Genomic DNA, 51,853 nt, shown 5'->3' with positions numbered 1-51,853 from the left:
AAATGAGTAAACAAGTTTTAGCCCATGTACATTTTTTATCACTTTTAATTTCATGTGAGGAAGAACAGAAAATTGCATTGTTGAAGACCATGAACGATAAACAATTTCAACTTTTAGTTGAATGTTTTTTAAATGTGTTATGTGGGGTATTTCCGCTTAGTCAATCAGATAAAAAGAAACTCATGAGATATAAAAACATTATTCGGAAAATAACAGATAGAGAGACAACACGTATTCAAAGAAAAAAATTGTTACTCAAATATCGTAACATTATTTCTATCATTGTAAAACCAATACTTGATACAATTTCAAAATGACGAAAGAAATGATTCTTCTGCCAAAACATAGATATGAAAGTATAATACGAACAGAAAACACTGAAAGCGATAAACAAACTAGTGCTAAGGAAGAAATTTCACCCCAGGAGGATATTAAAACAGAAAAAAAAAAGTTCAGATGATTTGAACACTTTGATCGAGTTAACCATACCAGTGAAATACAGAGAAAAGGCAAAAACACTATTGCAATTTCTTCAGAGTCAGTCTACAATAAGTTGGAACAAACATGGAAAAGTTAAGATCAACAACGAAACTGTACCAAACTCTCATATTGTTGACTTATTGCGGGATGTTGTCATTCCTTATGGATGCAAACAACTACCAAGTGGACATGAAATATTTTATGATTTTCTTAAAAATATTCACATACCTATGGGACTAATTTCAAATAGAATGAGAAAACAACTGGTTCAATCTGATATACAAACAACAGAGGAAAATGAACAATTAGCTGAAAGTGAACCAGAGAAAAATAAGAAGAGGAAGATTAATAAACTTTTTGTTAGGAGGGAACTCTCGAGACTGCTTGAAGAAAAACCTAAACTAAAATGGAAAAGATTCAAACTATAGCATCATTACTAATGAACAATTGATAAAATATGTTATTTTCTATGTCAAAATAAAGATGGATAAAAAAGTGTTTTTTGGGGTTTTTTTTAAATTTTATTTCCATGTTACAATCTAAAAACTAACTTGAGTTGTTCCATATACTTTAATGTAAAAAAAAAATCATTAAAAAAAAACAGCAGAAAAAAACAATAAAAAAAACAACAAAAAAAATACTTTCAATGTACAAAAAAAAAAAAACCATAATATATATATTTTTTTCATTTTCAGGTACAACCCCAATATTATACACTTTGATTTGATAAAAAAAACCCTATAAAAACTATTCTTATGATTACTTTTAATAAGACTCTTGTAGTTGTTAGAAGTAACATCTTATCAAAATAACCTGAGTATGAATGAGGAACTTGATTCTCTCCTGAGTAAATACTATTATGACGTTGGAGGACCAGCTTCATATGCTTCTGCCGAAAAACTATATCACATTGTAAATGCAGAGGGCAAAAAAGTTGGAAGATATAAAATAAGACGGTGGTTAAATTCACAAGATAATTACAGTTTACAAAAAACACCTCGTCGTTCTTTTAAAAGAATAAGAGTTTACACTACGGGGATGAATAATTTGTGGGATGCTGATTTAATGGACCTAAAACAATTTTCAAAAGAAAATGAAAATTTCAAATACGTATTAGTTGTTGTTGATTGTTTTTCACGCTATCTTTGGTTACAACCATTGAAAAATAAAACGGGAGACGAAGTCACCTCTGCATTTAAAAAGATTTTCACTGAGGTAAAACCAGAAAAAATTCGAACAGATAAGGGACAAGAATTTCTAGCAAAAAAGACACAATCGTTATTTAAAAGTAACGGTGTCCGACATTTTTCGGCTCAAAATGAACTTCATGCAAATTATGCTGAAAGGGTCCTACAAACTATAAAGAATAAAATTTTTCGCTTTTTCACAAAGAATAGAACTCACAGATATATTAACAACTTGCAAAATTTTGCAAAAAGCTATAATGGTACTCCACATAGAAGTTTACAAAACATTGCACCTAAAGATGTTAATTCTGTCAACGAAAGTGATATTTGGGGGAAAATGTATTTAAGTAAAACAGAGAAGAAACCAAAAGAAATAAAAGTACAAACAAACAAAAAGAAACGGAGGAAAAAACAATTCAAATACAAAATCGGGTCTTTAGTTCGACTGTCAAATATTGCTCATATTTTTGATCGATCCTATAGCCAAAGATGGACGGAAGAGATATTCAAAGTGGTGCAAAGATTCAGACAACAAAATATTGATCTTTACAGGCTTTCAAATATAAAAGGAGATGAATTTATAAGGGGAACCTTTTATGATAGTGAGCTCCAAAGAGTAGAGAAAGATGAAAATAGTCTTTGGATAATTGAAAAAATTATAAAGAAAAGAAAAAGACGAGGAAAAACTGAGTACTTGGTTCGTTTTCAAGGGTGGCCTCCTTCGTATGACGAATACATACCAGCAGAACAAATTCAATCTTTATCATAATGGAACATATAATTTTCATTCGAAGTGATCAATCAGATGCATATTACCCTAATAATTCACCGTTTAAGTTCAAAGTGTGTTTAAATGAAGTTTTACAATTACAAGGTGAATGGAAACTGGGAATATTAGATTTTTACATTGATCAAAAAGTTACAAAAAAGAACAATCATCAATTATACTTGTTTTGTGATGTATGCAGTGGAGTAAATGTTTTCCATAATATACAATATTCACTTTTGAGAAGAATATTTCCCACGGATATGAGTACATGGAATTATATTTTTTCTTTTCCAATATATTTACCAGTAAAGAAAAACGAAATTCAAGTCTTAGAATTTCTTATAAAAGACGAACACGGAGAAAACGCTTCATTTTTGAAGAATAATTTGTCGTTTACACTACAATTTATACCAAGCTTATTTTAGCGCAGATATGACAAATACTGATAAAATGTACATTCCTAATGTTAACCAATGGACAAGATATTATCAGAATGTAGTTAGTGGTCAATCAAATGCTTACGTAAATCATATGAAATCTGGATATAACAAAGGATCGCAATCGGGATCATTTATGATACCAATTTCGAATAAATCTTATCCAATTCGTGCAGAAAAAGAAAACAATTTTGTTGTGCGTTTAGTGTCACCTAGTGAACAAATTGTAAATCAAGCAAAAGAAGAGATAAAAATTGACGATGAGAGTATAAATAAAACGGACAGAAAGAGAAAATATCATCATTCGCCACAAAGCAGAGGAGGTGAAAAGAAGCCGAAAAAATCGAAAAAAGATAAAACTGTTAAAAAACATAAAAGGGATATTTTTTCATCATAATGTCCTTGTTAACAAAAGATAATTTTATTGAAGCACAACCCTCAGAGTTACAGATTTTTGAGATACCTCCATATCAAGTAGGTGTTGAAAGTATAACATACGAGGAATGTAGACCTGTTAGTCAAATAACCGCTTACAATCCTATAGAATTCGATCTATGTGCAAACAATGGTATGGACTATATTGATCTTAAAAGAACAAAACTATACGTGAAATTAAAAGTGAAAAAAGCAAATGGTGAGGATTTACAAGATGGCGATACGGTAGGACCTGTGAACTTATTTTTACAGTCGCTTTGGTCGCAATTGGATGTTTATATACAGGGACAAATGGTAACGTCTAGTAATACGTATTACCCGTATAAATGTATGATGAAAACGTTACTGCAGTATGGCCAGGACGCAAAGAGTACACAATTATCTTCTAGTCTGTACTTAAAAGATAGATATGGTCACATGGATGAAATATCGACAAACACTGGACTGTATGAACGCAGAAAATTTATTTCTAATTCAAAAACATTAGAAATGGAGGGACCAATTTTTTCCGATATCTTTGAGATGGATAGATACCTGTTAAATATGTTATCCCTTAAACTAAAACTATACCGCAACGATCCAAGTTTTTGTTTGATGTCTGGAGAAATTGATACCAACTACCATATTTCTGTGGAAGATGTCGTGATCAAGCTTTGCAAGATCAGACCTAACCCAGCTATAATTGTCGCTCATTCAGAAGCTTTAAAGACAACAAATGCTAAGTATCCTTTCACAAAAACTATGATGAAAAATTTTACAATCATGCAAGGAAGCACCTCGTTAATCGTAGAAAATGTTTTCCAAGATGTGAAACCGAAAAGTATTGTGCTCGGATTGGTTTCTTCAACTGCTATGTCTGGAGCATATACAAAAAACCCATTCAACTTTATGAATTATGATTTAAAACAGGTGACTTTGTTTTGTGACGGAATACCAGTTGATGGCATACCACTCAAACTTGATTTCAACGAGAATAGTGGTGCAACGAACGTTTCTCCTTATGTAAAAATGTTCGAAACACGAGGAAAGTGGATGTTGGATACGGGGAATGAAATAACACGGGCTGAATTCAACAATGGATATACACTTCTATGCTTCAACTTAGAACCATTCTTTTCGGATACCAAATATCTTTCACTACTGAAGCAGGGAAAAATACGATTAGAATGTCAGTTCGGTACTCCATTACCAGAAACAGCTGCCTTACTGATTTTAGCTGAAAACTATGGATATTTTGAAATAACTGAGAATCGACAAATAAAGATTGAACACTAACATTTCCATGTAAATTGAACTTATCATGACTATAACTGTTTGTTTTTATTGTGTACATCTATCTTTTTTGTAATGTGTGTTTTACTAATAAATATATTCAAATAAACGAAAACAAACAACTGCGTTCATTGATACATTATGTTTTATTTCAATCAGACAGGATGCAAAAAAAAACAGGAATAAAGAAAATATATATGTAAAAATACAATACATGAAAAAAGTAACCCAATTACCCTCAAACATACTAACGAAAACTATATACAATAAGTTTTAATAAAAAATATGATGCATCTACAATCTCCCTCACTATATGTAAAAATCATATTTAAATCCCCACAAATTTTGATATACAAAAAAAAAATCCCCACTTCGTTCTCTTGTTATAAATACAAAAAGAAAAAACAGAACAAAACAAAACAAAACAAACAAAACCCCCAAAAAAAATAATGAATATTTAAATTTATAATTAAATACATATAAACAATAACCCTCAAATGAACAAATAATTACATCCCTATGGTTTTCTTTGGTGTTTTTGTAAATAGGTATTCAGATTGAGCTAGTATTTTATATGTAAGCATGGTTTTTCCTGACTGAGTAGGTCCAACTATTTGTATACAACACGGTGACTGAAATGGTAAAAGCACTTTCTCCTGGTCTTCACACATTTTTTTGTTTGTTTGTTTGTTGTCTACACCTTAATTGTCTTATGTCGTTGTGTTTATTTTTCAAGATATGTGTTTGTTTTATACACTGATGTTTCTAATTATTTTGGTTTATTTTATTTGACAAGTAAATATACCACCAGAGAGTGAAACAAGAATCAAAATACATCACCATCAAGAAAAAAAAGAAACAATATACATAACCAGAAAAAAGAAATTAAGTACACAATAAAATGCAACCAATGAAGTAAAATACGGAAGCAACCCAATGAAAAAGCAGATATCAACGAACGATTCCGGAAATGATCGGAAATTACTTTACATTCGGAAATAAACGAATGTTTCCGACTACTACCGGAAATAATTATACATTCGGAAATAAACGAATGTTTCCGAATACTACCGGAAATATATATACATACGGAAATATACGAATGAATACGAAAACTTATGAAATGATATAACATTTTGTATCTTTACCAGAAAATAAATACACAACGAAAAATTCCACATCAATATAAATTTATTCAATGAAATATACATATATTTACACAAAATACAATATTACTGTGTGAAACGTCCTTCAAGTTTTAATTTCCTTTCCATTAAATTATAAACACTCACTTTCATTTTTTCTGATCGAAGCGTGTCCATGAACAAAACATGAAGAATGAAAAAGTTTAAAACGACACTATTTTCCAAGGTCAATGTTCTCACATTTTCTCTGTATTTTCCTAGTATGTGACTGTATTTAAACTCACAGAACGCCTGATCAAAATGTTTTTCGAGTTTATCTAGTTCACTATCCATCAAACATTCGTGTCTATGTTGTGATCCATGTTCCACTTTTGTTGTTAATCTAAAATCCCCTTCGAGTGCCTTTCACATTCCACGAAGTTGTCAATTTCATTAACACCTGTTAGCATATTTTGATTCATCAAGTTAGCTATATATAGCTAAAAAGGTTATGACCCTTAAAATCATCCAATGATCGTTTGAGATCACCGGCAACCGCACGTTGATTAATTCTTTTGTGCAATTGGTTCGGAAAGGGATAAATTTCCATAGAATTAGAGAAACATGTATCTATAATCTCTTCATTTTTACAATTTCTCGAAGACATTTGTTGACATCGAATTATAACAAAATACCCATATGTATCATATATATCAACATGGCGTAATAATTGCATTTATTTCCCTCGAGAAGCTTTTTATGACAATCTAGATAAAGGACCTATTAAATAAGAATAAAATCCATAGTACTCATTGTTAATTTTATAACAACATTATTCTCAACATATGAATACGATAACACTGAACAAAAGTATTTTAGATTCGTAAAACTTCATACTGCCATTGCAACCGTTTTGTCTATGGAAAATACATTGCTTTTGGCTTGATGATTGTTTGGATTAAATGCCAACAATTAATAAATTTCATTGTATCACCGCCGATGGATTGCTAGGGGGAGCACTATTGATTTAAAAAATATCTGTTTGTAAAAGGAATATTGAAATATGAGTGCATGATTACAAACATTACGCACAAAAATCATGAAAATAGATACCTAATAATATGAACCTCGTTTTTAATTGAAGATATGTGTTCCCTCTTCAGCTTACTTGTATAATGTTTTCTTGAAGCGGCCTTAATGATATGGGTAACATCCTTCAGATTTCATCACAAATATCCCATAAAAAAGAAACACAAACAAAAAGTCTCCCAAAAGTTATAATAATTTATTTACAAAATTAAACTTTTCTCAGCAGCTGACCTGAAATAGAGTTTCACATCATTTTTAAGGGAGAGGGATACATCGCCTGGTCTATCATTTATTTTAACTTCCTTGCGGGTATCTTCTAAAAATAAATCTGTATCTGTGATATTAAGGTGTTACTTTACCTTTATCTAACACATTGTATCATGAAACAACTAAGTCATATCTTGTTGTTTATTGGCCGATATATACGGAGCCCTGTTGGTCTCACACAGATTATAAAGTGTCTTTTGAAGTCCTGCGCTGAAAATGTGTAAAGTCTAGCGCGGGAGATGTAAAGTCTAGCATTAGAGATGTAAAGACTAGCGCTGGAGATGTAAAGTCTAGCGCTGGAGATGTAAAGTCAAGCGCTGAAGATGTAAAGTCTAGCGCTTGCTGAAGGTGTAATGTCTAGCGCTTGGGATGTAAAGTCTAGCGCTGGAGAAGAGTAAAATCTAGCGCTGCAGATATGCAAAGTCTAGCGCTGGAGATGTAAAATCAAGCGCTGGAGATGTTTAGGCAAACTATTTTATTTTTCTGAAACATTTTACTTATTTATACATGAATTAAGAAAGATATTCCTTTTAACAGTGCTTCTTGAAAAACAGCAATAAAATGTTAAGAGTAGGGGATAACAGTTAGAGTAGTTAGGGAAATAGGAAACATTGGTATATTTTGTCTTGCCATGGCCTAAACTGGAATCAATATGTCAAACGATTTCTCTGTAGAAAATGTTTTTGCATGCTTTTACCATAGGGCTATATGTTAAACTATGTTCGGTCATCTTTAATTTCCGATCGGCACCAAAATCATAAAATCAATGAAGGGCCATCATTAAATCATTCATGCATAAATTTGATTCAATATGTCATAAGGTCTCTCTTTACATCTCCAGCGCTTGACTTTACATCTTCAGCGCTTGACTTTACATAACCAGCGCCAGACTTTACATCTCCAGCTCTTGATTTTACATCTCCAGCGCTTGACTTTACATCTCCAGCGCTTGACTTTTCATCTTCAGCGCCAGACTTTACATCTCCAGCGCTTGATTTTACATCTTCAGCGCTAGACTTTACATCTCCAGTGCTTGATTTTACATCTCCAGCGCTTGACTTTACATCTCCAGCGCTAGACTTTGCATATCTCCAGCGCTAGATTTTACTCTTCTCCAGCGCTAGACTTTACATCCCAAGCGCTAGACTTTACATCTTCAGCGCTTGACTTTACATCTACAGCGCTTGACTTTAGATCTCCAGCGCTGGACTTTACATCTCCAGCGCTAGACTTTTATTACATCTTCAGCACTGGACTTTACATCTCCAGCTCTAGACTTTACATCTCTAGCGCTAGACTTTACATCTCCAGCGCTAGACTTTACACATCTTCAGCGCAGGACTTTAAAAGACACTTTATAATCTGTGTGAGACCAACATGGCTCCGTAGATATATTAAGAACTTTACTGTTTTTGATAGACGAATGTTTTGAAATACATTTTGTTACTAGATATTATCATTGAAATCTAATTGTATATTCTCAATGTAATCTATAATAATCAGTTCTTCTTGCACTATATTAGTATATAAAATATCCTTAAATAAAAACACGCTATAATTTATAGCATTTGATAATAATGTCTGAAAGCTTTTGAAATGTTTTCTATCAGATTGTCAGATATGCCGGAACTAATTGAATATCAGTTCATCATGGTGTATTGTCAAGCATAACAGCAATTTGTTCTAGCAATTATTTCCTGTCACATTACTTATAATACCAGTCATAAAGAATGCAATTGAATAAAATGGTTTAAAATTACTGTTCAAATTATATCTTAAAATAAAATTGAACGAATAAAGTACGCAACCCATTACAAATATGATTCAGAAAATCTAAGAAAATAAATACGGAAAATAATAATAAAAAAAAACCAAAACAACATGTAATGAAAAATATCTCTAAAAAAACAACCAAACAACGATGTGTAGAAGGTAGAAAAAAAACTTACGCGACATTTCATGATAAAAAAGGGAAAAATTCAATATGTATGTTTCCCTATAGATGTCTTTTATACATTTTCGTCCTCAGGTCGTTGGGTTGCTCTCTTATTTATGTTAAGGAATTCATCTTTTGTTCATTGTGACGCAATTACACTCAGTGGTACAAGTAGTATTAAAGTAAAAAAGGTCAACTGTTAGCAAACTTACCCCCAAAGGATGTGCAATGTATCCAACAATGTCACAGAATTTTCACTACTCAAAGAAATAATTAATTTATGCCATTATCAAAGTCATATAATATATGAAACTTCAATTTAAAAAAAAAAGAGTTGAATAAATTATGTTTTATATACTTGAATGGCTAAGTTTTACTATAAAGTGTTGGTGCACGTGTTCGTAAAAGAAATGCACTCAAATTAATAGCGATTTCAACATCGATTTTTGGAAATGATACTTTAAATAAAAAGAGTTGCCTTATAAACATAAGATTAAAACTGTAGAAATGGGAAAATCTCATTTTAGATATAAATATTTTTAATCAATTAGTTGAATGACAGCAACAGTTGGCTTTATCATTACTAGAGTCTATTCTACTTACTAATACACTTGGTACAATAAAAAAACCTGATAACAAATTGTTCAAATAAGGCCTTTGAAAATAGTGGAATTAATTACCTTTGGAGTGTCAAAATCTCGTTTGAAGTACTTGATAAATTGCATGCATATATTGGTGATTTTGAATCTGTTCAAAGTTTTGATTTTTCTACCCTATATACCACTTTGCCTCATTTTCTTATTAAGAAAACAAGAATGTGTCCAAAGTACACGGATGCCCCACTCGCACTATCCTTTTCCATGTTCCATGGACCGTGAAATTGGGTAATAATCTAATTTGGTATTAAAATTAGAAAGATTATACTATAGGGAACATATGTACTAAGTTTCAAGTTGATTGGACTTCAATTTTATCAAAAACTACCTTGACCAAAAACTTTAACCTGAAACTTCCACTTTCATTTTCTATGTTTAGTGGACCGTGAAATTGGGGTCAAAATTCTAATTTGGCTTCAAAATTAAAAAAAGATTATATCATAAGCAACAAGTTTACTAGGTTTCAAGTTGATTGGACTTCAGCTTCACCAAAAACTACCTTGACCAAAAACTTTAACCTGAAACTCCCACTTTCATTTTCTATGTTCAGTGGACCGTGCTATTGGGGTCAAAAGTCTAATTTGGCTTTAAAATTAGAAAGATCATATCATAAGCAACAGGTCTACGAAGTTTCAACTTGATTGGACTTCAGCTTCATCAAAAACTACCTTGACCAAAAACTTTAACCTGAACGGACTGACGCACAGACGGACGCACAAACGAACGGAGCCACAGACCAGAAAACATAATGCCCCTCTTCTATCGTAGGTGGGGCATAAAAATCACATCCCTAATTAACTGGGCATTTAAAAAGTCAGAATGCGAGTACATATGTTCAAACTCTCTTACTAGGTAATTTTTTAGTAGCAATAAACAAATTTAAAGAACTATGTCAATTTGACATGCTTTGATACTATATCTGCGCTTGAATTTTTACTTGATAACATTTTTGTTCGCTTTGGAGATTCCGTATATCGCCAGTCAGGTTATTGGAATTCCAATAGGGACTAACTGTGCACCACTTATTGCGGACCTGTTTTTGTATTGTTATGAGTTACAATTTATGACTAAAATTAGCAAAGACCCATCGAAACAATATTTGATACAAAAATTTAACAATGCTTTTAGATATTTGGATGATATTTTGGCTCTCAATAATGACGACATCATTATGTATATATACTAAAGAAATTTATCCTGTTGAACTTACTTTATATAAAGCTAATACTAACAATGACCACTGCCCTGTCACCATCTTATGGTGTTTATATATCTCAACTTGTAAGTTTCGCTCGTGTATGTAACAACGTATTAAATTTTAGCGTGAGAAATTTATGTATTACTGAAAAAATATTACACCAGGGTTTTCGATATCACAAACTAGTCCAAACATTTACTAAATTTTATCATCGGTATAAGTAAATAGTTCGTAAATATAACTCAACATGCAGACATCTTATATGTTCAGGTATTTCACATTCAATCTTGTATGGTAATATTCTTTACAACGCACAAAAATGTCAGTATTCACCTCAAAAACTTAAAAACATTTGAACAGACTTTTCAAGAATTAAGAAGGGATATAGTTACGATACTGTTTTCAGATCATTAAAGATTGCATATTTTGTTTGGCTTTAATATTGATTCCCTTATAGGGTCTTTGCATCGGAACTAAACACATTTATTTAAAAAAAAACAGTTGCTGGCATGACACGGATTATGTTCTTCTCATATATTTTATGATAGTGTGATAATATACCCCTAACGGGAGGGATTGTGCCTGATATTCATATGATGAAAACATAATCTTTCAATCAGTTTTATTGAGGTCTGGAGCTGGCATGCCAGTTACATGTAACTGCTAGTAGTCTGTTGTTATTTATGTATTATTGTCATTTTGTTTATTTTCTTTTTTTACATCTTCTGACACCGGACTCGGACTTCTCTTGAACTGAATTTTAATGTGCGTATTGTTATGCGTTTACTTTTCTACATTGGCTAGAGGTATAGGGAGAAGGTTGAGATCTCATAAACATGTTTAACCCCGCCGCAATTTTGCGCCTGTCCCAAGTCAGGAGCCTCTGGCCTTTGTTAGTCTTGTTTGCATTTTTATTTTAGTTTCTTGTGTATAATTCGGAGTTTAGTATGAAGTCTATTATCACTGAACTAGTATACTATTTTTAAGGGGCCAACTGAAGGACGCCTCCGGGTGCGGGATTTACTCGCTACATTGAAAACCCATTGGTGGCCTTCGGCTGTTGTCTGCTCTATGGTTGGGTTGTTGTCTCTTTGACACATTCCCCATTTCCTTTCTCAATTTTAATTTCGTTACCCAAAGCATCCAATAAAGATTGCAGGGAAATGTGGAATATTCATAAACAAAACATCACAAAAAACAAAATCGTCATGAGATCTCACAAAACATGTTTAACACAGTCTCATTTTAGCGCCTGTTCCAAGTCAGGATCTTATGGCCTGTGTTAGTCTTGTATTTTTAGTTCTGTTTTCCGCTTTTTGGTCGGGTTGTTGTCTCGTCGACACATTCATCGTTTCTGTTCGCAATTCTACTCTTAAGATTATATCAATTTTCTATCAATATCATTTAATATAAGCGCAAAATCACAAATTTCAGGTTTTCTCTGGCTAAACACACAGATAAAAACTCAGGTAAATTCACGCAAAGTTTAAAACAATAACATTTGTTCCCGCGAACCTGTCAAAATTCAAATTCGCGCAAATATTTGGTCGCCTGACTGCCCTTTGCAATTTCCTTAAGCTATGTATTATATGAATATGTCAAATCAATAGTTATCTGCTGTTTTATAATGAATAATACATATTTGAGAAGGAAAATAATTTAAAAACATATAAATCTATTTTACAAGCTGTCCTTTTGCACATATTAATCTATTTTGCAAGCTGTCCTTTTGCACATATTAATCTATTTTGCAAGCTGTCCCTTTGTAAGCAAATGCTTGTTAATTGCAGTAGGTATCAGAGACAAATAATGTACTTTTAATTTATTTATCGATCGGTGTCAGACGACAATAATTAATATATTAAAACGTTACCGACACCGCATATCCGTTTCATCAAGAATTATTGCGACATAATAAGAAATTACTGGCATTAGTGAAATCTTACAATGTAATTCCTGTTGACAGATGAAACAGAACTTCACGACTTCTTTGTCAGAGATGTTGATGGAATTTTAAAAAATCATACAAAGGAGATTTTAATGTTACATTTTTAAATGTTCGTTTCAAAGCGACACATGAGATTGCATAACTTAAAAAAAATAAGGAAATCTGCAAATGTTAATCTATGACACATATACGATATGTCATTTAATGGTAATAGTATATAAAAACTGACTGAAAAGTTCAACGATAAAAGTTTTAAACCATATGATCAGTTAGTATATTTTTCTTAAATATATAAACAAAATAATTATGTAAACTTTTAGATGTTATAGTGTGAAGAATCTGTGAATCCAAAAAATAAGACTCTCTAAAAGTCTAACAAACCTAACGTTACTTGAAAATAGTCTAATCATACCGGTACATCACTTTTGTTTACAAATTGATGCAAGTTTTTTCATTGTCGAGAGGAATACAGCATGCTCCTGGATTTTTATTCCATCGATAATATGGCGTTACAATGTAATTGCATGGAAGGATACAATTTACAAAGAGGAATTTCCCCCTTACCAATATTTATAGAGATAACCGCAATAAGAATAGAAACATTAAAAAAAATATAAACTAACAGCTTTAACAACATAATTGAATTGTATAATGTTAAAAGAGACCAACATTATTTTAGAAATAGAAATACGGCTGAAAAGCGGGGCATACAAAGAAAAAAAATAATATTGTGCGCACAACTTAAATAAATTGTGCGCACAAAATAATATATTGTGCACACAAAATAATATATTGTGCGCACAATTTAAAAAAATTGTGCGAACAACTTAAATATATTGTGCGCACACCTTAAATATATTGTGCGCACAACTTAAATATATTGTGCGCACAACTTAAATGTATTGTGCGCACAAAATAATATAGTGTTCGTTAAATTCTTTGACCTTACACATGGTACGGTTCTTCAGTGTCTCCTTTTTTAAAGTGACAGAATGGAGAAATGCAAAAGGTTTCTTTTGAAATGGGACTAGATTACATGAATATAATCTAGCAAAAAATCATCACTGCATTTTTATCGACTCCTGACACAAAAACTGAAGAAGTTACGTTTATTTCGTCTGAAACTTGGTTTACCAAAAGATGCGTTGGAAGCCTCCACTTTATATCAGCGTTTATTGGAACGGGTTGAAACAGACTTGACAAAAGAGCAATACCTGTAACTTGGCATTGCACAAGGTCATGTTTTTCTCTGGCTGTTTATGACGTCTTTACACTAAATCCATTGGATGTGTACGGATTGATAGTTTAGTCTTAGATGCATGATTTTTTTATTAGTTGTTAGTGGCTTTGAACTAGCTGTCAGATAACTGCGAGTACTCTCAGATCTGTCCATTGCGTCTTTTTGTTTCGGGATGTATAAGTATCTGGCCACGTCTACTTGTATTTTTGTCCATCTGATGAGTTAAGCCTTTTTCAACTGATTTTTATAGTTCGTTCTTATGTTGTACTGTTATACCACTGTCCCAGGTTAGGGGAGGGTTGGGATCCCGCTAACATGTTTAACCCCGCCACATTATTATGTATGTGCCTGTCCCAGGTCAGGAGCCTGTAATTCAGTGGTTGTCGTTTGTTTATGTGTTACATATTTGTTTTTCGTTCATTTTTTTTACATAAATAAGGCCGTTAGTTTTCTCGTTTGAATTGTTCTACATTGTCTTATCGGGGCCTTTTATAGCTGACTATGAGGTATGGGCTTTGCTCATTGTTGAAGGTCGTACAGTGACCTATAGTTGTTAATGCCTGTGTCATTTTGTTTTTTTGCGGATAGTTGTCTCATTGGCAATCATACCACATCTTCTTTTTTATAAGGACACTATCGAACTTATGTAGACTTTGACAATACGGTTTACCTGTTTTCTTGTAACAAATATAAAACTACTATATGCACTAATGCATTATACTTTATGTCTGAAAAACTCAAGATTTTGTTTATGTTGATTGACACAAGACTAACATGTTACTCAATTCACGACTTTGGTTTTGGTATGCTCCGTCGACAATAGAAATGGTCATTTTAATTTATATATAAAAGTCTTTACATCCCTCCATCAGTCCGTCCATTCGTCCGTCCCTGTTTATGGTAAATGTTTTGGTCATAGTTTATGATGAATTTTTAGTGTCATCAACTTAAATGAATTATGTGGTTTCTCTAAAGATATCATTGTAAAAGTGTAGAGTTAGTCAAATCCACTGAAAACTGAATACACGTTCAAGTTTTTTTTTCTATTAAAGATGACTACATGAATGTTTGATCATGATAAAGTACGGTTTTGGCCCAAAATGTACAGTTCGTTATTAAAATGTGACGGTGTGTTCAGTCTGAGAAATTCACCATGAAGTTGTGATCAAATAAAGATAAAACTGAGTACATATTTAAATCAGAAGATGCAATATGAGTGCCAATGAGACAGCTCTCCATCGAAGTCATTATTTATTAGAAGTTAACTATTATTGGTTATAGTACGGTCTTCATCACGGAGCGTTGGCTCACTACAAACAGCAAACTATAAAAGGCCCAAAATGACTATAACAAAACGATTAATAGATATGAACCAAACCAATAAACGACAATCACTGAATAACAAGCTCCCGACATAGAACAGTATGCTTATTATGATTTAAAATGTTTAAGAGTTGTGAACAAACGTTACAGTTCAAGTTATAGTTTCATTCTGATTTATATGAGAGGACAAGAGGTCACTTAATTATAGTATCTATTTTTGATCGATTTCATCATACAATTTTACAGAATATTGTTCGTATACATTATGAAACTGAAATTTAGCAATTTAGGAATAGTCAATGAAAATGTATTCATCAGTGGAATATTTTGAAAACAAACGAAACAATTATGATTCATTTTTTTCCAAATATGGTTCGTTTTGGGGCATCATTAATTCAAAAACTTGTGGCGCGATTGATGGCTATCGATGTAATTGCCAATAAGACAACTATATACATTTACACCATAGCTCATAGAAATACAGGTTCTACTCATATATTTTATGATGGTATGCCACTCAAACCCTAACGGGGGATGGTACTTGATACTCGTATGATTAAGACATAATCTTTCAATCAGTTAATTAATTGAGGTGTGGAGCTGGCATGTCAGTAACTGCTTGTAGTTCTTTGTTAATTAATGTATTATTTTCATTTTGTTAAGATTCATGTGTTACCTATTCTGACATCGGACACGGACTTATTTTCAACTGAGTGTTACGGTCGGTATTGCTCTGTGTTTTTTTTTTAAACTGTGTTGGCTAGAGGTATAAAAGGAGGGTTGAGATATCACCAAACATGTTTCACTCCGCCGCATTTTTGGGCCTGTCCAAGGTCAGGAGACTCTGGCCTTTCTTGGTTTTGTATGATTTTTAATTTTAGTTTCTTGTATATATTTTGGATAGATAAAGGAAGATGTGGTATGAGTACGAATGAGACAACTCTTCATCCAAGTCACAATTTATAAAAGTAAATCTGTATAGGTCAATGTACAGTCTTCAACACGAACCCAAGGCTCACAACGAACAGCAAGTTATAAAGGGCCCCAACACAAATACTAATGTAAAACCATTCAAACGGGAAAACTAACGGTCTTATCTATATAAAAACGAGAAACGAGAAGCACTTATGATTTTTAGTATGACGTCCATTATCACATAACTAGTAAATATTTCTGTTTATAGGCCAGCTGAAGTACGCCTTTGGGTACGCGAATTTCTTGCTGTATTAAAGAACCAAATATATCTGAGAAACAAACCTTATACGATATGCGCGCCTTATAATTATTTTGTATATTAAATACAGTTTAAACTAAACCTTTATTATCGTATCTGAAAAATAGACCAATGCTGATATATTTAACATTGACCAATAAACTATGAAAGTAAGGTCAAGGTCAGATGATACCAACCAGATAAATACTTATACATTACGACCATACCATAAAAAAATAATATAGTTCACTTATTCCTTATAGTATCTGAAAAGCAGACCAAACAAGAATCAAATAACATGGACCAATGTATCATGAATATATAATCAAGGTCAGATTAATATTAATGCAAGATAGACAATTACCACCATACAAACATTCCATACACCAAATATATCTAACCAAGGACGTATATTAGTTATACGTCCTTGATCTAACTAAATGATTATAGTATCCGAGAACTACACCAAAAACACAAAAAAAAATTGCCGGACCACTTAACCCTGAAAATGAGGTCAAGATCAGATGACACCTGTTTAAGATATTAAAATCGTTCCATAAAACCAAATATAGAAGAACTATTGCATTTGGTATCTGAGATTTCGTCTAAACCACGAACAACTTAACCTTGTTCAATGATCCATAAAATGAGGTCATGGTCAAGTGAGAACTGTTTTCCTAATTTTTTGACGCACACCATATTATTTTGGTCCGCACAGTATGTCATATTGTCTGTGCGCACAATATTTTTAAGTTGTGCGCACAACATATTTAAATTGTGCGAACGAAATATTTCAATTGTGCGCACAATAAATTATTTTGTGCGCACAATATATTTAAGTTGTGCGCACAATATATTTTTTTTCTTTGTATGTCCCTATCGGGGCTCCGTATGTAACAGCAACACGCTACTGTAATAATTATTTATACTACACAGCATGCTAAAATATGAAATCACCTACCTAAATAGTTTAGAGATGAATAATTTGTTTTTATGGGAGACCTACATTTGCGCGGATTTTGAAATGACACGGATTATATTTGCGCGATTATACCACATCTTGTTATTTCATATATTGAATGATAAACATGTATAAGACAAGTTTTTATTTGTTTATATAAACATTAAAAAGCACTTAATTTATGTAAACGAAACGTTTTTAATAAAATACGACTGTTAACGAAAGTATAGATCATGGCTAAATGAGTTGAATAAAACTGTTCGTTGTCAAGGCTATTAAAGACTCTGGCTAATCGTTGGTACGTTTGATTACTTCATTGGGCACGTAATTTTCAACTAGGTAGTCGGCAAATTTGTAACAGTTTTCATTTACAGGAGCATTTGACATTATATAGTCTGGAAAACTGTCTTCAACTTCCTCCGTCGGAAGCAATTAAATGGCTATCCGAAAATCTGTGTTCAAATTAATTTCAGTTCATTTTAACAATATTAAGTAAATAAATGATTTTTATTAAAAGTTATGTTTTTTTCAAAAGTTTTTGTATAGATTCGCACAAATGTCGGAACTTTTTAATAGGTAAATTTTGCGAAAACGTAATGCGTTTTTCCGCGCAAACGTGGATTTTTTCGCGCAAATGTAGGATCAATCCGCGCAAAGGTAACGTGCTGTTTCACCACTGTCATAGGTTAAGGGAAAGGTTGAGCGCTCACAAACATGTTCAACACCGCCACATTTTGCATGTGCCTGGCCCAAGACAGGAGCCTATAGATCAGTGGTTGTTGTAAGTTCAAGTCTGTGACAGTCATGTTTGTTTTTTCGTAAATTGTTTTGTTATAAATAAGGCCGTTAGTTTTGGCAAATGGGCTGTTTCATACTTTTTTTTATTTCGGGGCTCTTTATAGCCGACTATTCGATTTGGATATTGTAATTTTAATCGATGAATATTTCATTCTGGTACTGTGGTTTGATATCTGATAATACCGGTAACAGTAACTAGCTGTTAGGTTATAGTATTTTAATGTCGCTATGTAAACTGGTACATTTGTACATGTACGTAACTACATTGACGAAAATGTTGGAATTAAAACCTGTCTTCTGTTCTGTTCACCCTCTGACGACGCTCTCTGTTTTTTTTTAATCCATATTTCTCATTTATTTTTAGTTTTCAGTGTTGTTGGGCAGGTATTTTATGTCCGTCGTTATGTGTCTTACCTGTTCCTGGGTTTGTCGTTAGTGCATTTTCAGTTGAATTGTTTCATATTTTTTATGTCCGGGCATCTTCTAGCCGGCTATGAGCATTTGTCTTTTCCATCGCCAGAATTCGAACTCATGCTATTGCGATATCGGGACAACACCGCCTGCACTGTACAACTCGGCTACTTAGGCTGAACAATTTATTCACCTTTTGGTTGCCTATAGTGTTACCTTTCCTCGCCTTGTAACACAATCTCGAACACAATACGTGATATATTTGGAATCAAGAAGGTATTGATTGCAGATTAAATAAATATGTATCGTAAAGGATCGTAGGATACAGTCGCATAAATAATTATAATGAAATAAACATTTCATGATAGCCTCAAAATAATTTATATTTTATTATTGTTTTGCACAATTTAACATATTCATTATAAATCACTACATCATATAAAAAAGAAGATGTAGTATGCTTGCCAATGAGACAACTGTCCAAAAGAGACCACAAAGACACAGACATTAGTAAATATATGTCACCGTACGGCCTGCAACAATGAACAAAGCCCACACCGCATAGTCAGCTACATGTATAAAAGGCCCCGATAAGACAATGTAAAACAATTCAAACGAGAAAACTAACGGCCTTATTTATGTAAAAAAAAAAATGAACGAAAAACAAATATGTAACACATAAACAAACGACAACCAATGAAATACAGGCTCCTGACTTGGGACAGGCACATACATAAATAATGTGGCGGGGTTAAACATGTTAGCGGGACCCCCCCTAACCTGGGACAGTGGTATAACAGTACAACGAACTATAAAAAATCAGTTGAAAAAGGCTTAACTCATCAGATGGACAAAAATACAAGTGGACGTGGCCGGGTACTTATTCATCCCGACACAAAAAGACACAATGAACAGATCTGAGAGTGCTCGCAGTTATCTGACCGCTAGTTCAAAGCCACTAACAACTAATAAAATAATCATGCATCTAAGACTAAACTATCAATCCGTACACATCCAACATCCAATTGATTTAGTGTTAAGACGTCATAAACAGCCAGAGAAAAAACATAACCTTGTGCAATGTAGTACTGCAGTAGGCACCATGTACATTATGCAGCTCTATTTTTCAGTAAAGCAGGATTATGTTGGATGGTTTTTCAGAAGTGTTGAAAGATACTTTTTGATTCTTTATAGTTGAGATTTTACTTTCTGCTGATGGTACATCGTGGTTGTGTTCATTCAACCTGTTTTTCAATAATGAATCAGCTGTCAAAGTCTATTGTGATTTTTGATTTTCATATTTTTTGTAAATGGTATGAGATGAAAAATAGGTGTGAACCCACTTAATTAACCAGTGGGTACAGTGTACGGTTCTTTTAGGGCAAGATACAGTTTTATTTCTTTGCGCGATTAAAATATTACCTTGCAGTGCGTATGACACATTTTTTTAAGTCAACCAGCGCAATTGCAATGCGTCTGCAGTATTATCTATACAACTATTTTTGAACTTTACGAACAGGTTCAACATTTCCTCGCACGGAAGATAAAAAGCCGTTTTTTTATATTGACAGACAGTTCTATGTCCAATTTGAACAGAAAACATGCTGCGTTGGACTTAGTGCTGAAAATGGTAAAAACTCGATGTCAAGGTAAAAAAACAACATAATCAAATATTGACAAATCACAGACACTATTTGCATTATAATCACAGTTTTATAAGTACTGCAGTAGGCACCATTGTCTCTATCCCGTAAACCCTATTGTCGTGAAATATTCACAAAAAATCTGGCCATTTTACAGACCAAATATGAATTATACAAAAGAACAGTTACAGTTCATAGTACATCATGATCAGCAATAGTATGTTTTTAATAATCCATTTAAAATTGAATTTGCATTTAACCGATTTTGTATTGTACAAATTGCTATAAGAACGCAAGCCCTTTCAATACAGTTCATTGACTGTCAACACAATAATTATTTTAGATCACGATTCTAATTCCAATAGACAATACTGTCCATTTATATCTTCAAATAATATACGATAGATTACAAAAGTGGATTTCCTGTGTTTAAAATGAAATGTTTTAAGGCATATTTATGTACTGGGTTCACCCTAAGTTTGAATTCAGTTCGTGCTGATCAATCTTTTATTTCTTTTTTGTGCAATTTAAAATGTTTTATCGAATATTGGTTTTCTTTTGATTTTTCTTCTCTTTTTACCACGATAGGTTCCTTTCAAATAGGCATAACGTATAAGCGACGAGCAAACGCATAATAAATGGTCTAAATAATGGACGGAATATCAGAGTTGTCAATATAATATTACTGGATCATTTGCAAATAGATGTACAGAAAATTGCATATTCGATTGACAATTAAAGTTGGGATTCTCGCTTGAATTGATAAACATTTTGTCGCGTCGTAGTCTTTTAAAGCTCGCTATGCTGTATGAGTTGAAGGATGTACTGTGCGAACTTATACGTGATTTGGTCTCGTACTGCATCTCCATATCTTATCCACAACCTTTTTGCTTATTCACGAAACCAAGCTACATATTATTGAACTCATGCTAGGAAGTTTATGTTTCCATAATCTAATATCTCGGCTACACTTTAAATAACCTTTTTTTCAAGTCATTATCAGAAGATGTGTTAATAAATGTTTGATGCAGTTCTCTTTTTATGTATCAATGGTAATTCTAACGATCGAGATATACGAGTTAAGGTATAATTGGGTTTTGTATAATAATAATCTAAACCGCCAGAAATGTTACCCGTACCAAGCATAACATGTCATTAGTGGTACATGTTTAGAGATATTTTAGCATTGTTTGTGATGTAAGGATTGCTATGTTTTGTTGCTTATGGCATATTATTGTTAGTCACTATTTTGTTCACAACCTGACTACACTCGCAGTTACAGTTTGTCGTAGACGAAATACACTTTTTGAGAAGATAAAAAACAAATGTTGTTGATCTCTTAATATCTAGAATTAATCTTGCATTATAAAGTGAAGATATTTTCTGATAAATAAAAGCTGACAAATATTTTTATGTATAAGGTTTTATTGAGAATATACATGCTTTTGTAAGCGATAGTAAAAGTTCAAATATTCTGTCAAAATTATTGTTTGACAAATGTGTCGTAAATCGTGACACGCATGTTGTAAATTCTGTGATGGCGTCACAACCTCTATCGCCTTCGTTCATACTCAGATATGTGTCTATAGTACACTTCAGCAGCTCTCCTTGGCAGCATTTATTTTTCCCTGTAAATATATAAACATACATGTGATTCTTCTCGGATAAAGGCATAAAAAAACAATGGATATTTAAAAATCTCATAAGTCGAAGAGGTCAACAAAACAAAAAAAAAACAAAAAAAAACCCAAAAGACTGAACAAACGTGAACCTCATTTAAAACCGTGAGTGATGTAAAGTACTCCGAAATAGTAGACAGTATCTGGTCCACCTTTTCGTGTTGTTTATGTGAGTACGTGTGGTGATACGTCTCAATCGCTCCACCTTGTTGTGTTGTTAATGTGAGTACAAACACCTTGTGTTGTTTATGTGAGTACAAGTGTGGTGATACGTCTCATTCGCTCCACCTTGTTGCGTTGTTAATGTGAGTACAAACACCTTGTGTTGTTTATGAGAGTACAAGTGTGGGGATACGTCTCATTCGGTGATGTCATATTCGATGAAAACGGGACGGTCAACTAAGGAACATACATATTCTATTATAAACCTTCATTGCTTAACCAGATCCTGATGACGTCCAAAAAAATGTTGAATGGATGTATTTAACTTTAACACTTGGAACCCTTGGTTTAATAGCTTTGTCGGAAGCGGCAATCATTATAACTTTTGTGGATTCGAGTGTCACTGATGAGTCTTTTGTAGACAAAACGCGCGTCTGGCGTATATAAAAAATTTAGTCCTGGTATCTATGATGAGTTTATTTATATCATGATAGGAAACACAGGCACTGTATAGTATCAACTTGGAGACATATATTCCATATTTAGATGCTGTTAGAATTTTGCTACATATAACTTGAGAAACACACTTTTACTAAAGGCATGGTTAGAATAAGTTCAAATATAAAGCGTTATAATTATCTTGTTTTATTAACCTATCACTCGCAGAACAATTGGTCACCTCTAAATGTTTTAGGATGTTGTGTCTGGTTCCAGACCGGTTTGATTGGTATGTAGCCTAAATCTCTGTTTTACTCGCATTCATAGATTTAGAGATAATTAATCGTATTTGTTTTGAAGGCATGGTTCATGGAAAACATTACTAAGGACATTCTTCTCTCAAATGTTTAGATATTATAGTGTTGTACTATAATGGCATAAAGTGGCATTCCTTCAATTGAAGACAAATAACGAAGTTTGTTTTCCATTTAAAGCGCATTACCTTATAATGTCGTTTAACAATTATAGTACTTTCTGTAAAAAATGTAGACTCGCAACTGTTTAAGATAAGTTTTTGAAGTATTAAATACACAAATATATCAAAGGTAAAGCCCCGCCTTATATCTTAGTTAACATTTATTGAAGTACATTTCCTGGTTGAGATAGACGAAGCCTACTAAGTAAATCCCTCTTGATGTCTGCCTACACTGCAAAGATCATTTGATCACGATAATGGCATTATGTCAAGAGGACATTTAGAAGTTTTGTCAAATGAGGGCTGACTAAGAAGCCACGGTGAATTGACAAATTCCTGATTGTACAGCGTTTTGAGAAACCATTTTGACTCAATCAAAAGCATCACACAAAGTAGTTGCTCAAGTCCAGACATCCAATTATTATAACTTCTTTTGATGATATTATTGTTTGTTTGAGGTGTAACATTATTTAAATCTATTTGGAAAGTATTTAGAATAGATAAATAAAAACAATGCATGCTATATATTTCTATATAACTCCATTGTTACAATCAGTGAAATACTTTTTGAAATCATTGAAATCGAGTCGTCGAATTTTTTTTTTACATGTATCTCTTCTGAAACTACTTGGCACAATGATCAGACTTTTGTGGATAGTTGTCTCTTTTACAATCATACAACATCTCCTAATTTTTGTATTTACCCAAATTTTCCTGAGATAATCTGCCTTCAAATTTTTATACTTGGATTTTAAAAATAAATATACATGGATGTTGTGCTAAAAGTACATTGTAATTATGAATAGATCTAGTGTAAATCGCAGTTTTTTGTTCATATCTATTAACATCCAAATATGAGATATTAAGAAGAACGTAGACATTAAACAATTCAACAAAGGTACTTATGATAAGGACATGATCTATATAAATACAACAGAGATATATAATTTCTTTTATTGTTATGAATGTGTAGTACATATTCTAAAATTGGAAGACATTAAAATATGACGAGGAGAGAGATGTTAATTATTAGATTACACATTTGTTTGTATAGAAGATTGTTTTATGTTTTCATGAGTTTCCTAAATTTAAGAATAATTACAATTATTATAGATTTTTTCTTAAGTGTTCTTTTCTTTCTGTCGTAAAAAAAAATGCATCTAAGTAAATGGTGGTATTCGTCGCCATCTGCAATATGTTCTTACCTTTTGACGGAATACTTTGAACCACACAACTTTTGTCGTCTGCTATAGACTTAAGTGTGTGACGTATACTGCATTCATGTGCAACACAATAAGGGCACAAACAATTGGAAACACCCTAAAACAAAAATTAAAATCAATTCTTCAGCATGAAACGTGTGGATAATCAACCACAGTAATGAATATTCATAAGTTGGTGTTTAAGGTACTCGAAGTATTATAGATCAGGGAAAACACAGTTAATAAGCACCAAAAAAACTAGTACTTTGCTTTGATTTGGCTAGTTATAATAATAGCGTGTGCATATTTTATACTGTTTGTTTTCTCCAGACAATGCTTACAGCAAATAACAAGAAACAACAGGCTTCCTATACTTCTGTTCTTGCTTCAGAAAATACTTGATAGACTAAGAGTATCTTATTTGTGTATTCCTTTTTCTAATACGGAACACTACATCTTTATAAGCTTTCAAATACCTGATTGGCTTTACGCCATACGACAAGTAATGCTGAAAACGATATTGCGACTTTATTTTTTATATCTTGTCAAGCCGTCGTTTTTATATTCTCTTTATGGAGGAAGAACTAACAATTAAGTCGGTATAGTCACATTTTGTCTATAAGAGTAATTTCACCAATAGCGTAATGTTCATTTAAGACTTTATCTGTCAACAGCTTGCTATTAGTATGACCGAACACGCTTTCAAAGTCTCACTTCTATCTTTGGGATTAGTTATCCGTCAGCAGTGTATCAATCATCAGCACCGTTCCGTATTAAGACTTGATCCATCAGTGGATTGACAGGATGTGATTAGCTATAATGGAACAGTTATCCTTTGGCAAGATGAAGTAAAACATATAGATGAAGAAATAGTTTTATTTCTTTGCGTCTTTATCTACATTTTGCAGAACTGATTTCCCACGGGGTTGTATTAAATCACAATACAAAATAGTCTAAATTTCATTTACGACACCAAGAATGAAGACATATTGTACGGTAATCCAAATTGAAAGTGTCAATATGTATTTGGTTAGGCTTTTACGAATTGTGAAGTAAACACTTTATGATATTTTTTCTCACCAAAGGGTTTATTGCCTGTCTGATTACATCTGAAAAGCGTTGATTTATAGACATCTTAGTCTCACATATTAGCTCTGAGCTTTCTTAAAGGAATGTAATCTTACAAAAATTCTTCAAACTCAGCATATTCGTCGCCTATTAACTAGCACTATACTAATACTTGCTGATGTGTTGTGTATAAGCGAGGGCGTCATGAGCTAAATTATAACTGTTCTGGCACTAATATGATTTATATCATACATATATATTTTACATTTCTATTTTAAAGATTTTCGTGAATGATGCACATATTCCGCAGGCAAGGTTGGCTACAGACTGTCTTCAATCTTCGAACATATTGTGTTTTTTTTTTAATTTTAGCTACTGTAACACAGTGTTCATCTTCTTCACGTTCCCGCATAATGTCTATGAATATTTTGATAAAAAAATAACCCCGAAAAGTACAAAAACTGCAACATATTCGAATTGATTAGGATTAAGCTTTCTAACACAAACGATAGAAAGGTTTTGCGAGCACACGTTTCGATCATTTGTTTCTAACATACGTTTGCAAAGTTTGCATATATTGACAAACTATTGGTGCATTTCTTTCTAACACAAACGATGCAAACGGATAAGCGCGCACATGTTTTGATCATTTGTTTCTAACATACGTTTGAAAAGTTTACATAAACTTTGACAAACTATGCACTCGATGAAAATGCGTCTACAGTTTGTAGTTCATCGTTTGTTAGAACAAACGCTACATTTGTTTCTAACTTCACCCTGATTAAACGATGTATGTGTTTCTACGTTTGTACAAAGTCTGTTTACCAACAACATGCGCATGCATTATTGAAAGTTCAAACAGGGTCAGTAAACACTGATTAAACGATGTATTTGTTTCAACTTTTGTAACGTTTAGAAAACAACAGCAAACGCCACACAATGTTTACAAAATTTTGGTTAGAAAAAAAACTATCAAGGACTATAATTTAATACGCCAGACGCGCGTTTCGTCAGCATAAGTCTCATCAAATATTTATACTAAAGCCACACAAGTACAAAATTGAAGAGCATTGAGGACCTTAACTTCCAAAAAGTTGTGTCAAATACGGCTAAGGTATTTCATTCCTGGGATAAGAAAATTCTTAGTTTTTCGACAAATTCTAAGTTTTGTATACATTATAAAAATGACCATATAATTGATATTCATGTCAACACCGAAGTGCTGACTACTGGGCTGGTGATACCATCGGGGACGAAACGTCCACCAGCAGTGGCATCGACCAAGTGGTGTAAAAAGCTATCAAAGGTACCAGGATTATAATTTAATACGCCAGACGCGCGTTTCGTCTACATAAGACTCACCAGTGACGCTCAGATCAAAATATTTATAATAAAGCCAAACAAGAATAAAATTGAAGAGCATTGAGAACCTAAACTTCCAAGAAGTTGTGCCAAATACGGCTAAGGTATTTCATTCCTGGGATAAGAAAATCCTAAGTTTTTCGAAAAATTCTAAGTTTTGTATACATTATAAAAATGACCATATAATTGATATTCATGTCAACACCGAAGTGCTGACTACTGGGCTGGTGATACCATCGGAGACGAAACGTCCACCAGCAGTGGCATCGACCCAGTGATGTAAAAAGCTATCAAAGGTACCAGGATTATAATTTAATACGCCAGACGCGCGTTTCGTCTACATAAGACTCACCAGTGACGCTCAGATCAAAATATTTATAATTAAGCCAAACAAGTATAAAATTGAAGAGCATTGAGGACCTAAACTTCCAAAAAGTTGTGCCAAATACGGCTAAGGTATTTCATTCCTGGGATAAGAAAATCCTAAGTTTTTCGAAAAATTCTAAGTTTTGTATACATTATAAAAATGACCATATAACTGATATTCATGTCAACACCGAAGTGCTGACTACTGGGCTGGTGATACCATCGAGGACGAAACGTCCACCAGCAGTGGCATCGACCAAGTGGTGTAAAAAGCTATCAAAGGTACCAGGATTATAATTTAATACGCCAGACGCGCGTTTCGTCTACATAAGACTCATCAGTGACGCTCAGATCAAAATATTTATAATAAAGCCAAACAAGTACAAAATTCAAGAGCATTGAGGACCTAAAATTCCAAAAATACCAAAAAGAAAGAAATGCACTCTTTAAAACATTCACTGAAAATGCGTCTACAGTTTGTCGTTCATAGTTTGTAAGTACAAACGCTGCATTTCTTTCTAACTTGCATATTGAATCAATTATCTACACGTATGTTTACTACTAAAAAAGACCAATTCTGACAAAAAATGGGTCTGTTGCTTATTGCAACAACTCAAAACAATGTCACAAGTTATTCAAAGGAGTATTCGACTGTAGACAAGAATCTATATTAAGCTCACACGACAAGACTTTTCACTATATGTAATACGGTAGTGCAGATGTATATTTACCTGGAAACTTTCGCAGTGGTTATTGTCATCTCGGATTGTAGATTTTAGAAATCTTATGCTGCATTTCAGGGATGTATAATCATCACAACTTCGTTTTTCTGAAAGGTAAATAATATTTGCTAGCAACATGTTTTATTTCTTATTTAAAGAGGTATGTGCTATCTAAACACCATAACATGGTGCCAAAGAAACATTTCCATAAATAAAAAGGAAAATTAACAATAGATAACGAAAATCGTCCATTTTGTCGTAAATTTAAGTGTATAGTTTCTCGTGTAAAACTGAAATATCTAAATCTGAAAAAGTGCAGTTTTAACAGGTTTATCCTTGATTTATTTAAAGTAAGATCCTTTGGGTAAATATGGACTGTATATTTCGAAAATTCGTTATTATTAGAGAAAAAATATCACCAAGATAACAGTAAGTATTGTTGAATTTATCAATCAAATGTAATTTAGACGGGTCTTTACTAAATTTGATAATACACTGTGATTCATAACAGTACAAGAATAAGTCTGCTATTAAAAAGGCGCAATTGGTGTCCATAGAAATACCTCTAACTTGTCAATGTACTTTATTGCCGAAACGAACACAAATTTATCGAGGAGAGAATTTAACAGCTTCAATCATCTCATCACACCTCCGGTAAGGATATCTAGCATATTTACCTAAGAAGGTTTTAAATTAATTGAAGCAAATATATTTGCATTCAGATTAACCAAACGATCAGTCAATCAAATAGGAAAACACTGGTTTGATAAGACTGTGGGTAAGGAGTTGAAAAGTCAAAACGGTCAACAGACATAGCAGGACCATCAAAAACACGTGATTTATTTAAAACATTCAAAGCAGATTTTTCATACCAAAAATAGTTAATTCCACTGTTTTGATATATTTTAAGACAAAAGATAATGATAAGTTATTTGAAAGTAGTTGAGGCGCAAATTAAAACCAACGAAAGATTAGTTGTACATGTAGAACACTGCCTACCAAAGTCCGAGATAAATCGATATCTTATTTTTTATTGTATGCGTGGTTTATGTAACTAATACATAGTAGGGACCTTCAAATTATCAGAAGAGGCCTTGAGAAGTTATCTGGTTATGCTATTTTGTTTTACTTTATTTATCTCTGTTTAGTGCAAGGACTTGAATATAGATGAATTTAAAATTTCATTCTTAAGAACTTCCGTGAAGTGTTTACGGCATGCATCCACCATATTGTGAGCTGTTAACTAATTTTAACCACACGACAAAAGATCGTCTTTTGTCACCTGACGACACTGTCCAATCTTTATTAGATGGAGGTTTTTAACTTCTTGGCCTTAAACAACTAGAGGCTCTAAAGAGCCTGTGTCGCTCACCTTGGTCTATGTGCATATTAAACAAAGGACACAAATGGATTCATGACAAAATTGTATTTTGGTGATGGTGATGTGTTTGAAGTTCTTACTTTACTGAACGATTTTGCTTCTTACAATTATATCTATAATGAACTTTGCCCATTAGTAACAGAGAACTATATTTGGTAAAAATTTACATAAATTTACCAAATTAATGAAAATTGTTAAAAATTGACTATAAAGGGCAATAACTCCTTAAGGGGTCAATTGACCATTTAGGTCATGTTGACTTATTTGTAGATCTTACTTTGCTGAACATTATTGCTGTTTACAGTTTATCGCTATCTATAATAGTATTCAAGATAACCAAAAACGGCAAAATTTCTTTAAAAATTACCAATTGGAGGGCAGCAACCCAACAACCAGTTGTCCAATTCATCTGAAAAATTCAGGGCAGATATATATTGACTTGATTAACAATTTAACTTCTTGTCAGATTTGCTCTAGATGCTTTGGTTTCATAGTTATAAGCCAAAAACTGCATTTTACCCCTATGTTCTATTTTTAGCCGTGGCGGCCATCTTGGTTGAATGGCCAGGTCATCGGACACATTTTTCAAACTAGATACCTCAAAGATGATTGTGGCCTAGTAGTTTCAGTGGAGATTTTGTAAAAGATTACTTAGATTTATGAAAAATGGTTAAAGATTGACTATAAAGGGCAATAACTCCTAAAGGGGTCAACTGACCATTTTGGTCATGTTGACTTATTTGTAGATCTTACTTTGCTGAACATTATTGCTGTTTACAGTTTATCTCTATCTATAATAATATTCAAGATAATAACCAAAAACAGCAAAATTTCCTCAAAATTACCAATTCAGGGGCAGCAACCCAACAACCGATTGACCGATTCATCTGAAAATTTCAGGGCAGATAGATCTTGACCTGATAAACATTTTTATCCCCTGTCAGATTTCCTCAAAATGCTTTGGTTTTTGAGTTATAAGCCAAAAACTGCATTTTACCCCTATGTTCTATTTTTAGTGGTGGCGGCCATCTTGGTTGGTTGACCAGGTCACGCCACACATTTTTTAAACTAGATACCCCAAAGATGATTGTGGCCAAGTTTGGATTAATTTGGCCCAGTAGTTGCAGAGGAGAAGATTTTTGTAAAGGATTACTTTAATTTACGAAAAATGGTTAAAAATTGACTATAAAGGGCAATAACTCCTAAACGGGTCAACTGACCATTTTGGTCATGTTGACTTATTTGTAGATCTTACTTTGCTGAACATTATTGCTGTTTACAATTTATCTCTATCTATAATAATATTCAAGATAATAACCAAAAACACCAAATTTTCTTAAAATTACCAATTCAGGGGCAGCAACCCAACAACCGATTGACCGATTCATCTGAAAATTTCAGGGCAGATAGATCTTGACCTGATAAACATTTTTATCCCATGTCAGATTTCCTCAAAATGCTTTGGTTTTTGAGTTATAAGCCAAAAACTGCATTTTACCCCTATGTTCTATTTTTAGCGGTGGCGGCCATCTTGGTTGGTTGACCAGGTCACGCCACACATTTTTTAAACTAGATACCCCAAAGATGATTGTGGCCAAGTTTGGATTAATTTGGCCCAGTAGTTGCAGAGGAGAAGATTTTTGTAAAGGATTACTTTAATTTACGAAAAATGGTTAAAAATTGACTATAAAGGGCAATAACTCCTAAACGGGTCAACTGACCATTTTGGTCATGTTGACTTATTTGTAGATCTTACTTTGCTGAACATTATTGCTGTTTACAATTTATCTCTATCTATAATAATATTCAAGATAATAACCAAAAACAGCAAAATTTCCTCAAAATTACCAATTCAGAGGCAGCAACCCAACAACCGATTGACCGATTCATCTGAAAATTTCAGGGCAGATAGATCTTGACCTGATAAACATTTTTATCCCATATCAGATTTCCTCAAAATGCTTTGGTTTTTGAGTTATAAGCCAAAAACTGCATTTTACCCCTATGTTCTATTTTTAGCGGTGGCGGCCATCTTGGTTGGTTGACCAGGTCACGCCACACATTTTTTAAACTAGATACCCCAAAGATGATTGTGGCCAAGTTTGGATTAATTTGGCCCAGTAGTTGCAGAGGAGAAGATTTTTGTAAAGGATTACTTTAATTAACGAAAAATGGTTAAAAATTGACTATAAAGGGCAATAACTCCTAAACGGGTCAACTGACCATTTTGGTCATGTTGACTTATTTGTAGATCTTACTTTGCTGAACATTATTGCTGTTTACAATTTATCTCTATCTATAATAATATTCAAGATAATAACCAAAAACAGCAAAATTTCCTCAAAATTACCAATTCAGGGGCAGCAACCCAACAACCGATTGACCGATTCATCTGAAAATTTCAGGGAAGATAGATCTTGACCTGATAAACATTTTTATCCCATGTCAGATTTCCTCAAAATGCTTTGGTTTTTGAGTTATAAGCCAAAAACTGCATTTTACCCCTATGTTCTATTTTTAGCGGTGGCGGCCATCTTGGTTGGTTGACCAGGTCACGCCACACATTTTTTAAACTAGATACCCCAAAGATGATTGTGGCCAAGTTTGGATTAATTTGGCCCAGTAGTTGCAGAGGAGAAGATTTTTGTAAAGGATTACTTTAATTTACGAAAAATGGTTAAAAATTGACTATAAAGGGCAATAACTCCTAAACGGGTCAACTGACCATTTTGGTCATGTTGACTTATTTGTAGATCTTACTTTGCTGAACATTATTGCTGTTTACAATTTATCTCTATCTATAATAATATTCAAGATAATAACCAAAAACAGCAAAATTTCCTCAAAATTACCAATTCAGAGGCAGCAACCCAACAACCGATTGACCGATTCATCTGAAAATTTCAGGGCAGATAGATCTTGACCTGATAAACATTTTTATCCCATATCAGATTTCCTCAAAATGCTTTGGTTTTTGAGTTATAAGCCAAAAACTGCATTTTACCCCTATGTTCTATTTTTAGCGGTGGCGGCCATCTTGGTTGGTTGACCAGGTCACGCCACACATTTTTTAAACTAGATACCCCAAAGATGATTGTGGCCAAGTTTGGATTAATTTGGCCCAGTAGTTGCAGAGGAGAAGATTTTTGTAAAGGATTACTTTAATTAACGAAAAATGGTTAAAAATTGACTATAAAGGGCAATAACTCCTAAACGGGTCAACTGACCATTTTGGTCATGTTGACTTATTTGTAGATCTTACTTTGCTGAACATTATTGCTGTTTACAATTTATCTCTATCTATAATAATATTCAAGATAATAACCAAAAACAGCAAAATTTCCTCAAAATTACCAATTCAGGGGCAGCAACCCAACAACCGATTGACCGATTCATCTGAAAATTTCAGGGAAGATAGATCTTGACCTGATAAACATTTTTATCCCATGTCAGATTTCCTCAAAATGCTTTGGTTTTTGAGTTATAAGCCAAAAACTGCATTTTACCCCTATGTTCTATTTTTAGCGGTGGCGGCCATCTTGGTTGGTTGACCAGGTCACGCCACACATTTTTTAAACTAGATACCCCAAAGATGATTGTGGCCAAGTTTGGATTAATTTGGCCCAGTAGTTGCAGAGGAGAAGATTTTTGTAAAGGATTACTTTAATTTACGAAAAATGGTTAAAAATTGACTATAAAGGGCAATAACTCCTAAACGGGTCAACTGACCATTTTGGTCATGTTGACTTATTTGTAGATCTTACTTTGCTGAACATTATTGCTGTTTACAATTTATCTCTATCTATAATAATATTCAAGATAATAACCAAAAACAGCAAAATTTCCTCAAAATTACCAATTCAGGGGCAGCAACCCAACAACCGATTGACCGATTCATCTGAAAATTTCAGGGCAGATAGATCTTGACCTGATAAACATTTTTATCCCCATGTCAGATTTCCTCAAAATGCTTTGGTTTTTGAGTTATAAGCCAAAAACTGCATTTTACCCCTTTGTTCTATTTTTAGCCGTGGCGGCCATCTTGGTTGGTTGACCAGGTCACGCCACACATTTTTTAAACTAGATACCCCAAAGATGATTGTGGCCAAGTTTGGATTAATTTGGCCCAGTAGTTGCAGAGGAGAAGATTTTTGTAAAGGATTACTTTAATTAACGAAAAATGGTTAAAAATTGACTATAAAGGGCAATAACTCCTAAACGGGTCAACTGACCATTTTGGTCATGTTGACTTATTTGTAGATCTTACTTTGCTGAACATTATTGCTGTTTACAATTTATCTCTATCTATAATAATATTCAAGATAATAACCAAAAACAGCAAAATTTCCTCAAAATTACCAATTCAGGGGCAGCAACCCAACAACCGATTGACCGATTCATCTGAAAATTTCAGGGAAGATAGATCTTGACCTGATAAACATTTTTATCCCATGTCAGATTTCCTCAAAATGCTTTGGTTTTTGAGTTATAAGCCAAAAACTGCATTTTACCCCTATGTTCTATTTTTAGCGGTGGCGGCCATCTTGGTTGGTTGACCAGGTCACGCCACACATTTTTTAAACTAGATACCCCAAAGATGATTGTGGCCAAGTTTGGATTAATTTGGCCCAGTAGTTTCAGAGGAGAAGATTTTTGTAAAAGATTACTTTAATTAACGAAAAATGGTTAAAAATTGACTATAAAGGGCAATAACTCCTAAACGGGTCAACTGACCATTTTGGTCATGTTGACTTATTTGTAGATCTTACTTTGCTGAACATTATTGCTGTTTACAATTTATCTCTATCTATAATAATATTCAAGATAATAACCAAAAACAGCAAAATTTCCTCAAAATTACCAATTCAGGGGCAGCAACCCAACAACCGATTGACCGATTCATCTGAAAATTTCAGGGCAGATAGATCTTGACCTGATAAACATTTTTACCCCTGTCAGATTTGCTCTAAATGCTTTGGTTTTTGAGTTATAAGCCAAAAACTGCATTTTACCCCTATGTTCTATTTTTAGCCGTGGCGGCCATCTTGGTTGGTTGACCGGGTCACGCCACACATTTTTTAAACTAGATACCCCAATGATGATTGTGGCCAAGTTTGGTTTGATTTGGCCCAGTAGTTTCAGAGGAGAAGATTTTTGTAAAAGTTAACGACGACGGACGACGACGGACGACGACGGACGACGGACGACGACGACGACGACGGACGCCGGACGCCAAGTGATGAGAAAAGCTCACTTGGCCCTTCGGGCCAGGTGAGCTAAAAATGGGGTCCCCCGTAATAACATGGCCACATCGATCATGCATGTATTTAAAATTTAAAATTTGGTATTTTAACTAAACAATATTTAATTAAATGTAAATAATTGTGTACCAAGTTTCAAGAATTATGGCGGGGTTCTAAAATCATCATGTAAATTTTGTTACGAGCTGGTGTGACACGATTAATTTGACTCAAAACGTTATAATGTCAAAATTGCTTTAAAGAAGAGATATTCAGCTCTGTGATGTTTTTAGGAAACGAAAATAGAAAATAAGATACAAGCGTATTGGTTTAGAACAGTTTAACAGAAGAAAGAATAATAGGCAAAAAGAATAAAGGGCTAAACATATAAATAATAGAGGAAACATCTACAAAAAATGAAAAATAATTGACAAAAAAAATAAAGAATAGAGAAAAATCGCCCATAATACAGAAAAGAGAAAATGGCATGACAATTTTGAGAGTACTAAAATGATTCACCGACATCTAGACTCTCGTGTACGCGAATAAATATATAATTTGATTCTGTGGAGGATAGAGAGGTGGTGGTAGTTTAGTTAGACATAGTACTTGTCACTATTCCTAATCATTGATGTCGAATAGCAGTTAGATGTTAGTCTGAACAGGGATTACTGGTTTTTACTAATATTTGTAATCCCTCTTCCGGAAATGAGTTTCTACTTGAAGAAATATTGTGTATATTACTCACCAGTAGTCACTAAAGACTCATTATGTAGACTCGTTCCTTTTGATGAAATTTTCTTTAAATTGTCATACACGTCTTTTTTCAGGATAAAAGTTTTGTACGATCTGGAAATAAAATAGGACGACTAAAGATAATACATGTATATGAAAATACACATTACATTTGTCCAAAATCAATTATTAGATATAGTAGTTCTTATCTAATGTATTACAGCGTTAATGCATTCCTGCCTTTATTAATTAATTTATTTATTTTCATGAATCATTTCTGAACAACTTCAATGACGTGTCCAACGATGACATAAAGATTCTTAGTAAATGCTGAAATTTCTTGGAGCATTCTGAATGAATATTAAAATGTTATTTCCTTTCGTTTCAAAAGACTTCCCCTCGTAACTATATGGATAAACATATAATCAATACCAAACTCTTGAAGTTTCCAAATTTTATTATTCTCCAAGAACTCGGTAATTTTCTTACGAAACATAAATCCTATTACAAGTGCTCGAAAATTAAATGTTTCTATGCTAGCTTAGATTTATTAAGACATAAATATTCTAATGTGAGTGCTATAATCTTTATTGCATGCTCTTCACTTTATACTTTAATTTCATATCTCACTTCGTCCAAGGTATGATTAATTTTGTTTCAAGAAATTATGTGTTATGTAAAAATCAAATTACAACTTGAGAAAATATAGTTTATGGCTCTATTAAGGAACAGGCTATGAAGAACGCTGATAGCTTAAACATCTGAATTAACAAAATCCAACCATTGAATTCCTATGGATGAGAAAAGAACTATTTTATCGCTCACAAAAAGCTAGAATAGAATAATTATATTGTTTTATGAACCTATAGTTTACGACTTCAAGTATTGTAATATTTTTACGAATGTTTCTTATGTTTATTGATTAAAATGCAAATAATCATAGGAAACTTGAAATACAAATAATATAGATAAAAAATAAAACATAAGGTCGAGGTTAATAAGACAGCAAAACACTTCCACCATCAACAACAAAAACAACAAAAACAACAACAACAAACAAAAAACAGCGGTGGTCAAGGTACAATTTTTGCGAGAAAAAAAATCAGCGAACAAAACTAGTAAGAAATCTATTTTGTGTTGTCGAAAGTTGTCTCGTTGTGGGCTACATATATCAACAATTTAATAAATAAAAAAAAGACGATGGTCAACATGTAATACAGATAAGCCTTTCCCCTACTGTACAATGCGTGTTTTATATCACACACAGAAAAATCATCTTTCTATGAAAACATTGTGTACTCTGATAAATTTTGAGAGTCAACTATAGTTGAGTTCCTAATTTATGCAAATCAAATGAGATCAGTGTTCTTCAGTAATATCGCATTCATAATTCAAAATAATTTTGTCTAAATAAACTTTCAAATATATCATCGATAGATGTACAATGTATGTGATGAAATAATGACATTTCGAAAGATATGTAATTCGTTTGACCGTCAGACTATAAATATCTATTTGTCTAGAATTTGTATCTTTGTAATGACATTATATTATATGGAAGTACTTATTCTTGCTACGTGTTTAAAAATTCATATCTGCTGTAGATTTAGTATAAGAGATACAAAAGATACCAGAGGGACAGTCAAACTCATAAATCGAAAACAAACTGACAACTCATTGGCTTAAAATGAAAAAGACAAACAGACAAACAATAGTACACATGGCACAACATAGAAAACTAAAGAATACGTAAGATTCCTGGAATACCAAATTTGTCGGATTTCATTGGTATAGATAAAAAAAACACGAATTTAAATAAACAACAAGTATAATCTTTCTATGATAGATTTTCATACAGACTATTGCAAATTTAAACCGAAATAAATATTTTAATATCTTCAAATATATAATATTTCTCAATCCACAAACATTTGTACCAACTAATAAATAAATGACTCCACAGTATAATAAAATGACACTAATTTTTTTTTTAGCGTAGCCTTTTTCACGAGACAGGTTCTGTACAAATAGCATGTCTGTCAACACTTTACACATGCCTTCGTTTTCGATACAAGACTTTGTTTTCAAATTAAAGATAAATTTTTCCGTTCATTGGACCAATATTGAAGGTAGTATTACTTTATCATCATGGAAATATAAATCCGTTTAAAAAAAAATATTTTTTTGCTTTCGTGACGTTTTTCGCGATTTTTGTTTTTACAAAATTTACATAAAACAACAATTTTAAAAACAGAAGTTCCAACTAATGATGCCAACCTCTCATTTAAAGGTAAAGACAGTGTTTGCCATCAATTTGTTTTTAAAAATCATACAGCTTCTTCGTTTATTTGTTAATCAAAGTTCGGCCCCACGAGAAATCGTTAAAATGTGAACTGATTTACCATAGACAGTATGTGTAAAGTGATATTCAAAAAGCGGTAACAATCTTAAAACTAATCCGAAAGGTACAAATTTAATGTGCGTTGTTTTCATACCTAAAGCATTGATTTGAGACGAAAAAAAAATAAAAAATTGCATTTTTTGAGATTTCAAAAAACACTTTTTTTCCAAAAAATTTGCAAAAAAATTATTTCAACCCATTAGTTACAACATGAACATAACTTGATTGGCATATTGAATATTTTAAAACAAATTTGAAATGTTATTTAGTACTTAGAAAATTATGTGTCGATTTTTTTTCAACTTTCCGCAAAGCTAATTTGCACCCTATGATCGTTTACACGGAATTTAGATACTTTCCGACAAGTTTGGATTTTCATTATCACATGTGCATACATTGCAAATGAAAGCTTTTTAAAAAAGTGTATCTCATTTTGTTTTATATTATATATTTTTTGATAAATTTTATTTCAAATTCTTGTATCGTTTCTTTTGTTGACTAGTATTTAATACATGTATATCATTATGGACTATTTTAACAATACCTGTCCGGAGTACATAATTTTTTTACTAAATTTTACATTCTCTACTGCAGGATGTTCTGGTACTCGGCTAAGAAAGAGCAACTTAAAGAAGTATAATCAAGCTTACAATCGGTGCAATTGCAGGACACAGTTAACTGTATAATATTGTGTTTTTTCGCCAATAATTTGATTTTATTTGTTTTTAATCTTCTTACTTGAACAAGAACCTAAATGTCCTATCATAGAATGTAACCTGTTAAAATAAGATATACCTTAGAGTCAAAAGTCAGTATCAAATTAAAAATATTCTATTAACTTTGTCGGATGATATCAATGTTACGTATTCTGAAATTCGTACAGAAGATCAGCTCATGCAGTCAAGAGACATTAGAATCATATAAATAAACCATTATAAAATCAATTTGTCAAAATAATATGTTGGAAAACAATTGCTGATTTTACTTCTACATTGTTGCTTTATAGTAATGACTATTGATTTATTAAGTGTTAAGGAAATGACAAAACATTGTTTGTCAACTGTAATGTTTATGTTCCAAAACATTATTTACTAATAAAAATAACTACATGTGAATTAGAACAAATATAAAATCATGCACATATTAAATGTATTATTATATATTTGATCCTTCAATTGTAAAATTCATAAAAACTTTATTTTTAGTCTGCTGTTTTTTTCTTTCTTCGTTTTACTACATTGTTGTTACAAACATTGCATTGGATTCAGTTTATTTTACATGTTTCACCTATTGGTATAAAATCACATTAATTAATTAATTGTCTTTGGCATTGTAAAGAAATCATGATTACAAAAAGGAGAGAGTACATTTTCTTCTTTGATATATGTTACACACCTGTTTTCACAATTTAAATGTTGTCAAATCTTACTGAAAAAAGAATAAGAAACATGCTTAACTCCAAGAAAAAATCAAGAAAGGGAAGTCCATATAAATTGAAAAATCAGTGTTTAAAATTTGTTAGATGTATTTTATATTTGTAACCATCGAATGAGTTCAGCCTTTTTCAACAGCTTTTTTTATAGTTTGTTCTTATATTATATTTTTACACCACTGTCGCAGGGTAGATGGATGATTGGATGCCCGTTAACATGTTAAATCCAACCACATTCTGTATGTATCATGTGTATATGCCTGTCCCAAGTGTTTATAAGATAGCATACACTTTTTAAATACACAATTAGAATGCTGAATTAATTAGAGAATGCTTGCAAGCATTGAAAGCACCGGAAGCAATCTTAAAAGTACTTCATTAGCTTATGTGAAATCATATTGTCTCACTATGTAAATACAAGTAAATACTAGAATAATTTTGACATTTTTAAACTGTATATTTTAAAAGTAATTGAAACAGATTGTTATTAAGGTGCAATTAAAATCACGACAAAAAATGAGATTTTACACTAGTGGAATGTATATTTTATTTGTACAGGCATAATTGACGTAAACTCCGATATTTCATTTATTTAGATTTAGTAGTATGTAGAAAATTTGTTAAAGGAAAATATATTTACTAGTAATTGTTGTACGGTGACTTTCGATTGAATAATTAAACCACGGAAGCTCAGAATGGAAGCAGTCTTCATACATCATGCAATACAGTCACTTTTTTTTCAATTTGTGTATGTCAAAACAAGATCGTGTCTTCTTGTTCATTACCCCTACTAATGTCAGGTGGGATATTGTCTTCCTTTATAAAGCACTTTATAAAAATACTTCTAACTTCCTTGTTGATTAAATCAAGAGGCAGTATATTATAGAATGTAATTGAAAACTAGTGTACTGTACATATTGGATAAATGTGGATGTCGTAAAATAATAGAATCACTACAATGGCCTGGAAAGACTCAATTACGGTTAAGAGCTGACGCAGATTACAATCAAATTGCGAATTAAATTAGGAGATGACATATCGGAGAGACATTAACACTTCACAGATATCAGAAATAATAATGATGGCTTGAACTATATAATTCCTTATGGTAACAGGTGATGATTATACCATTTGAAATCGTGCAAAATACATCTACATATTTCTTCCAATATCTTGGGGTTTTGGTAAAGTATGACTGGTTACATGTACATGAAATAATGATAAATTATTGTAAAAAACACTAATTTAATCGTGAGTAAAACGCTTCAAAACGTTTCTCAATGTTAGTATGTAATTATATATAGGATGATCTATAAATTTGTTTGTAAGATATCTTATAAAGTTAACAAAATAAATACATTTAATTTAAATCTGCTTTACCATTTATAAGAAAATTTTTTCAAAATAAACAAAACATCTTTTTATTTAAAAAAAAGGACAATTTTATGACATAAATAAGATATCTGATAAATTGGTAGTATATGTGATATTTTTATAAAGTATCTAATGTATTAACTGTGTATTTTAAAACAAATTGAGATATCTTATAAACCTATAGAGACGTCTTATAAATTGAATAAAATATCTTTTAAATAATAGACTAAGAAATATCAAATATATATTAAATTAGATATCTTTAGTAAGATAAATGACATACCAACTAAAACAAAAGATATCTGATATATCAATTAAACCATAAGATATCCTAAATATCAATTAAAACATAAGATATCTGATATATCAATTAAAACATAAATATATTGTATAACTTTTCTAATATCTAATAAAGTTAATACGATATACAATAATTTTTGAAAATCAAAAGCTCAAACACATCAAACGAATGGAAAACGAATGGATAAGTTAAAAACTGTCATAAATCATTCCTGACTTTGTACAGGCATTTTCATATCTTGAAAATGTCGGGTTGAACCTGGTTTTATAGCTAGCTAAACCTCTCACTTGTATGAAAGTTGCATCAAATTCCATTATATTGACAACAATACGTGAACAAAACAGACAGAAAATATTAAAAACAACAACTTTGATAATTTCTTGCATCCAAAGCGCTTTTCTGGATTTACCTTCATCAGGAACGCTCATAAGCCAAACATTTGAAATTCGAAGATAGATAAGTACCGAAAATCGTTTAAGAGCTATATGTCAAAAATACCTTTAATAAATAGCAAAGTTCATCAAAAGCCAACTTTGCCTGAGGGAGTTCAAACCTTAGTTTCATAATAATTTCAAAATTTATTAACGGACAATTTTGAGTGAATATTGTTAAATCATGTCAGTACCGAAGCACTGACTACTGAGCTGGTGATACCCTCGGGGACTGATAGTCCACCAGCAGAGGTATCGACCCAGTGATGTAAAGTACTGAAAACAACGCGTTTGATAATTTCTTGCGTTTAAAGCGCTTTTCTGGATTTACCTTCATCAGGAACGCTCACAAGCCAAACATTTAAAATCCGAAGATAGATAATTACCGAAAATCGTTGAAGAGCTATATGAAAAAAATCTTGAAAAAATAGCCATATTCATCTAAAGCCAACTTTGCCTGAGGGAGTTGAAACCTTAGTTTCATAATAGCTTCATAATTTATTAACGGACAATTTTAGTAAAGTTTGTTAAATCATGTTAGTACCGAAGCACTGACTACTGAGCTGAAGATACCCTCTGTGACTGATAGTCCACCAGCAGAGGTATCGACTCAGTGGTATCGACTACAGAAAATGCATGTAAAAAGGTACTCCGGGGAATGGCAAAATTGTATATAATGCAATCGTATCAAAAGCAGAAAAGTGTTTAATTTTAAAGGAGCAATAATACTAAACATGGAAAGAATGATAAACACCACCATGGCTAAAAGAGAGAAAAACAACCAACAGCAAATCAGCACACTCAACACTACAGAGTAAAACAAAGATTGGGCAACGCGAACCCTTCTTAAACTGGAAAGAACTCAGGTGGCGGCGGGAAAGTAAGTAGGTCCTGTTGCGCATGCACTTGTCATATTAACAGGAAACGCTTTGTTGTGGATTCATATTCGGTTAAGACCAAAATTAACGAAAAGATGGAGTGGTAGTGGATTTGATACATGGAATATAAATCATAAACAACACCTTTGATAACAAATACTAAAGAAAGTCGTGGTGTAGTGGTTAGCGCATCGGAGAAATGAACATTTCTTATTAGAAAAATATATCATATCGGACAATCCCGGTATCAAAGTAACAGATCTAGATAACCATTCAGAACTATTGCATTAATTATAAACATATCTGAACTTATATCGAATTTCTATTTGTTTTAACTGGCTAAATGTAAATGTCTGTTTGTGACATTAGGTACTACTGTCCTGTCTTGTGAAATTTTCATTGTCCATATTTGAATAAAATTTATCAAGAGAAAGAAAAAGGTATCGGAATACAAACACAAAAAAATCCTGCTTCGATCTACGTTCCGGGGAGAAAATTTCAGGGACTTAAATTTCGACTCTCCCTTGACACCATTTGCGAGTATGGTCTTGTACGTAATAGACACCCTTGTAGATTAAAAAAACAGCAGGCTAATGCCGCTACATGGCAGCACTCGCACCCGCAAAGTGAAAAGGGATTAATATAAGTTGTAATAACTTGTTTCCAAATCCGATATAAACAAATATGTTTATTAATAAACTAACAACTACAAATCTACAAATGCAAAAAACATACCTCTGTAATATAAACTTTGCAATGTTCTTTTGTGTTTCATTTAAGTTCTGCTGGTGAGGTTTAGGCAGTGGGAGACTATGAGGAGAGTCTGGTTCTTGTAGATGTTGATGTCTTCTATAGGTAGGATCTGCCGACGGTGGACGTAAACCAATCAGACACTCGGCCTTTTCAAACAGGAAAATAGCACAAATTGTGTACAGGTACATCTTCAACAGAAGAAAATACAATATTTAAAAAACACACTTTGATGTGTTTCCCGTTATTTTGATAATCTTTATGAGAATATTCTTTACTTACAAAACGACGACTAAATATTTTACTATGTTTAAATTGGAATTCTTGTTTTGTTAACATTAATCAATTTTGCAATCCTTTCATAAACAACTTTTATTGGCGAGTTGCTTGCAATCATACTGCGTTACGGTTATGATCTGACATGTTAGTAAGCAATATAATATATGAATTCGTACACACGCACAAAGTCAAAATAAAACATGTGAAATGAGATTGTAAGAATGATAAAACACAGGATAAATTTACAAATTAAACTTAATAAAAAGACAAGTCCATCGTCTGTAAACTTATAAAGGTATTCTTCATTGAAACCACTTTACCAAATTTCACAATGGACACAATCATCATTGTTATATCCAAGTTAAAACATAGATCGCATCACCTTGCCAGCCGACCAAGATGGTCGAAAATGTAAAATATAGAACAAAGTGGTAAAATGCAAGTTTTGTCTATTATATTGTAAACCGTTATAAGTATTGAAATTCTGATATGAATAAAAATGTTCTGAATGTTGAGCTATACGTTCAGTTGTTTATGTCAGACGACTTATTACAGGAGTTATTGCCCTTAAATGACAAATTTTTCTATTGTCTACTACAACGTATTTCTCTTATGACCTCGAAAACTATAATAGCTACAGATCAACATTAAAATGCAAAAATTATCAACATGACAAGTTCTACAAATAAGTCCGCAAAGTTGAAAACGTTAGTCGACTCCTAATTATATTTATTGCCTATTGATTAAGTTCTTGTTTTACGTTTTATTTTCTCTTTTTGTCTTTAGTTTTATCTTAAAAACTAAAATTATTATTATTATGTTGATAGAAACTGAAATAATATTAGCACCATGATCAGCAAGACGATAATATCTACAATTGAAGTTATATGAAGGAAATCGTCCAGGTTACAAGAGCGAAATTATTGAAATGCATTTTCCATAGGATACCACTGGTGGTCCGTATTTTTTCCCTCGAAGACTAAGGCTACACAAACTAGGGAAAAATACGTAACAGTTCCTGTAACTAGATATACCAGTGTTGCATTACAACAACAAAATATATGTATAGTCATGCGTCAGAAATTGACTTAAAATGAAGTTGAAATAGTCTATTTTTTTCGCTTAATGAAAAAAAAACATATTTTAAATGGCTCCGAAGTGCAAAAATGGAAGATATTTTCTGTACTTTGTAAAATGTGAATATAATTTTCTGCATTTTATAACCTAATGAGATAAGTTTTCGATTAAATGTAATTCCAATCCTTTATCATCCAATCAAAAGCCGTATAGGATTCTATTTTGAGCACGATCTTGGGGTAAAAAATCGGTAAATTGTGAACAAATAATTGCGCTCTAGTAACCTCCAACAACTCCTTATTGTATTATTGCCCTTTAAAGACAATCAGAAATTTGACTGCATGCGGATGTACATCCCGTTTTCCATAGATCAATATCGAAGACAAGTTTGTTCTAGAAACGTTGCTTATCAACTGTTTTATTAAGTTTGGTCTTTTTATTTAATTGCAACTACAAAACAATTTCGTTATAATGAAAGACAAAGCCGAGTCAAATGACTAAATATGATAATAAACTAATGTTTAAATTTTCTAATCAAAATTATATAAATGGTTAATTTATGACTTATGTTTAGATTTCTTTGAAGTATAAATTGGTTGCTTTTGTCTTTGATTCGTTCCTTTATTGTCAATCGTCTTGTATGTAACAGTTTAAAATCTTTTTTTCAGATTTCGTATGTTTTTCATTCATTTTTATAATTACTACAAACAAAAATGACAGGTTAGTTCATTAGATACAGACATTTTCCAATCATTCGTGCTATTTCTGTGTTATATACAACTTTTATTGTGATAAATCCTTAAATAACACAATATAATGGGCAATCGCTCGATGGTTTCCCTGTGCTATACTGCTGTCTATAATGGTGTTGTTATATAAAATGTCTTATACTTTACGAAGGGAAAGTAATTAACTTTTAGCGAATTCTCATTGACACTGTTATCTTCTACTTCTCATTGCTTTCTCTAAAAACTCTGTATGTTTGATGGCTGAATATGTTCAACGATCACTACAAAAGTCTAAACGTCTGAAAAGACCAGTTTTTGTCTAAATTTGCATGAACTTTTACTCGACATTCTCCAAAAGTATGAACCGTGTCTTAATTTTTCTTGACAAATTCTCATTTATTTTAAATTTGTATGACATTTACTCAACACATTCTCGATGTTAATATGGTCTTAAAATTTCATGACAAGTTCTTGACATTTGAATACTGTCTTGAAATTTCTTGACATATTCTCGACATTCTTGTTTTTTCTCACTATGGCTTGACATATTCTGAACATTTTGAATTGTGTCTTAAATGTACTTGACAGTTCTGAGCTTTACAAATCATGACCAATATTCATGATATAACTTTAATCTGTATTTCTATTTGTATGATATACTGTTGTTTCAAGTTCTTACATAGACAATAATAGTGCATTGACTGGACATATCAACGATATAAGGATGAGGCTTAGAAACGGGGAAATGCGAGGCTGTGCCGAGCATTTTCCCCGTTTCGGGCCGAATCCTTATATCGTTGATATGTCAAGTCAATGCACTATTATTGTCTTTATACTGCAATTTAAAAAAAAAAACATTTTCAATTGTTGTTTATTGTGTTAATGTTATTTTTTTTATTTAAATATTGGGAAAAATCCCCCTTTAAAAAGGCCTCATATCACACAGACGGAGAAATATAAAACATGATGAAATGTACATCATTACCGCAATCAATGGTGAACGAATTCGTTGCAGACTAAAATATCAAAAATAAAAAAATAAACATAAAACATAATGATTTATAGGTTGCAATCAAAAAAATATTAAAAAGTGAAATATGTTTTCCCGAAAATTGCGAAAAGAAACAAGTTTGAGTCGATAAACGCATCGTTGTTTACATTGAAAACAAGAACAGGTTGAAGAGGTCGTATGAATAATTAAACATAATTTCGACAATTTCTATTTAAATATTCATGAGGAAAAGTGATATCAGGTCAGTGACTGTATATGACATGGCAATATACGGTCAACGCATTTTGACTGCTCAAATATCTAACGAGTGCAGTATAAAACAAAAATAAAAGTTGGGCATTTAAAATAATTGAAAACTTGAGTATATAATAAATTAATAATGTACTTTTCATTAGGGACTATCATTTGCTCTTTTTTTTCATTTTCCTATTACATGTACCTTCTGATATGTGTTGTGTTTTTTTTTGTCTCTTTACATATATATATTTCCTAGTAATTCAGTCAACCATGTTCGTCAAAGTTTCATATTATTACTCGCCAAAACGTACTACTGAAAATAAATTAGAAACTGAAAGTATATATACATAATATTTATGTTATATGAATTTAAGGCGCAATTACTACATAAATAAGCCGCCTACCAAAACCAATAACAACAACAATTCCTAAATCTTATAAATTAAATGATTAAAACCAATCATACTGTAGACATATTTCATTCTACAATATTCAATGTTAATATGGTTAATAATTATTGTACCGAAATGGTTTATATAAATAGCAATTTATGATGATATACAAATCATTCATATAACAGAAGAAAAATTTGTGTAATATCATCTGTTGGAATATATATTGAGTATTACATATGGACAGGATGTTCCCCATAAAATTAAGGTATTCCACACCCAGAGTACACGCAACTGTCAAATAAAAATTACTGCTTTACCTGTAATCAGCCATTCAACTTGTTAGTTGACCGACCATGCCACTATAATTTTAAAAGTTTGAAAAGCAAAATCATCATTTTGATGAAAAAAAATGGATTAAAATGGATTTTCTTCATCAAAATTATTAAGTTAATTATTTTACCATAAAAACAAATTGAATTATTCCTAAAGATTAAAGAAAACTATTATCTTCTCCGGGAATAATAAATAATTAAAAAAATGTATTTATAATGGTCCCATCAATGATTTCTATAGAAATGAAATAAATCTCAAACAGACATGCATAATATAGATCTGAACATATTTTTTTCTTTTCAGGAAGGAGTTATCACAAATATTAATTTTTGACAAAAAATATGTAGAATTCAACCCCCGCCTCTTTTTTAGTCACACAATTCCAAAAGATGAATTGTGGAGTCCAAAAGAGACACATGGTCACATTTTAAAACTGCCTACAAGAAACCTATTTTAATAAAGCAAATTTGACTGGCATTTGTGCGAAAGGGAAAATCTAAATGCTGTTTGTCAGTAACTTCGACTCATATTCCAAGTGAAAACAATAATTATTAATTAAATGTTTTATAAAGATAAATCAAAATTATACTCCATGGGGGATCATTCAAGGTATTCCAACTTAGTTGCACCAAAAGAGTATCTTACTATACCAAATTAATCCTTGATCTTCAATGTTTAGTTTAGCTATAATAAAAAGGAATATTTAACAGCAATGAAATTTCATAAAACAGTGCAGAATCAGTCTTCTCACATTTCAGGCGAAATTTATACTGTTGAGATAGTGTCAAGACATATTTAAGACTGCCAAGAATGTGTCGAGACATATTCAGACATTATTTAGAATGTCAAGAATATGTCTAGACATATTCAGACATTATTAAGAATGTTATAAAAATGTCAAGACAGATCAAGACAAATTTAAGACAGTCAGAAATTAGTCGAGACTTATCCAGACTATTATCAGATGATACAGGAAGTGTCGAGAAATTTTAAGACAATGTTCATACTGTCAAGACACTTGTCAAGAAAAATCAAGAACCTTATTAGACAAATTCATACTATGTCAAGAATTTTTTTTAAATAATTGAGTTATTCAGACAAATTTTAAATGTCGAGTAAAAATTCATGCAAATTCAGGCAAAAACTGGTCTTTTCAGACTTTTTTTACTTTTGTATTGGATAGAACTGTCAGTATCTGTTCAATATGTTCAATGATAGAACTGTCAGAACATATGTATTATAGATAGATCGCAGTATCCGTTTAAGGATAGAACTGTCAGAATATGTTCATAGATAGATCTCAGTATCCGTTCAAGGATAGAACTGTCAGAACATGTTCATAGATAGATCGCAGTATCCGTTCAAGGATAGAACTGTCAGAATATGTTCATAGATAGATCGCAGTATCCGTTTAAGGATAGAACTGTCAGAATATGTTCATAGATAGATCTCAGTATCCGTTCAAGGATAGAACTGTCAGAATATGTTCATAGATAGATCTCAGTATCCGTTCAAGGATAGAACTGTCAGAATATGTTCGAGGATAGAACTCTCAGTTTATTCCAGTGTAGAACTGCCGTTAATTGTTCAAGGGAAGAACTGACAATTTCTGTTCAATAATAGAACTGTCAGTATCTGTTCAAGGGTAGAACTGTCAGAATTTGTTCTATAGGGTAGAACTGTCAGTTTCTAATAAATAATAACTGTTCAAGGGCAGAACTGTCATGGGTCTAATGTACTCAATTATGAACCTAGTATTTATGATAAGGTTTTACTACGGCACGTGGTAAAACTTTAATAGTCATGTAAATGAAACGTTCAACAAAATATTAAGAATACTAAAAATCTACTAACCTCCACTATTTTTAAAAAGCAAACATATCCATATAGATTAGTCAGTTTTGATAAATGTCTCAAACGATTTTCAGTTTATATTGTCAAAATACAACAACAGAGATGATGTACTGTCTTCAAATTTTTATTGCATACTATTATATACATGTAATGGTTCTAAAGTTGAATTTGTCACTCCAATAATATAATGAAATTAATAAAATATTATAAATATAACTTTAATAAAAAAAAGTTGCTAAAATATATCGTAGCGTATACTTATTACATTCCTTAACCAAATTTTCATCCAAGTGCATTTTATGATATATTTTGTTGACAACTTGACGTGTGAAGTTCAAAATATATTTATTTAATTTCATTGCATTTTACATACAATACATTTGAGTATTTAAAAACAAAACACTCCTCTTAACTTACCTTCTGAAAATGTTTTAATAGCTCAAAAGTTATTTCAAATTTTATTTCACTACTGTGTACGTCCAGTCGAATTGTATTGCGTTGAAATTCAAATTCGTATCTTACGAATTCCTATTTACTTTATTATCATCCTTGTATCCGCGCGTTTCAAGTAAAACGAAGTAATTTAATCAATTCTGTCATCACAACGTTTTATTCCTGGTTTTAGTCCACGAAAGTTATTGTCAGTGTTAATAGTTTGCTGTTGGCTGTCAAGCAGAGTCACGTTCTGTGAGTGGATTATTCTTATACGATCTGTTACCGGATATTACTAGCAATTAATCAAAGGCCTCGGCAGTAGTTCATCCCAATATAAGCTGTAGGACAGAATGATCAATATGTTGTATTTCTTTAACATTACATCACAGGGAGTATTTCAGTGGTATATCTTCTTTAGGATACTTCATCTGTATTTAACTTGAATTAAAACGTGTTTGACATCCTATTAGAAATCGAATTTTTTATTAAGTAACTTTTTATTCCATCACTCCTTGATGTCATTAAAAGCAATGAATAGAATCGTTCTACAACTATTTGTATTGAAAGTAAATTTCTAATTAAACTAGACCATGGTTGCAAACTAAGTGTGACTTTGAAAAAAACTGACAAAAGCTATGAACGATTCATGCAGGTATTCTAAAAATAATTAAAAAGTATAAAAGGAAATCATAATAGATTTAGAGACATTTTAACTTATCAATGGTCCAATGAAAATATGAATTAATTGAAAGCTTAATGAAATTGACAAAAATACATAAATCGAAGAACATTTTAAAAAAAAGTTGAAAGTAAGCTAGTATATTGGTATCATAATAATGTCTATAATGGATGGATAAACTATAAAAATGGTGTTTAGATCCTAAACACAATGCTAAGCACATTCTTTGTGCATTTTTTTTTACATGTTTAGATCTGAACGTGTCTCAGTACAATGTGTTTAGGATTGTGTTAAGAATCGTGTTTAGCTTAGAAAAATGTGTTTAATTTCTATACACTTTCATTTTTAAACGGTTTTAAAATCACGTCATGTTAAAATATTATGTGCTTACTGAAAAATGTGTTTATAGAAATTAAACACAATCCTAAACACGTTTAGATCTAAACATGTATCATTTGTGTTTAAATTCTTAGCCCGATTTTTACAGTGTAGTTGTCTCAATGGCACTCGTACCAAATTTTCTTACTTATAAATGTACTATATAAGTATTTATAAAAATGGAAATGTTTTGCATGTTCATTTGCGTTAATTATATAAGGACACATCAAATATTTGATATACAACCAGTTGATTGGAAAAAAAATATTATTTCTTTTTGACCGATAGTTATTTCTTTTTCGTAGATTTAAAAAGTAAAATCACAAAAATACTGAACTCAGAGGAAAATCAATTTGAAAAGTCCATAATCACATGGCAAAATCAAAAAACAAAACGCATCAAAAACGAATGGACAAGAACTGTCATATTCCTGACTTGGTACAGGCATTTTCAAATGTAGAAAATGGTGGATTAAACCTGGTTCTATAGCGTGTTTAAGAAATAAATAAGGATGAAAACATCGCATATAACTAAAAACGGAATGAATTTATAAACATTGAAATTGTTGTTCTAGAATATTTCAACTTTTTAATTTAATGCATGTAACAAAACAGTTTGTGTGTGTTGCTTTGCTATGTTTCTTCCAAGTTTGAACAGATGTACGATATTTGAAAATCGGTGAACTGATATTTAAAAATCGGTGAACTATTGTTGCCTTGATTTTTATCGATAGTGACATGCACATCTTCAGAAGATCACTGAGAGTCTTTTCTGGTAGTAATTAGAACATTCAAAATCTTAGGAATAGGATAGGGAAACTTCTTTGGTAGGTACTTAGGTGTGTAATGAATGATTACGAGATATATTTGTTGATTCTCTATTAACCAAAGAAATTAAAGAAAGTATGTTTTTCAATTAAAAACATTATTTAAATTTTGTAGAAGCTTCATCATCTGAAGTTACCACTCTTCTTAACTTAAGTATAACAGGAATATGAATGGATTTGTTTACTCTAACGAGAAGAGAAAGGAAGATATGCTAGATATACTTACTGCATGTTTTGATGCGATGATTAAAAACACTTAATGTTCTCCTTAACAACATTTATGAACGTTTCGACAACAAAGTTTATCGACAGTAGTTATTCCTATGGACGTCAATTGTGCCCTTAATATAGCAGACTTCCTCTTTTATGCTTGTTATTCCTATGGACGTCAATTGTGCCCTTTAATATAGCAGATTTCCTCCTTTACTGTTATAAATCACAGTTTAAGGCCAGACACAGTAAATAACTGTCTCAATTCCATTTAATTGATAAATTCAACACCACCTACCGTTATCTTGATGATAATATTTTGTTAAATAATCAAGAATTCTCTAACTATACTGCTTATAGGAGTTTAAAGGAGTTTACTTGAAATAAACCAAATGTAAACAGGAATAACTGTCTTTTCCTAGGTTTAAACATTTCAGTATTACACCGTCTTGGATTTCAATAACCTATGCATTACTGGTAAATACATCAGGAATTTCGTTACCACATATTACCGAAAACATTTATTCAATTCTTCAATAGATACAATGATTTGATCTACAAGTTTCGCTGTGCCTGTAAGAAAGTTGTTTCAAACAGAATAGCACATCATACATTTTACGGGGATG

General features: G+C 32.0%; 3 protein-coding genes across 3 annotated transcripts; 2 read left to right on the top strand and 1 right to left on the bottom strand.

The window, feature by feature from the left end:
- Positions 1–1,299: 1,299 nt before the first annotated feature.
- LOC139525055 (uncharacterized) lies at positions 1,300–2,436 on the top strand. The gene has a single exon (XM_071320232.1). The coding sequence runs from the start codon at positions 1,300–1,302 to the stop codon at positions 2,434–2,436; it is 1,137 nt and encodes a 378-aa protein (XP_071176333.1).
- Positions 2,437–3,269: 833 nt separating this feature from the next.
- Positions 3,270–4,583, top strand: LOC139525053 (uncharacterized protein F54H12.2-like). Its single transcript, XM_071320231.1, has one exon. The coding sequence runs from the start codon at positions 3,270–3,272 to the stop codon at positions 4,581–4,583; it is 1,314 nt and encodes a 437-aa protein (XP_071176332.1).
- A 17,211-nt stretch (positions 4,584–21,794) lies between these two features.
- Positions 21,795–49,397, bottom strand: LOC139522374 (uncharacterized). The gene is made up of 6 exons (XM_071315901.1): positions 49,117–49,397; positions 42,770–42,975; positions 35,231–35,331; positions 27,871–27,968; positions 24,347–24,461; positions 21,795–22,015 (listed from the first exon to the last, which is right to left on the bottom strand). The coding sequence occupies exons 2-6, from the start codon at positions 42,973–42,975 to the stop codon at positions 21,798–21,800; spliced, it is 738 nt and encodes a 245-aa protein (XP_071172002.1). The 5' UTR covers positions 49,117–49,397; the 3' UTR covers positions 21,795–21,797.
- Positions 49,398–51,853: the final 2,456 nt, after the last annotated feature.

Source organism: Mytilus edulis, chromosome 5, assembly GCF_963676685.1.
Source record: "Mytilus edulis chromosome 5, xbMytEdul2.2, whole genome shotgun sequence".
Lineage (NCBI taxonomy): Eukaryota > Metazoa > Mollusca > Bivalvia > Mytilida > Mytilidae > Mytilus > Mytilus edulis.
The sequence above is the reverse complement of the archived record's forward strand: the minus strand, read 5'-3'. Positions and strand labels throughout refer to the sequence as shown.

Excerpts from the sequence above, each read along its gene's own strand:
- LOC139525055 (XM_071320232.1), top strand. The coding sequence starts at position 1,300 with ATGAATGAGGAACTTGATTCTCTCCTGAGTAAATACTATTATGACGTT.
- LOC139525053 (XM_071320231.1), top strand. The coding sequence starts at position 3,270 with ATGTCCTTGTTAACAAAAGATAATTTTATTGAAGCACAACCCTCAGAG.
- LOC139522374 (XM_071315901.1), bottom strand. The coding sequence starts at position 42,975 with ATGTACCTGTACACAATTTGTGCTATTTTCCTGTTTGAAAAGGCCGAG. Across the intron at positions 24,462-27,870 it reads ACCACTGCGAAAGTTTCCAG|GGTGTTTCCAATTGTTTGTG; the intron begins GTAAATATACAT and ends TTTTTGTTTTAG. Across the intron at positions 22,016-24,346 it reads TCAAAGTATTCCGTCAAAAG|GGAAAAATAAATGCTGCCAA; the intron begins GTAAGAACATAT and ends ATATATTTACAG.